At 35.4% G+C, this 72,089-nt stretch overlaps 2 pseudogenes; one reads left to right on the top strand and one right to left on the bottom strand.

The window, feature by feature from the left end:
- Positions 1-7,264: 7,264 nt before the first annotated feature.
- Positions 7,265-8,093, bottom strand: LOC129071677 (syntaxin-12-like; annotated as a pseudogene).
- A 12,008-nt stretch (positions 8,094-20,101) lies between these two features.
- On the top strand, positions 20,102-49,889 carry LOC129071642 (putative monooxygenase p33MONOX; annotated as a pseudogene).
- The last annotated feature ends 22,200 nt before the right edge of the window (positions 49,890-72,089 follow it).

Genomic DNA, 72,089 nt, shown 5'->3' with positions numbered 1-72,089 from the left:
TGACACATGGAATTTCCATTCAAGTCTGCATGTCTCGGACCCATTGTTGCACTAAAATGTGTGATCCTGTAAAATGTGTGATCACTTTCAATGATTAAGGTTATCCATAGGTAGTATGTAAGTGTTCTAGCACAGCCATCGCTGCTTTCTGATCCGGGTGGTACCCACTCACACATGTGACTACATATTTATACCTCTCTGAACTAGGCAACGGGCCCGACCATGCCAACTCACCTTTGGGTCAGTGGTACTTGTCCCCACACCACCTGCTTAGTGGCCCCCACAGGCCTCCAGGGATGCTCCCATGAACAAATGACACACATCTCACAAGCTTCCTGTACCTCTTGCTAAGGTCACAGGTAATCCCCAAGCTTTTATAGCAGGCCGTATGGTCTCATACCATGGTCACCTGTCATGGGGATGGCAACTGAATGGGTGGATGCTCAGCATACCCCAGTAGGATGGCTTTTGCTGCCTGCACTCTCAGGGGGAATGCTACCACAATGTTCTGCAGCCACAGTCCTTGGAGCATATCAATGCTCAGGATATTATCAAGAATGGGAGACAAATAAACCATATATTCATGAGGGGGCAATTGCCCAAAGCTCAGGGACAGCTGCTCGACCTTCAATCACAAACTGTGTCCACTGTAATCATCAGTAGGCCCCAGAAACTTCTCAGGATTTCCATACAGGAGCATACATTCTGCCCCTGTGTCTACTAAAACCAGGAAAACGTTGGGCTGCACCTGGCCAAAACCACATGCTCCTGCTCATAGCCCCCAGGGACTCGATCAGGCCTGTACCTTATGTCAAAGTGCAGGCACCGAGAGCCCTCACTAGCGCAGCACCAGTACCTGGAGACTGGTACTCGCCACAGGTTCTGGCTTTTTCCGCTGCTGCACTGCCTCTTCTGCCAGTGTGTTCAGGCCTCTGCAGCCTGTGAATGGAAGGCAGGCAGGCTGGACATTTGTCAGGAACCTGTAGATAACCAATTCCACGTGCGGCCTCCAATGTCTGCCCGTCCCCTGTAGACATGCCCCTCAGGTCGCACTCCTGGATTTTCTTTTTGCCTTCTTCTTCTTCTGGGGCCCCAGCCCCCAAAAGGTCTAACCACATCCAAGTCCTAGTCACCCACACGGGTGTGCTGTTTAACTGAGAGACAGAGGAAGCTCAAGACACTGTCCACACTCCCTTCTGCTGATGTACCCCTTAGGGCCACCCCACATCCATGACCACCTTTGCAATTCCAGCTGCTGCTGTGGGCTCCACTGTGGCCACCTGCCCCTATCACTGAACCTGGAGCAGAGTTTTCTGGTGTTGGAACCACTGCAACCAGAACCCCCAACTCAGGCTGCAGCCCTCTGATGCAGTCTCTCTCAGAAACTTTGTTCCAGGTCTGTGCAGGGTGGGAGGGGAAGGGGGAACCAAAGTGGCAAGTCCCCTCCTCTTCCTCTGACTTCTTCCCTGTGACTTGTGAGGGGGACCACAGCAACTCTGCCATTCGGATGAGTCTTTAAGTCTGCCAATCCCTCTCAGAGCTCTCGTACCTTCACCACATAGCATGCACAATCTCCATCAGAGCTTGTAAAGATATAACAAAACACACAGCCCAGGGCCCCCATGGCTGCTTGGGCAGTTGGTTTCTCCATGGTCTCCCCTACCACTTTCAGGGCCTTCTCTCCCAGGTTGGGTGCACCACTAATACTGGGCCAGCATTGGAGGGGAGCCCAAGCCACTGAATACCACATGCTGGTTGCAAGCCAGTATGTGGTATATCTTGCCTCTGGGGGTGCTGGCTCCCTACTGCACTACAATGAAGCCTGCCAACTGCTCTGATTGTCCTGCAAGTGTTCATAGCTCTGCAGGTTCACACGGAATTCAAGCAGATGGAAAAATACATGCTTTGGGATGTCTGACATGCCTTTACTCTGGGGTGGGGAGATCCAACTGCTCCACAAGCCTCGAGTCATACACACCACTGGAAGTTCCCACTCACTTACGTACTAAATGCACACAAAGCCAGCAAGGTGCCAATATCGACCTTCAGTTATATGACAGAGCTTTCATTCCACACATGGAGGTCCTTACTTAAGGTTATACGAACACTGGTAAGTTATGTTTGCCTGAACATCTGGGTGAGGGGGCCTGACTGACTCCTTTATCCCTACACCTTGGTTCTTTATATTGGAGAATAATATGAAAAACCAAGATCTAGGTGCTAGAAATTCTTGTTGCAGCTGAGGTACTGTTGCTTCTAGGCCCTCTCAGCTGACTGAACAAAGAAACAGGAACATGTGTTTTATAAACATATGTATGAATATTTGCATATATTTATTTTTATATTATGGGAATGAGTTTCTAATAATATTTCTAACACTATTGCAATATCACTTCTATAAATAATTATAAATGTATAGTTACATATAATTAGAAATATATAATTATATGTGTATATCATTCTAGCTTCATCATTTTTCTTACATAAGCTTCCATATCAACAGTGAGAAATATGTGTTCCTCCATCCATTTACCTAATCATTTAAGTATACATGTAGAGTATGGTTCCAGCATTATTAATCTGTACCTTAATGACAAACACTGTCATTAAGGTGTTAAGATATCTATACACGTTTTTGTTTGCCTTTAGTCTTATAGACATTATTCATTTCCAGTTACTTAAATCTGCACTTTGTCAAAGCTCTTTCAGTGGTACTATTTTATATATTTGTATTCTATTAGATTATTTATCACATTATGTATTCCATCCTGAAATCCTCTGATCTCCCAGAAATATATACTTTAAATTTGTTTACAGTAAAATGAACTGTTTCTGCTATAAAGTTCTATAGGTTTTGAAAAATGTGCAGTGTAATAGCTACCATTACAATGTTATATAGAGTACTTTTACCACCCTACAATTTTCATCTATTCAATCCTCCCTCTTCCACCCCAAACTCTAGACACAACTTATTTTTTACCATATCTATGGTTTTGTTTTTTTTTTCCAGAATGTCATAACCTGATGGGGTTTCTCGAAGTAAAATCCATGGTTGAGTTGGTGCACTCAAGATTGCAGGCTTTATTAGTCCAAGTGAAATCTCAAAAACTTGCCTCCAGATTATTCATATCCACTTATAGTTCTAGTAGCTTCCCTCCAGACAAGCATGTCTCCATTGTGACTCTGCATATTTCACTAGCATTCCAGATAGTCAGGTGGCCAATAGCCCCAAAACTTCAGGTTTCTCATGGTTCCAAGAAGTTATTGATTTTTAGTTTGTTAAACTTAATCCTGATGTGTGGATGGGAGTGAAGATTTTTGAGCTCTTTGCATTTTGGTATTGAAACCAAATGTTTTCAGGGGCTTTTCAAACATTTAAGTAAAAGCGTAGAAACTTTGTAAAATTTATGGATTTGAAACTTTAAGACAAGGTCTGGATTATTGATATGTTTGTGCGCAGGTAGTAATTAAAGCTAATGACATATATATGATTGCCCTGGGGAGAAGAATCAGAATAGGAGCCAGTTTTAAGCCTGGTAAGTGTATTACCAGGAAGTGTATTAAGCCAAGAAGTAGATGAGCCAGCTGAGGTGCTGAGGTATCTCATCAGGTCAAGAGAAAATATTAACATTGGGATTATAAAAAGGAGAGTGTTTTCACATGAGACAAATCAGATGAGGACTTGAAAATATAACCGTTTGAGTAGTAGCATAGTGGTGTTTGGTAATATTGGATATATTTCAGCAATGTGGGATGCTGACTACTTTTTAATGGGTAATGAATCAGGTGGAAGGGGTACATGATGATGTAAAAATAGACCACATTTTAAAATTAGAGATAATTTTTATATTTAAATTTATTGGAGAGGATGTATTTAGGAAACAGATCTGATAATGTAGAAGAGAAAGGCTGTGATAAATAATTTTAGATAGTGGTGTTAAAAGTGTGAAATTAAGACAATGAAATCACATATAATAAAAGAGATTACTTCTGGGTGGTGAGATTATCTGATTTTGATTTTTTCTTAAATTTGTTTCCCCAAATCAACTACCCCGATCTTATGCTATTTTATAGGTAGAGAAAAAAATTAACAAAAACAACAGTACCAAAAATATGTAATAATAATCAGAACTCATCTCTAGCTTTTCGCTGACCTGAAACTACACTAATGACAGTTCTCACTCCTTTTTAGATGCAGTTTACAACTGAGAAACAATGGAGCATATAGAATTTATTTATTTATTTAATTTATTTATTTATTTATCATATTTAAAAAATTTTTCAAATACATTTGTCTCTATTTACCCTCCACCACTTTCCCCTGGCCCCCTCCGCCCTCCCCTCCTCAATCTTTCTCGACCTTGGCTTCTACCATGTCTTTCACATCTGTTCCTTGATCTGACCCTTCCCCTTCCCTTCTCCATTACCCTCTTCCCTCCCTCCTGTCCCTGCCTGTTTCTTATTCGTTTCAATGTTGCTGGTCATATTTTCCTTGCCTGCTAGATTTGCTGATTAGGTTCCACTTATAAGTGAGATCATGTGGTATTTGTCTTTCACTGCCTAACTTATTTCACTTAGTGTAATGCTTTCCAGCTCCGTCCATGCACTCTTGAAGGGTAGTAACTCTTTTTTTTTCTTTCTGCTGTATAGTATTCCCTGGTGTAAATGTACCATAATTGTTGATCAACTCATTTAATGATGGGCACTCAGGTTGCTTCCAGGACTTGGTTATTGTAAATTGTGCTGCAATGAACATTGGAGTGCATAGGTTCTTTTGAATTGGTGATTTGGGATTCTTAGGATATAGTCCTAGCAGTGGAATTGCTGTGTCAAAAGGGAGTTACATTTATATCTTTTTGACGAAATTCCAACATATTTTCCCCAGTGGATGCACCAGTCTGCATTCCCACCAATACTGCACTAGGCTTCCTTTTCATCCACAACCTCACTAGCACCTGTTTTTGGTTGATTTATTTATGATGGCCATTCTGACTGGTGTGAAATGGTATCTCATTGTGGTTTTAATTTGCGTTTCTCTGATGGCTAGTGATATTGAGCATCCTTTTATATATCTCAGGGCCCTGTGTATGTACTTCTTGGAGAAGTGTGTGTTCAGGTCCTTTGCTCATTTTTTAATTAGATTGTTTGTCCTCCTGAAGTGGAGTCATGTGAGTTCTTTGTGTATTTTGGAGATCAAACCCCTGTCTGAGGTATCAATGACAAATTTATTTTTCTATATGGTTGGTTCCCTTTTGCTTTTGCTGATGTTTTCTTTAGCTATGAAGACGCTTGTTATTTTGATGAAGTCATATTTGTTTATTTTTTTCCTTTATGTCCCTTGCTTTAGGAGACATATTGGTGAAAATATTGCTGTGTGGGATACCTGATAGTTTCCCGCCTCTATTTCCCTCAAGAACTTTTATGGTTTCATGACTTGTATTTAAGTCTTTTATCCGTCTTGAGTTTAATTTTCTGTGTGGTATAAGTTGGCCATCGAATTTCAATTTTTTTGCATGTAGCTGTCCAGCTCTCCCAATGCCATTTGTTGAAGAGGTTATATTTACTCCATTTTATGCTTCTGCACCTTTTGTCAAATATTAATTGACTGTAGAGTCTTGGTTTGTTTTTGGGCTCTCTATTCTGTTCCATTCATCTATATTTCGGTTTTTATGTTAGTCCCAGACTGTTTTGATATCAGTGGCCTTATAATATAGTTTGATGTCAGGTATTGTGATCCTTTCTACTTTCTTTTTCTTTCTCAAAATTGCTGCAGATATTTGGGGTCATTTATGGTCCCACATAAATTTTTAGAATGTTTATTCTATGTCTGTGAAATACGTCATTGTTTTTTTTTTTAATAGGGATTGCATTGAATCTATAAATTGCTTTGGGTAGTATGAACATTTTGATGATGTTAATTCTTCCAATACATGAACATGGTATATGCTTTGATTTATTTGTGTCTTCTTTAGTTTCTTTCTTTAATATTGTAAAGTTTTCTACATACAAGTCTTTTACCTCCTTGGTTAACTTTATCCCTAGGTACTTCATTGTTTTTGTTGTTATAGCAAAGAGGATTTTTTCCCCTGATTTATGATTCTGTTGTTTTGTTTTTGGTGTACAAAAGTGGCTTCGATTTATGAATATTGACTTTGTATCTTGCTTTTTTGTCTAATTCACTTATTAGGTCAAATAGTTTTTGGATGAAGTCTATGGGGTTTTACATGTCCATTATCATGTTATCTGCAAACAATGATAGTTTTACTTCCTCCTTTCCAATTTGGATGCTTTTTATTTATTTATTTGTTTGTTTGTTTGTTTGTTTTGTGATTACTGTGGCTAGGACTTCCAATACTATGTTGAATAGAAATGATGAAAGCAGACATCCTTGTCTTTTTCCCGATCTTAGTGGGAAAGCTTTTAGTTTTTGCCCATTGAGTATGATATTGGCTGTAAGTTTTTCATACATCGCCTTTATTATGTTTGGTATGCATCCTTTATTACCACTTAGCTGAGTGTTTTTATCATTAAAGGGTGGTATACCTTATCAAATGCTTTTTCCACATTTTTTATATGAACATGTGGTTTTTGTCTCTCTTTTTGTTTATGTGATGTTTGAATGTTTTTGAGTTTTTTCCTTGAGGTTGGTGTCTAGTTTCAAGCCCTTGTGGTTCAAGAAAATGTTTGTTATGATTTCAATTTTTCTGAATTTGTTGAGGCTTTTTTGGTGTCTTATCATGTGGTCTATTTTTAAAAATGTTCTGTGTGCATTTGAAAAGAATGTGTATTTTGCTCCTTTGGGATTAAAGGTTCTATAAATGTCAGTTAAGTCCATTTGATCTCATATGTCATTCATTTTCACATGTCCCTATTGATTCTTTGTTTGGAAGAGCTATCCATTTTTGACAATTGGGTGTTAACATCCCTTACTAGCAGTGTTTTGCAAGTCTGTAGTGTTACCTATTCAAATAAGACTATCTAGAATGGAGTGTTCAGTAAACTTTGGGATAAAAGGCAATCAGAATATAAGAGAAAACAAAATACACAAAAATTAATTCCTAATTTGAAAAAATCAATAAAATGTATATATAAATTGATAAATACTGCCTGCATAGGCCACAAATTCCAAGGACTAGATAGTAGTTTCTAATTAGATTATTACAAGACGCTGTGATATATGCTCTCTTCCTGTGGTTAGTTTGTTGTGGCAGACTCCAGCAAGTACTTGCTCTTGAAAACAGTTCAGTAGGAGAAAGTGAGGCAATCACTTTTTATAAACTAACCACATAATAAGTGCCAAAGACAGCAGCAATCACTGAGAGATCAAGCATCAGGATACAGATCTTTTTGCGAGATTTTTTCTGATAGTGGGCAGCTCACTGTAACTGGTCAGTAGCTCTTTCCACATGTACCTCTGATCTTTCCACATTGGCTTCTATGCTATCAATCAGATCTCTTTGGTCATGGATCATCATAGCTAAATCTTTAAATATCTGATTGACACCCAAAATGTGAGCCTCCATCTGCCGAATCACTGTTTCCCTCTCTTTAATAAGTTCCAGATTCTGTTCAGTGTTGGTCACTTCTTCCTCCTGTCTATGCATCTGGTTCCATTCTTCTTGGCTGTCAAATTAAAGGAGCTGCTCCTCCTTTTGCCTGTATTCCACAGAAAGTCAAAATACAGCACTTGCTCTGGCAATACTCTCCTTTTCCCTTTCAGATGCCCTTCTCTGTACAGCCTGGAAATTGTTTAAGGCTGCAAAGAAGTCATTCATGAGGCGTTCCTTCTGAAGTTTCTACTGGCATTGTTCTGAAGTAGATAAGGAAAGGGGCAAGGTTTATAATTCCTTTAGTAATTCATTGCTTTCCTTAGCAAGCTGATTTGTAGAGTGTTGTACCTGTTGAAGATTTTCCTGTAGCTTGGTGGAGTCTTGTTTAGTTCCTAGTTGGCTCATCAAATTTTTTATCTGAGCGATGGCTTGGATGATCCCCTGGATGTTGCTGCTGCACATCTGGATGATGCTGCTGAAGTCCTGAAGCTGGGGCCCCAAGGGCCCCAGGTTCCAGTACACGTCTAAGGGACCGTAGGGCATAAAGAGGAGCTGAGACTGACTCGCTCTGCTTGGCGGTCCCACCTGAAGCAGTCACCGCATATAGAACTTCTTAGTGTAAAGTAATAAATACCAATTGATAATTGCATTTGAGACTATGAAAATGGCCAAATTATTAAAATAAAAAAAAACTTTTGATATAATTTAAGTACCCCATCTATGATAAGAATATTAGCATGATTTATTTTTGTACTTGCTATTTTGGAGAAACTACTTTTTCTTTTTATGGATGTCCAATTAATGTGGCTGTCCTTGTTTGTATCTGTCTGCTGATTTGTTCCTCAGCCATGTCAAGGTTGATATTGACTGACAAGAACACCAGACAGTATCCAAACACATGAAGGTATTAATATGTTTATTCATAACAGGTTACTGATTACAGAAATGCAGATCTCATTCAGAGTCCCATGTTCACATATTCATTTACTAATAAACTCTGCCAGACAACTTGTTATTTTTCAACTAAAGATCTAGTATCTGGAGCTTACTCAAAAGGCAGCTATGAGGCCATGTGTGAGATAAGATTTTCCGAACAGTGACAGGGAAAAGCATGAATGTGCACATTGTGGTCATATGTAATGCTTTTAGTAAACATGATTTTAACAACAAGAAAAAACTTTGGTTGTCTTTCTTACATGCTTAGTTTAATTTCTATATTCACTAAGATGGCAAATTACATATCATAGCAAAAAAAATAATGGTATCCATAAGTCAGAATTTTCTTATTTTTAGACTTAGTTTTTCCTATAAGAATTGAATTTTTTTCACTTTCAAATTATTTTCTAACATATTCACATATATGTTCCAGTCACACTTCAATTAGTAACAATGAGTATTGGTTGTAGAAAGAATATTTTTGAATATGAATATCTTCCATTGGAAATTAAGGAACTGGCACATATAAGGTAGCTTTGTTCACAAATTTCTATGTGAATATTTGAAAGGACTGATGATTTGATCAAAGTCTTTTAATCTGACCTCTTCTTTCCAAAAGATAACAGACTCCTAGCTTGAAATTAAAGATTCTTTGTAATTTGAAATCTCTACCCAAGCCAGCATTGTTTATCACTACATCCTTTCCTGTGACACCATCACCAAACTGAACTCAATCTCAAGCCCTCTGTCATTATCACACATATTGTGATGATAAGTTACAATTGATAGATATTTACTGATTAATTAAAGAAGGCTAGGATCTCAAGAATTGAGGCATGACAAACACATGTTAAAAATAACATGCAAAAACAATGAGATTGCAGTAAGAAGCTCAAACAGCTTTATTAATCAGTACGATCTCTGTTTAATTCACTGTTAAGTAACAGTGTCTTTGTTAAATAACATTGTCTCTTCAGTGTTCATGTCATATTGGATAATTAAAAAGCATTTGGATAATATCTGTAATAACATTAAGCTCACTGAGTAATGTGCGTCACTGATTTCTGAGAACAAAATGAGACACTCTTCCAAGTGTCAAATTAAGTGGAGTAAGTTAAAGTAAATTAAAAATATGCTTCCCCCAAATGGGATGCATTCTATTATCCTTTACTTTTTCTTATTTCAACTCAAAACAGATGCTGATGGCTATCATGAGCAAGCATTAAAAAGTGTTTTTTTGTAGAGAAATGAAAAAAAAACACAAATTCTAAAAGATCTGTATTCTTTGTTGACTTATATTTAATTAAAAATCATGGATGGAACTGGAGAGCATTATGCTAAGCGAAATAAGCCAGGGGGAAAAAGACAAATACCATATGATCTCACCTATAAGTGGAATCTAATCAACAATACAAAGATGCAAGGAAAATAAGACCAGCAACACTGAAAGGAAAAGAAATTAACAGAGACAAGAAGGAAGGAGAGAGGGGGGCAGGGAAAAGGAAGGGAAGGGGAAAGTTAAGGAACATATAGCAAGGACTCATGGACAAAACCAAAGGGGAAGAGCTGAGGGAGGGCAGGAGGGAGGGTGCAAGGGGAAGTGGTGGGGGGTAGGCAGAGACAAATGTATTTGAAAAAATAAATTAAAAAAAAATCAATACCCAAACTATCCAAACTTGAGTTGACTTAATATTTATTTTTGTATGTTTCTCTAAGCTTAAAAAGAGAATTTAGCATGTGGGCATTCACATGATTGAAATTAAAGTATTGAGTAAATGTTTTAAAAATATATTGTATCCTCTTTTTCAAAAGAACCGGCATTAATATCACTGGATTGTGCCCAGATGAAATATTTCCTTTACGATCAAAATTCATAAAATTCCTCATCTAGGTATTTTATTGATGGGACAAGAATTTCAATCAAGTAAAGCATTTTATTCAGAAATTCACAAATAAGATGTCATTTAAGTTATAAAATAGTAGTAGTAGTAGTAATGCAAGATTTACTGAGATGCTAGAACATTCCTTTATACATTTTAATGTATCAATAGTCCAGGAGCTAGAAGTTGGTAGAGCATACCTCTGAAGCTGTTATCATAGGCAGCTAAGAGTTACAGAAGGGAGCTAAAGTGGCTGAGCCTTATTAAGTTTGCAAGTTATAGCTTCAGAGACTAAGCTAGTGGGTTGGGGTTAAGAGACTGAACTGGGCTAAGCTTTGGCATGGAATAAACTTAACTAAAGCAGCCTCACATGCCCTACCAATTCTGGGTAATGTTACATCTCTGGGCCACTGCCCTTGTTCTAGATTTGTTCAAGACAATGCTAGACTTCTGCAGCAGAACAAAGTCAAGCTCTGATTGTGGATAAGACCCTGGGCCTCTGAAGACAGTCCTTTGTGTTTGCCCCAGCTCCAATAAATATTAGCACTATACATTATCCTCCCAAGCATGGTTCCTGAAAATGCTTTTCTTGTGACTACATGAAACAGCCCTGTTTCCACTCTCAACAAATGAAAGGGTTTTAAGGTTCATGAGGAGGTTCATTTTAGAAATGTCATTTGCTAGACTACTGGCCATGTTGGAATATTAACAGCAACATATCTGATGTCATGTCTAACACATTGCACATAAGTTAATTTTGGAGCCACTTAAAAGCAGGTTAACTTCTAGAATGACCATAGACTATCTTTCTGCAGATGACATTGAACAAGATTCCAAAGCTTGCTGAGTTTCATTTTATTTTTCATTTATGAAAAATAAGTGAGAATGTAATTCTATCCCTGGAGCTATTCTGAAGAGTAAAAAAGCTAATGATCTTAACACACCTAGAATACCCTTTGAGTAGGCTTTTAACAGATAATGTTTTCCTTTTCTACCTTCTTCTTTTCTATTTTCTTACATTGTTTTTTAACATTTCCCATTGTGATACAAATAGAGAAGAAATCATTGTCTTCATAGAATTGTTGATCAAAAAACTAAAAAAATATATATGCTATAATTTTATAGTGTAATTATAAATATAATTATAATGTAATTACAGAGAATTATAAAGCAATCTTATTATTAAATGATCATTGCATGTAGAGAAAAGACTTAAATCAACTCAAACATTATAATTCCAGCGTTGATGAATAATAGTTTAGAATATATTATGATTGTGTACTTGGGAAATATCTGTATATTTTATTTTTATTGATCTCCACTCAATCTCTGGGCATTTGTACCCACAGTCCATCTGCCCCAGCTGTTGAGCAGCATAAAGCAATAGCTATTGCAATTACTTCTGACATCATGATCACCTTCAGCAATTCAACTTGGGGGATAGATTGCATTTTGTCATTAGGAAAATAGACATTTGCTTACCAACATTTCTGAAAATATCTTCCCCATTGACATTCTTAAGTATCAATGTTTTTTATTTTTGCCACTTAAAAAATGCCATTATTTCTGGAAAATATAGGAATCAAATTGATAGCAATTTTTACTGATATAAATTCATTTATTCAAGAAAGGAGACATCATTTGAAAGTGATAGTTTTAATGTAGAGAAGATTGTAGCATGAGCCCTGACATATATGTATGCACAACTCATATTTCCCATATATATTTAATGTTAAATAGAATAATCTGTATCTCCGTGTATATATATACACACACACATATGTGTGTATGACTATATGTGTATTTGTGTTTGTGTGCGTGTATACACACACAAATATGTTTAGAGAGGAAATAAATTCTACATTCCAGTATCAAATGATTGACATTATTTTTTTAAATTTTATTTTAATTTATTTTTTCAAATACATTTGTCTCTGCCAACCCCCCACCACTTTCCCTTATCCCCTCCCTTCTTCCCTCCCTCAGCTCTTCCCCTTTGGTTTTGTCCATGAGTCCTTGCTATATGTTCCTTAATACCATTCACAGTTTCACCAAGTTCATAAAATACATACAAGTTAACCTTATGAAAACAGTATAAGATCTTCATATTGAAGATTAAATAATAAGTCTGAGTGTAATTAAAACAGACCTATATAATGTTAAGAAGACTTAGTATTGTAAAGTTGTCAATTCCCTGAAATTGATTCAGAGCTTAGTTAAATCTTACTGAAAATTTCAAAAACTATTTAACTTTATCAAAATTGACAAGTTAAATATTTAAATTTATATGAGGATTTACATGCTCTAGAAAAATGTAGGTCTCTTTCTGGGGAGTCCTCCTTTACCTCACAAATAATGGGAAGAAAAATAAACACCCCCCAGTTGAAGGGAAAGGAGGAATCCACAGAAAGAGACCTATATGGAATAGAGGCAAATAAATTCTCAGATATTGTGTTCGAAACAATGGTTCTAAGGAAGCTCAGGGAGCTCATTGAGCTAAAAGACAATGGCCAAGAACTACAGGGAAACTACTAGGAACTTATAACAAACTATATCAGCGTGAAAAAAGACATAGAAACTAGCAATAAGAGGCAAGAGGAAATGAAGAATAAAATTTCTGAATTGAAGAACACAGTAGAAGGAATGAAATGCAAGCTTGATGAAACAAAGGATCGAATCAACAAGCTGGAGGATAAGTTAGAAAAAAGCTCCCAGAAAGATCAAGAAAATGAAAAAAAGACTAACAAAGAATGAAGAGGTGTTCATGGAAATGCAGGACAACCTGAAACATAATAATATCTGTATAACAGATATACCAGAAAGAGAAGAAGATAGAGAAGCTGTTTGAAAAAGTAATGATGGAAAACTTCCCTAATTTGAGGACAAAGTCACGCAAGTCCAGGAAGCACAGAGGATCTCTTTCAAGAGGAAACCAATGAGGTCCACTGGAGGAAACATCATCATTAAAATGACAAATATCAAAGACAAAGAAAGAATCCTAAAGGCACCAAGGGGAAATGACGTAATAACATACAATGGAGCCCCAATATGACTAGCAGCTGACTTCTCAGCAGGAACACTACAATACAGAAAGGAATGGAAAGAAATATTCCAAGTAATAAAAAGCAAGGGCCTGCAGCCAAGACTACTGTACCCAGCAATGCTCTTATTTAAAACTAAATGTGAAATAAGGAGTTCCCCTGACAAAAAAAGAAAGAAAGAAAGAAAGAAAGAAAGAAAGAAAGAAAGAAAGAAAGAAAGAAAGAAAGAAAGAAAGAAAGAAAGAAAACACTTCCACCAAACCTGCATTGCAAAGTATGCTTAAAGGACTGCTGTGAGAAGCAAAAGTAAAAGAGTGAGAAAGAAGATCAAGGAACAAAGGGAAAAAATGAATAAGTACCTATTAATAATAACTTTAAATGGAAATGGATTAAATGTCCCAATAAAAGACAAGGATAGTTGAATGGATAAAAACACATGACCTCACATATGCTACCTACAAGAGACCCACCTCAGAACAAAGGACCTACACAGACCGAAAGTAAAGGGATGGAAGAAAATATTCCAAGAAAAAGGACAGGAAAATATATGAGGGTTAGCAATACTTACTTCAGACAAAATAGATTTCAAAACAAAGGCCATAAAAAGAGACACAGAAGGACACTTTATTCTTAAAGGAAGAATCCATCAAGAAGACATAAACATTGTAAACTTACATTCACCCAACACAGGAGCACAATTATATAAGGAAATCTTGGAGGATTTCAAGAAAGTTATAGACAGTAGGACAATACTTGTAGGGGAATTTAACCCCCCATTGTCAAAAATGGGTAGATTTTGCAAACAAAACATCAACAAAGATATTGTGGAACTGAATCACGCATTAGATCTAATGGAATTAATCGACATATATAGAAACTTTCATTGGTAAAAAGCAAAATTCACATTCTTTTCAAAAGCACAGGGAACATTTTCAAAACTAGACAACATGATAGGAAACAAAAAAAAAGCCTCAATAATTTCAGGAAATTGAAATAATAACAAGTATTTTTTCAGACCACAAGGGTTTGAAAATAGAAACCAACCTGAAGGAAAATACTCAAAAACATTCAAACTCATGGACACTGCATAGCATGCTATTGAACAAAGAATGTGTCAATAATGAGAAAAGAGAAGAAATCAAATACTTTCTAAAAACAAATGAAAATGAACACACAACAGTACAAAACCTATTGGACAAATCAAAAGCAGTCCTGAGAGGGAACTTCATAGCAACACAGGCCTACCTAAAAAAAAATAGACACATTTCATATAAATGACCTAATCCTACAACTTCAAGAACTGGAGAAACAACAACAAACACATCCCAGAGAGAGTAGAAGGAAGGAAATAATCAAGATCAGAGAATTGAATGATATAGAGACTAAAAGAACAATTTAAAGGATCAACCAATCCAGGAGCTGGTTCCTTGAAAAGATACAAAAGGTGACAAGCCTTTAAGCAGACTCATCATGAAAAAAAGAGAGAACACAAATAAATAATGTCAGAAATGAAAGAGGATAAATAACAACTGATACCACAGAAATACAAAGGATTATAAGAAATTACTATGAACAATTATATTCCAAGAAATTTGAAAATCTTTATAAATTGCACAAATTTCTAGAAATATATACCCTTCCAACACAGAATGAAGAAACAGGAACCCTGAACAGACCAATAACAGCTGGTGACAGTGAAGCAGTAATGAAAAAACTCCCAGAACACAAAAGCCCTGGGCCAGACAGTTTGAGAGGATAATTTTATAAAATATTTTAAGGGAGAGCTAACCCCTGTCCTTCTCAGATTGTTCCAAACAATCCAAGAAGAGGGAAGACTCTCAAACTCTTTATTAGGCCAGAATCATCCTAATCCCAAAACCAGATAAGGACACAACGAAGGAAGACAACTGCGGGCCAATATCGCGGATGAACATTGGCACTAAAATTCTCAACAAAATATTGGCAAACCTCATCCAGCATTAAACCATTAACATTAGAAAGGTCACCCACCATGATTAAGGGGGATTCATCCCAGTGATAGAAGGATGGTTCAATATTTGCAAATCAATAAACGTGATACATCACGTAAATAAAAGAAAATAGAAACCATATGATCTTACCAACAGTTGCGGAAAAAGCATCTGATAAGTTACAGCACCGATTTATGATAAAAACACCCAGAAAAATGGGAATAAAGGGGACATACCTCAATATAATAAAGGCCATATATGAAAAACCTACAGTCAACATCATACTCAATGGGCAAAAAATTAAAGCTTTCCCACTAAGATTGGGAACAACACAAAGATGTCTACTTTCACCACACTTATTCAACATAATATTGTAAGTCCTAGCCACAGCAATCAGACAAGAAAAAGAAATAAAAGCATACAAATTAGAAAGGAGGAAGTAAAACCATCACTGTTTGCGTATAACATGATAGTGTACATAGAAAACCCCATAGACTCCACCATAAAACTACTCAATCAAATGAGTGAGTGAATATGGAAACACAGGGGGGTACACAGTCAACATTCAAAAATTGAAGGCATTTTTTTACACCAGCAATTAAATATCAGAAGCCAAAATCAGGAAAAAAAATCTCTGCTATAGCAGCAATAAATAAACAAACAAACAAACAAATAAATAAATAATAAAGCACCTAGGAGTAAACTTAACCAAGGTTGTAAAAGACCTGCTGTATGCATAAAACTGTACAACATTGAAGAAAGAAATTAAAGAAGACACAAATAAATGGAAGCATATACCGTGTTCACAAACTGGAAGAATTAACATCATCAAAATGTCCATACTACCCATAGCAATTTACATATTCATTGCAATCCCTATTGAAATACCAATGATGTATTTCACAGACATAGAACAAATAACTTAAAAATTTATATGGACCTATTTACGACCCCAAAAAGTCACAGAAATTTTGAGAAAGAAAAACAAAGTAAGAGGGATCACAAATACCTGACATCAAATTGTATTACAAGGCCTCTGTAATCAAAACAGTCTGGTACTGGCACAAGAACAGACACATAGATCAGTGCAAAGACTATAAAGCTCAGAAATAAACCCATGTCTCTATGGCCAATTAATATTCGACAAAGAGGGAAGAAGCATAAAATAGAGTAAAAATAGCCTCTTCAACAAATGGTGTTGGGAGAGCTAGACAGCTACATGCAATCAATTGAAATTCAACCACCAACTTACACCATTCACAAAAATAAGCTCAAGATAGATAAAACATTTAAATAGAAGTCAAGACACCATGAAAGTACTAGAGGAGAACATTGGGAGGAAACTCTCAGATATCCCATGCATCAACGTTTTTACTAATATGTCCCCTAGAAGAAGGGACATAAAGGAAAAAAATAAACAAGTGGGACTTCATCAAAATAAGAAGCTTCTGTATGGCTCAGAAAACATCAGCACAATGTAAAGGCAGCCAACCATATGGGAAAATATATTTGCCAATTATACCTCAGACAGTCGTTTGATCTCTAAAATATATAAAGAACTGACACAAGTCCACTCCAGGAAGGCAAACAATCCAAGCAAAAAATGGGCAAAGAACTTGAACAGACACTTCTCCAGGGAGGACATACACAAGGCTCAGAGACATATGAAAGGATGCTCAGCATCACTAGCCATCAGGGAAATGCAAATTAAAACCACAATGGGATATTCCTTCACACGAGTCAGAATGGCCATCATAAACAAATCAACAAACAATGGGTGCTAGTGAGGCTGTGGAGTAAAGGGAACCCTAGTACAATGTTGGTGGGATTGCAGACTGGTGCACTCACTATGGAAAACAGTTTGGAATTTCCTCAAAAAGCTAAAAATGGAACTGACTTTTGACCCATCCATTCCACTGCTGGGATATACCGTAGGAATCCCAAAACACCAGTTCAGAAGAACCTGTGCGTCCCAATGTTCATAGTAGTACAATTTACAATAGCCAATTGCTGGAGACAATGTAAGTGCCCAAGAGTAGATGAGTGGATCAAAAATTTATGGTACACTTACACAATGGAATACTATGCAGAAGAAAAAAGGAAAAAGCTACTCCCCTTCATGAAAGCATGAATGGAACTGGAAAGCATTATGCAAAGTGAAATAAGCCAGGCGGTGAAAGATAAATACCATTTAGTCTCACCTATAATGGAACGTAATCAGCAAAAAAAGCAAACAAGGAAAATATAACCGGCAACACTGAAAGAAAAAAGAAGCCGGCAGGGATCAGAGGGAGGGAGGGAGAAAGAGAGGGATGGGGTAGCAAGGAGGGGAAGGGGAAGGGTCAGATCAAGGAACAGATGTGAAGGACACATGGACGAAGCCAAGATGGGGAAGGATTCAGGGGAGGAAGTGGAGGTAGTTGGGGCAGGGTAAAGTTGTGGTGGGTGAATAGAGACATATATATTTGAACAAAAAAATTTAATTATTTTATATATTAATTAATTAACAATAGTATGGAAAAATATGATAAACCAATAAACTTTTGAGCAAAATAAGAATTATTGTATTAAAGATATTCACATGAGCAGCAGACAAGCAAAACAGTATTTAACATTTATCATAACAAAAAATGCAAATAAAAGCATGAAATATTATATTCTAACCATCAGAATATATTGAGTTAAATCTACAGACAATATCAAGTCTGACAAACATGTGCAGCAATCAGTGTGGATATGCACTGGTAGATTCAGATTAGAAAATTTATTGTCTGTATCATAAAATGTAGTTATATGACATTCTGTGACCCACTGTGACCCATCAGGTACATACCTAACAATATACAAATGAAATGAGTGCCAATGGCTTCCAAAATACTTGTATCATAACAGCTCTAAAATGGAAATCACTCAAACTTTCTTCAGTTGTGTAATGGACATCTAAGCTGTTGTATTTACACAATGACATATTACACAACAAAAACAAAAACTAATAGGTGCTACAACACATAAATCTCAATTACATAAGCTTAGGAAAAACATTTATTTAAAAAAATAAGATTGAAAAAATTAGTTATATTTGAATTACATTTACATTATATTTGTGAATTTTAGATTTTTAACTTCATGAAATAAAAAAAGGTTTTAAAACTTAAAGAAGTTCTGACAGAATATTTTTAGCATTTTATTGTACATTACAGTATACTAAACTTTATTTTCATATGCATTTATGTCTACAATAATAAAAATAATTAAATATATGCATGTATACAACCTCTGATGTTAATGTTTGCATAGAAACTTATCTGAAAATATCGATACCAAGTGATTAACAGTACATTTTTAATAAGATTTAACTGATAAGGTATTAATGAAGTTAGTTTTATTTTATGAAATTTCATGGCATTATTTTCAAAATAAAAATTATATTTGTAATATTAAAAAGTATTAATAATTTAATCTTGTGATATATATTTTTTAATTAGAAAACCAATAAAGTTTATTACTTAAATCAATTGTATAATAAGAAAATGATCACAAAGATAAAAATTGAAAAACTGACTCATATTTTACAGATTTAGAGGCTATTTTCAAAAGTAATTTGCTTTAGGCCTGTCTGGCGTGGCTCAGTGGACTTAGTACTGGTCTGTGAATGAAAAGGTTGCAGGTTCAGTTCCCACACAGGGAACATGCCTGGGTCATGGTCCAGGTCCCCAGTAGGAGGTGCACAAGAGGCAACCACACAGTGATGTCTCTCTTCTTCTCTTTCTCCTTTCCCATATCAAAAAAATAAATAATCGTTTTTTTAAAGTAGTGTTTTTACAAATTTGTGCTAATATTTCTATATGCTTTTAATTTTACTTTCCATTTGATTTTCAAACAATCAATAAGGTTGAGAATAGTAAAGATTTTGTAATGTTCTCTGAAGTCACAAACAATTACTGGTTGAATAGTGTTTGAAAGCATATATTTCTATTCTGTAAACAATGATCTTTCCAATTATGTCAACCTACCTTTGTTTATTTTTTTATCAATCCATTTGTTGAAAAGAGTGTATCCTGTATCTATAGAGATAGTAAATTACAAGTAGAGTTAAACAGTATTTAGATATTTAAACAAAAGTGGTCCATTATATAAAATATTTTTTCCCTGAAAATTTGCTATGGGTTAAATTTTAAAAAGTGGTTCACTTGTTTTTCATTTTTTCCATTCTCAACATTGATTTATTTTAAAGAAGTTTCAACATATTATAACATCTCTAAATATTTCAACACATATCTTTAAAAAAAAACAAAGACTGAAAAAATAACAAATGCCATTGTAAATAAGTCCTATTAGTACATATCAAATGCAATACTCAAATGTCTCTGGTTATCTCATAAAATTTTATACAGATGATTTGTTTGAATCAATAATCAAAATGAGGCCTATATACTGTGATTAGTTTGTTGGTAGGGAACATAAACTAATACAGCCACTATAGAAAACAATGTGAAGTTTCCTCACAAAATTAAGAATACAGTTACCATGTGAGCCAGCAATACTTCTTCTAGGTATCTTTCCCAAAAATTTGAAAACACTTATTCACAAGGATGTATACATATATGCTCCCCTATGTTCACTGCAGCATTATTCATGGTGGCCAAGACATGGAAACAACCTAAGTGTCCTTCTATAGATGATTGGGTAAAGAAGATATGGAGATATATATAATTCACGAGAACATGATGAACCTTGAAAATATCATAGTAAGTATAATAAGTCAGTCAGAAAAAGATAAGAACTATGTGATTTTACTTTTATGTGGGATATAAAACTGAAACTCAAATACACAGACAACAGTATGGTAGTTACCAGAGGGAAGGAGGATAGGCAAGTAGTAAAAGGTAAACGGGGCCACATGTATGGTGATGGAAGATTATTTGACTTTGAGTGGTGGACACTCAATTTCTAAATCCAATATTGTTTAATATAATTTGACTTTTTCATGGTTATACATCAAAATCTACAGCCCTCATCCTGATATCTGATGTCTTTCAAAATTAAGCTTTTCTTTGTATGCCTAATGTAATGTATGCCTTTTATTTTTCGCTCTTGACTGAAAAGACCACTCATTGCTCAAAATCACATCACACTGATGCCTGAGTCTTGCCTTAGTTTACATTACTTACTAAGTATAAATTGTCCTATTTTCCATTTCACTGTGTTAAGTTCACCAATATTGTTGGAGAGAGCAATTAAGAACATGTTGCCTCGAGTTGTCCCTTGAGCTTGATCCTGGTAATCAGAAACTTCTTACCCTAGCCTTGTGCATGGAATGTTCACTCTTCCCACTGTTACCACTGTGGAAGCTATTTCAAGGACATGGACTTGAGGGGGAAAGATGTTCTGACCATCTGGGTGGTGTACGTGATAAACTCAGTTAAGGTCTCTATATAAATTTAATATTCTCCTGGGCAGGTAAAGAGATCTATTCATATTGAGGCCACTCAAGATAAATCTCATAATTAGTTCCGTTGTTTGCTAAAAGTGTCACCTACCAATCTGGAATGATCTGCTTTTTTTTTTCAGTGTCTACATGCCCTCTCCATATAAGGGCCAGCTTGTAAACCCACAGTTGGTGAGCCAGCCAGGAGGCCAAGAAATGGGCCTTGGAAAAGAGGCATCTTTGGGTGAAATCCCAAGTTGGCCATCAACCTCTATGTGGGGAAGGGTGACGCCTATGTTTGAGGCTTGTGAACTACCACATAAACATGTGGATGCCATCATAAACATTAGCTGCTTCAATGTATCAATACATAGTGCACTGTGGCAAAAATGGGAAGCAAATGGCTGTTGCAGTGGATTGGCCTCTGCTTTCGACAGTCCTGGTGGCCACTGATGCCCAACTAGAGACTCAAGTTCAAGTTTGAAAATTAGAAGAATAACTGAGATTAGAGAAAGATAAGTGGTTGCCCATTACTCTGCTAGCTGCTGGGCTGGTAGACAAGGTGAAATAATGGAATAATGAGTTGGGAACTTTGGTGTGCCGGTTTGCAAAGCTAGAAGGGTATAAGTTGCCATGAATTGAAGTCTGAGTGCTTGTAATACAGACTGATTAAGACACTAAGAGGTAGAATCCTTGGAAATGCGATTGAAAATAAAACAGATGGAGTGCATCATGCAAGCCAACCTCTAAAACAAAAGGAGGTTTTAAGTAGTAATTACCCAAGGCTTCAGATAATAGAAAAATGTACCCAGAACTCCTAGGAGGAATACTGCATTCTTCCTTTATCTTTAAAGTTGTAAATCATATCACATCTTTTAAATATAAACACCTCAAGAGATAACTAAAACAATGTGCAAGATTGTCTGACACTGAAGAATAAAAAGAGGAAGAAACTTTTGAAATACAGACTGCTATAGCAGTTTTCTTGCCCCAAATCTGCTTTACAGCCTTCATAAGGTCACTTATCAAGGGTTAAAGTAATGAAATAAAATCTGAGGAGTGTCTGTTTGCTATGTTTGCATGTTTATGTATGTCTGTAGATATATGTCATGCATATGTGATTATTTTCTACTTGAGGGCATTAACAAAATTAATATGTAAAAAAGCTCTCTATATTTAGCTCAAATAAAAGTAAACTTTAATAAAAATAGTGTACTTATGTAAAACTGAAACTGAATTTTTTTTTAATCTGCTAAAAGGACAAAGTTTTCTTAGATTATTGATCTGTTTTGGATGGGATTGAAAAAAGTTTTTCTTTACCTTTTAGTAATCTGCCTAAAAAACAGAGTCTGTGTTTTATCAAAATAAGTTCCTGTGCTGCATGTTGCCTTATCAGGTCTTTGATTATTTAAGAAATCTATATCTTCTGTATTAAAAGTGCTCCACATTTTTACAACTATGTAATTTCATGTATTTGCCTTTCTCACTGTTGGGACTATACCCTAGGAATCCTGAAACACCAATTTAAAAGAACCTATGCACTTCTATGTTCATAGCAGCATTATTTACGGTAGCCAAGTGCTGGAAACAGCCTAAGTGCCCATCAATAGATGAATGGATCAAAAAACTGTGGTTCATTTACACAATGGAATACTACACAGCAGAAAAAAAAGAAGGAAGTCCTACTTTTCCCAACAGCATGGATGGGACTGGAGAGCATTATGTTAAGTGAAATAAGCCAGATAACAAAAGACAAATGCCATATGATCTCACTTATAAGTGGAACCTAATCAACAACAACATCAACCAAAAAACAAAAACAAAAACAAAAAAACAACTGCAAACAAATGAGCAAAATAGAACCAGAGACATAGAAATAAAGAACAAAATGACAGTGATCAGAGGAGCAAGGGGTTGGGGTTAATTTGGAAAAGCAGGGGAAGGGACAAATCAAAGAACACGAATAGAGGACTTATAGGCATGGACAATAGGGTGGGAATTGACTGTGGGGGTTGGGGCAGGGGAGAGCAAACAGAAAAGAAAGTGGGACAACTGAACAATAATAATAAATAAAGGAGACAGGGTTGTTGAAAATAGATAAGGCAAGGTGAAAATAAAAAATAACATAAATTTTGTGTCATGTTTGTTAAGCAATAAATATTGCTTCACAGTGACCTAGGATCTTATTTAATCAGATATTTTAAAACCTTTTGATATCTTGATAAGCTTCTCCAGAATAAATTCTAAGCGAAATCTTATTGACCTTTAACTAACACTGGAATTTTCTCCATGAGGACTGTGGAAAATCTCAAAAGATGTGTTCTCTCCCCTTATAAAAGTGATGCAGCATTTTAAAAAATAGACTTATTTGATAGATTTAATTATATGAGAAGCACTGTTAAATAATAAGTAATGTTAAACTTTTTTTTAGAAAATATTAGTATGAAATCTCTAAAACTTGATTCATCCTGGTATAATGTTATCAGTCATAATTCTATAGATGTTGAAGAAATAAGCAATTTTGCTTGTCAACTGAATTATAATAAACTTTCATCAAATCTTGAACCATGGTTATTTTTAAGTCCATTGTCATTTACAAAGTTATTGTTTCACTCAGACATTTCTGCAAAAGTGTTTCTGCAAAAGTTATTCATGTTAAAGAGACTCATGGAAAACTTAACAAGTATAGATTTCAGATAACTTAGATCAATTTGCCTTCATGTGGGAGGGGCAACAATAAAACTTTTAAGTGCCACCCCATGGGTACCTGAACAGCTCCACAATATGTCACAGGACTGCAGCCTAAAATCTCCGTTTTCTCCTTCCTCATATCAATAAAGTGTGTCCATAACATTGATGACATAATTTTAACATGTAAAGACAGGCTTCTGTTGCTGGATAATCTTCAGACTTTGCTGGAACATCTGAGATGAAGATGGGAAAAAAGTCCACAAAAAATTCAGATCCTAGATGCTGCTGTAAAGTTTTTGAAGTCTTTTGGTCAGGTAAGATGTTCATTATCCTAGAAGAAATGATTAATAAGGTTGAAGCTTTTGTGTAGCCTATTTGGGGTTTTGGAGAACTTTCATTCTCCACCTGGCACAGTGCCTTTGTTCTTTATCCTAATGAATCACAAAGGACAAATGTGAGACTGGAGTCAGTGCAAAAATTATCCTTCAAGAAGGCCAAAATAGTAATGATGCCAATTAAGCTCTGAACATCTCCATGCAGGAGTACCTTGTGAGTAGGTGTGGTCATGACTCTGAATGGTATGCTTCACAAATGGCAGAGAAAACGAAGTAGAATACTCTTAGGACTTTGGTCCCAACATACAGAAAGGGAACAGAAATCCAATATACTCCACTGATCAACAGTTCCTCACAGTGTACACAGAACTTTGCCTGGTAAAACCTCTCACTAAGGAACAACTTACTATTGTAAAAATTTTCCATCCTACCCAATGCACACCCAATGGAATATTATTTATCCATAAAAGAAATGCACTTTTGATGTATGCTACATGTATGCACCTTGAAAATATGGTAAGTGAAATAAACAAGACACCAAAAGACCAATATGGTATGGATTCCACTTATATCAGGCACCTAGAATGTTCACATTTATAGAGTCAGAAAGTAGAACAGAAGTTACCAGAAATTGGGGGGTGGGGGGCACAAAATGGGGAATTATTTTTTAATGAGTACAAAGTTTATGTTGAGGATGATAGAAAAATTTTGGGTGTAAATAATGTTGATGGTTATACAGTGGATGTTTTTAATGCCACTGAATTATATACACTTAAAAATGGTTAAAATTTTAAATATTGTTGTGTATATTTTACCACTATAAAAATTACATGTATTATAAAATACTTATATAAGCCTTTAAAGTTAAAGCAGTTCTATATACAATGTGGAACTTATATAGTCATGAATAGCCAAATCTGAATATAAATTCTAAAGATGCAGAATAGGTTTTTTTAAAATTAATTTTTAATAAGGTTTTATTTATTTTTTTTTAGAGAGGGGAAAGGGAGGGAGAAAGAGAGGGAGAGAAACATTGATGTGTGAGAGAGACATCGACTGGCTGCCTCTCACATGTGTTCCAGCTGGGGACTGGGCCCGCAACCCGGGCATGTGTCCTGAATGGGAATCGACCCAGTGAACATTCCCTTTGCAGTATGATGTTCAACTAACTGAGCCATGCCAGTCAAGGCCAGAAAAGGCTTTTTAACAGTCACTTGGTAGGCCACTGCTCTGAAACATCTGTTCATTATAAGAAAATCAGCACTGATTGTTAAACTACACTGGAAACAATATATTTAGTTATTTTTCCCATTTGAAAAAGTAAGCCAAGAATTGAGGATGTTCATCTTTATAATTTGCATCTATAAAAGGCTGTTGCATCTGTATATTCAGAGGCAGAAAGTCCTAATATTTGCAATCAAAAATACTAATTTAATACTTCCCAATCCTGATATCTCCTGTTGTTGTTCCATTGTATTTCCTATCACAAATACTACCAGCATCTGATTTTTTCCTCCCTTTGTCCAACTCACCGATGACCCACACCCCATTTTATGGACCTAAGAACATCCTAATTATCATCACCACTTCTAAAAAAAAAAAAGAAAAAGAAGAAATATGGTTCAACAACCCACATGTGCCATGGCTCAAACTGCCATGTTGACTAAGTAACATGGCTATTTGCAGCAGAGAAGCACCCTCTCCACCATCGCAGTGTCTCTAAAATGCTCTACCACTAGGATCTGTACAGCATGTAGAACCTTCAAATGTTTTGCCCCTATTTCTGCTGCAGCTTCTGTTACCTGTATAATAGGGAGAAAAGGAAATTCTCTCTGATGCTTAAAAATAGACTAAGAAGACAGGAGAAAGGTTGATTTTTTTTGCAAATATAAATTAATAGACAAATAGTGAGAATTACCAATAAAAAAGAAGTGCACTCAAGTAAAATTATAAATGAAAGAAGAGGCACTAAAATTTATACAACATGAACACAAAAAATATCATAAGAAGCAACTATGAGCAATCATATAGGAACCTAAAAAATGGATAAGCTTGTAAACTATATATTTAACAAAAATAAATAATGAGGAAAAAGAATATATGCACAGACTCATTCTAAAACAAACCAAAAACTTTTAAGGAGATTGAATCAGTAAGCAACCATCTTCTAACAAAGAAAAATGTAAGACCAGATGGCTTCACTGGTAAACTTTACAAAACATTTAAGTATACATGAATATCAATACTCTTCAAAGAAAAAAAAATAAAAAAGAAGAGGGAACAATTCCGAATTCCTTTCACAAGGCCATAATTTCCCTGATACTAAAATCAGATGAAGACAAAATAAAACCACAATAAAATAAAATTAAAAGTCAATATCCCTAATTAAAATTCATGCAAAAAATCCTCAACCAAATATTAGGAAACTAAATTTAACAAAGTATTAAAAAAATCATACACTATGATCAAGTAGGACTTACACAATGATCTCAGGATGGTTCAGCATTTGTAAATCCATCAATGTTATATACTATATTATAAAATAAAGAATACAAATTATGTTAGCATTTCAAGAGTTGCAGAAAATCATTTGACAGATTAAACATCCCTTAATATTAAAATTCAACAAAGTATGTATAGAGGGAATAAATTTCAGCATAATAATGAATACATATGAAAAGCTCAGAGCAAATTTTATACATAAAGATAAAAAGCTGAAAGTTTGTCCTTTAAGAAAGAATAGCAGAGGTATGCTCACTCTTACCCATTTTATCGAACATAGTATTGGAAATCTAACCAGAGAAATTCAACAAGGTGGGAGGACATTTAAATCACAAAGGAAGAAATAAATTTTTCTCTACTTGCTGATGATATATATTTTATATCAAAAACCCAGAAGAGTCCACCAAACATCAGTTAGCACTAATTTATGAATTCAGTAAAGTTGATGGAAATAAAGTCTGTATGTAAAAATCAGGTGTGTCTCTAAACTTACAACAAAATATCAGAGAAAGCAATTGAGAAAAATGTCTTAGAGTTGCAAAACTAATAAAATGTTTAAAAAGAGATTTAATAGGGGTGGAGGATCCTTACAATGAAAATTATAATACACTAATGAAAAAAATTGAAGAATATAAATTAATGAAAATATATTCTATGATCACAGAGTGAAATAATTAATACTGTTAAAAGTTACACCACCCAAGGAATCTATAGATTCAGTGCAATCTGTAAAAATCCCAATGGCAGGTGTTTTTTGTGTTTTTTTTTTGTTTGTTTTTTTTTTTACAAAAATGAAGTGATTCTAAAATTTGTATGGAACCATAAAAGATCCCAAATAGCCAAAGAAATCTTGAAATACAACATACTCGAGGCATCACATTCCTGATACAAAATACATTACAAAGTTATAATAATAAAAACAGTGTGGCACTGACATAAAAGACATATAACTCAATGAAACAGAAGAGAAAACCCAGAAAAATCTCACACATGCACAATTAATTATCTTATTACAAATGAGCCAAATATATAAAAGGGGGAGAGAATAGTTTCTTCAATAAATTCTGCTGAAAAACCAGATAGCCTCATGCAAAAAAATGACATTGAACCCCTTATTTTACACCATACACAAAAATCAACTCAAAATGGATTAAAGACCCAAATATAATATTGGAAACTATAAACTCTTAGAAGAAGGCACAGAAGGTAAGATCCTTAACATTAGTCTTGTAAATACTATTAAAATTTGACACTGAAAACAACAAAAGCAAAAAGAAACAAGCAGGACTACATCAAACTAAAGACCTTTTGCAATGTAAAGGAAACCATCAAAAAAGAAAAATGAAAATTTTGCAAATCCTACTTCTACAAATTAGTTAAAGTAAAAAGTACAAAAAGAACTCATCTAACCTGATAGCAAAAAATAAAAATAAAAATACTATGATTAATAAATGGGCAGAGAGTATAAATAGTCATTTTTCCAAAGAAAACATATAACGGTCAGGAAGTACATCGAAAGCTATTCTACATCACTAATTAGAGAAATACAAATCAATCAAAATGATATATTTACATCTATTAAAATCATTGTAAAAAACACAAACAAAAACAAACATCAAAAAATAAGTTCAGAAAGGATGTATAGAGAAGGGAATCCTTGTGTATTGTTGGTGGGAATTTAAATTGGTATAGCCACTATGAAAAACATTATGGATGTTCCTTAAAAAATTAAAACTAGAACTAACGTATGATTCAACAGTTCCACTTCTAGACATATACTCAAGTAAATAAAATGACCATTTAGGGAATATATCTTCTTCCCCATGTTTATTGTAGTATATTTAAATTAGCTGAGACATGGCAACAACCTGTGTCCTCTGAAAGATGAATGGATAAAAAAAATGTGATATATATAAAATATACATACACTTGTATTTATATATATATTTATATATAAAGAAAAAGTGACACGTTTGTGTGTATACACACATATATATACATACACAATCTGCAGCTGTCTGCATCTTGCGCTGGGTTTGGAGGTGCTCTAGCGAGGCCAGGCTGTGAGCCAAGGCCAGCTGATGCTAGTACTGGGCTTGAGGTCACTTAGCAAGTTGTGGGGGCTCACTAGGGCCAGTTGCTATTTGTTTGAGAGTATTTAGGAAGATCAGAAGCATGTGTGATGACAAGTCATTTGTACAGAAAACTCAATGTTAATTGTTTTGGTGCACTCATTATTTAAACGGGCTGGAGGCTCAGGGAATCACCAGGAAGAGGCAAACAGTTTGAGCCAGGTTGATGGAGTCTCAGATATGATGCCCACTGCACTCTGTGGCTCTGTCAGGGGGATTGCTCAGAAGAGGAACAATGGCCTCTGCCAGAAGTTCTGTCTTAAAGAAAGCTGTCCTCTAACTTTTGTCCTAATGCCAGACACTTCAGTTCCTCCCCATATGTCACTGATGCATTTCGATATGTTGTCCAGGTGCTGGAGTTCAGCAGGAGTCTGATAAGTTTGTGTGCAGGCTACTTAAATGGAATTTCCTTGGAATCCAATAGTTTCTTCCACCAGTTCAATCTCCACTAGTTTTCACAGCCAGAATCCATAAAGTCTTAAGCTTCCTGGCACTGGAAACCTGGGCTGGGGGGCCTAGTGAGGGGCAGGGACCCATCGTTCCCTAGATATCCCTCCCAATTCTTATCTGCCACATGTGGGTGTAAAGCCAGCCTGTTTCACATCTCCACGTCGTCTCCCCTCCTACCAGTCAGGATGAATGTGGTTTCTTCTTTAATTCCATGATTGCAGGATATCTACTTAACTCAGCTTCTGCTGGTTCTGAGTGATAGTTGTTCTATATTTTAGTTGTAATATTGATGTGGCTCTTCAAGGAGGCAGCCATGTTTACATAGACCACCATCTTGGAGATCTTTCCTGAAATTGTTGCTAATCTTAATCAAGGTGTACTGTTTTTTTTGTTTTGTTTTGTTTTGTTTTGTTTTTGAAAATGAAGCAATTTTTAATTATCTTGCAAATGTAGCTTCAAAGTAACAGTCTGGAATTTTTCAATCAATTTCTATGTCCGCTTTATTGTTTTCTCACAAAAAGCTTTTGTTTTTTTTTTTTTGTTTTTTTAAAATTTATTTTAATTTCTTTTTTCAAATACATTTGTCTCTGCCTCCCCCCACCCACTTTCCCTTGCCCCCTCCCTCCTTTCCTCCCTCAGCTCTTCCCCTTTGGTTTTGTCCATGAGTCCTTGCTATATGTTCCTTAACTTTCCCCTTCCCTTCCTTTTCCCCGCCCCCCTCCCTCCTTCCCTCTTGTCTCTGTTGGTTTCTTTTCCTTTCAGTGTTGCTGGTCTTATTGTTGAGTGTAAAATACACAATGAATTTTTACGCAGTGAACAAAAAATGAATTTTGATAAAAATATTTACTATCTCCTTAATAATTTTATATTGATTACATGTTAAATATTACAGAGTTAAATAAAATATTTTATTGAATTTAATTTTACCTATCACAACTTATTTATTTATTTATTTATTTTATTGTTGTTCAGGTACAGTTGTACCGACTTTTTTCCCATTGCTCACCCCTACCTTGTCCCCCCACTGCCAACTCAATCACCCCCAATATTCATGTCCATGCTTGCCCCTTCTCCTTCTTTCCCCAGTTACCCCCCGCATCTAGTAACTGTCAGTTTGTTCTCATTTTGAAGTCCCTGGTCCTATTTTTCTCACTTTGTGTTCTTGATTAGATTCCACTTAAGGTGAGTTCACATGACTTTCACTGCCTGGCTTATTTCACTTAGCATAATGCTCTCTAGTTCCATACATGCTGTTGTGAAGAGTAGGAGTTCCCTCTTTCTTTCACCTGCATAGTATTCCATTGTGTAAATGTACCGCAGTTTCTTGATCCACTCATTAAACTGATGAGCACATAGGCTGTCTCCAACACATGAAATTGTAAATAATGCAATGAACATTGGAGTGCATAGGTTCTTTTGAATTGATGATTCAGGATTTTTAGGGCATATTCCCAGCAGTGATATCACTGGATCAAGAGGTAGTTCAATCTTTAATTTAGAGGAAACTCCATATTGTTTTCAAGAGTGGCTGTACCAGTCTGCATTTCCACCAACAGGGTTCCCTTTTCCCACAACCTTGCCAACATTAGTTTTTTGTTGATTTATTAATGATGGCCATTCAAACCAGTGTAAAGTGATATCTCATTGTGGTTTTAATTTGCATTTCTCTAATGTCTAGTGATGCTGAGCATCCTTTAATATGTCTCTGGGCCCTGTTTTTGGCCTCCCTGGAGAAGTAATTGTATTGCCTGTCATCCTGGTATGGACTCATGTGAGTTCTTTAGATATTTTGGAGATCAAACCCTTGTCTAAGGTATCATTGACAAATATATTTTCCCATGCTTTTGGCTCCCTTTCCATTTTATTGATGTTTTCTTTAGCCATGCAGAAGCTTTTTAGTTCGAAATAGTCCCATTTGTATATTCTTTCCTTTATATCCCTTGCCTAAGGGGATATATCGGAGAACAGGTGCATTTGAAAATAATGTATATTTTGTTTCTTTGGGGTAAAAGGTTTTGTATATATGAGTTAAGCCCATTTGATCTGGTGTGTTATTCACTGTCACAATGGCCTTGTAGATTCTTAGTTTGGAAGATCTACCCATTGATCACAGTGGGGTGTTAAAGTCCCCTACTATGAGTGTGTTGCTGTCTATCTCTTTCTTGAAGTCCTGCAAGATTTCCCTTATATATTTGGGTGCTCTGATGTTGGATGCATATATATTTACAATAGTTATATCGACCTGATGGATTCTTTCCTTTAGGATTATGAAATGACCTTCTTTGTCTCTTCTTATGGCCTTTGTTTTGAAATATATTTTGTCTGATATAAGTTGCCGCCCCTGTTTTTTTCCTAACACTTTGCTTGGAATATTTTTTTTCCAACCCCTCACTTTCAAAAGTCTATGTAGATCTTTTGTTCTGAGGTGGGTCTCTTATAGACAGCATATATACCGTTAGGTTGCTATCACTGACCTGGCTGTCCTCTCATGTTGCCTCTGTAGCATCGATGGTTTCTGGTACCAGGCCCAAGGACTTTCTATGGCTGCCTATAAAACCACCTTACAACCTGTTTTTAAGTGTCCTCTGCACACTTTGGCTTCTGAACTTCATATCAGCTAAGATTCTGTTGGCTATTCACTTTGTTGGAAGATCAACTAAGTGTCTCAGTTGGGTGCATGAGCAAGTGGGGTCAGCTTCCACCTACGTTGCTGTCATCTTTTCTATCTCTACTACTTACTTTTTAAATATGTTGATTAGAAAGTTTAAAATTGCATATGTAGCTTTTATTTGTGGCTCACATTTGACTTCTGTTTGACAACACTAGCTAAAATCTACATAGTTGTCCATTAACCGAGAACTAGAGCTGTTTCTCTTAATTTAAGTCCATGTTGACTATCTCTGTACATTGAAGCTTAAGAAGAAATCAAATTGTACACAATCAAGTGACAACAAAGTCAATCTTTATTTTCAGAAATTGTATAATATATTATGCCTTTAATACTTTAATAATTTGACTTATTTATGAAGATGGACAGCATAGGACAGGCAATTTTTCTATCTTTGCGATTTTGGAGGCAACATCTACTTATTAATTATTATATTAATTTATTACATTAATTCCTATTTACATTGATTTCTATTTAAATCAATTGATATTTGTAAATCCCCTTAAGACAGAATGAGTGAAAGGATGAAGTTCTCAGTGACAATCTCACTTTTAAAACTTTGTGAAATGCATATGATACATCAAAGTATAAGTTGTCATTACATGAAAAGTCACTGTGAAACAAGGCTCTGGTCTTAATAGTCTTTTTTTCCGATCATTTCCTATGTATATTTTGCAACACAAAAATAAAGGTATGATTTGTTCCCCATTCTGCTAGATTCAGTCTTGCAACTGATAGAAGTTTATTTTTATCTTAATATTGGAGGTTGCCCCTAGCACTGCTGAATAATTAAGGACCATGTTTCCTATAGTACCTCAATAATAAGAGACTGAGGCCTTTTTAAATCATTAGTTAATAACAGAGCACAGAGTTAAAGTTGCTGCTTAGAAAAATAATAACTTTTTATTGAGTGAAATTGGAATTTCTATTTGTACATTTTGTCCCCTAAATTTGCAATTTCCTTGATCGTGGGAGTCCCCATCTCACTATCATCCTGGCTGTTGCAGATGAATAAATGAGTTGTTCCAGACACACTTGGTCTGCCAGGAGAAAGGGGTGGTGATTTCCTCTAGTGGAAAATTCCCCAAGCCCTTCTCTGAAGTGGCTTTTTATTGAGCATGATATGTGCGGGGCTATATAGCATGCATGCAAAGCTTGTCAATCCATATCAAAAGGCTATAGATAATAATTGAAGAAACATAGAGATCTGTCTTAGATCAGGGCCTGTCAGACATGCTGATGCCAGATGGTCGTTAAGGCATGGCTCTGGGGCTCAAGAATTTTATCCCTGATGTGAAGTCAAATACCTGGTTTTTCCTTATCAGGTCAGTGTAAAGCAGAGCAAGCTTCAGTAGATACAATGCATCCTTTAGGCCAGATTTCCCTCAGGAACCCTCAGTGTTAGCATCAGATCATGACTGTCTCCCAGCATTCCCAGCTTTCTGGTCAAGACTTACAGGTCGTTTTTCAAGACCTGGCTTGCTCAGGGCTATAATTCCCAATACCACACAAAGTGGTCATCAACACTTGATATTCCAGCATCAACGTGAAAACCCATAGACATCTTGCAACATAGGTGGTGCACATCTAACAGTTCAAGGGGACCTGTAAGTGAACATCACATTTACCTGTATGTCTCTGGTAAATAATTTCTCAACAACATTAATCTAAGTATAGACCCTTCATGAAGACTCCTAGTTAACTATTACACTCTTCCAAGATCTAAGATATAAAGCATTCTTTAGTCTAATTGCTTCTGTTACATCCCATTTTTAATTCTTTGTGACCCACATGAGCATTTTAGTCTGTGACAATTCATGATCCGAAGTGCGGTATGTCAGTCATGACAGGACTGAAAATCAGCCACTTCTCTGAAATTCTTTCAGGCTGACAGCAGGAGGAAAAAAAAAAATACCTCTTCGGTTTCTATGTAGTGCAGCTACACAAACCAAAGGACATAGGTATTCAGGGTCATATGGGTTAACAAAATATTGTCAAAGGAGCATACTGTCAGTTTGTATACAAAAACATTTCTTTTTATTACTTCATTAATCTAGCTTATTTCATCATATTTTTATTTTGTAGTTCACATAAGAAAACATTTTAACTAACTTTCTCCAATGTAAAATTTAATAAATGACCATACCTAACTCCAACAAATCCATTGTTATTCTATTATAGAGTCATATCCCTTTTCTTCAGAGCAGCTATGGTTTTTTTTAAATCATAACTTTGTTTAATTAAATACCTATTTCCATTTTCCATTAGACTCTATATTCCAAGAAGAGTCTTATCTAGTTCTTTTTTTTTCCATTTTATCTCCAACCTCAACATAATGTTTATAATATGAATGGTGCAACAAATTTGTGTGATAAATATTACTGAATCCAGAAGAGATAAGCTGATTCATATAGAAATGTGGATTATGCCACAGTAGGCTGATCAGAAGGGATCAGGATAAGATTTATTTGGGCAACGGAAGTCTAGCAGACTTCAATGTAGAATTGCAAGGGAAGGTCCAAGCATTTCTATAGTCAGGTTACCCAGGAGCAGAATCAATAAATTATAATGCATAACTCTATAAGACATCCATCTCTATGAAATTATTTTTTACATTAACATTTTAACCCACTACATATGCTCTATTTACTGGAGTTTACTTGCCCATTCTGATAGGATCATTTGCTTCTTTTTATTAGGATCTTTGTTATTATTGCTAATTTAGGGGAAAAAAAAGTCTTTTCAAATAATTAAAGGTCAATTTAAGTACTCTTTAAAATAAAATTAAAAGCTGCAATGCGCTAATTATCTGATTATTTATTTTTCTGAAGTGATATTTGTTCATGGCTTCCTTTTATAGATTTTTTTTTAATCTGTGTGTTTGCCTATATTGATGTCTCTATTCCTGTCTAGGTTTAAAGAGAAGGGGAGCATCATGGAAAGACAATTTCAAGTGTTTTTTAATGATATTAACCTCTTATACAATTAGTAAATAAAGTCAAAGCTGAAAATCAACAAAACACATTATCTATTCTTAATGTCCTTCTCTAACTACTACCAATAACATTATGCACTGATACACACATTATAGTAGTAATCAGCATTTCTGTTAATTATTTTTAGCTTTTATGTATAAAAAAGTTCAAACACAAGCCCATTAACTAAGATTTCTTAGAACTTAAATTCCATGAACAGGAAACATGAGTTAAATTAATTTTTTTCTAAAAGTATTGAATAAAAACTCAGTTTTTACTTATGGCCAAACAATTAAGAAAGAAAGAGAAATCTCTAAATATGAGAAACAAAGAGAAGAAAGTATAATTGTTTACATTTTTGTGAACATGTGTGTTGAGGGGTAGCATGTTTAAAAATTTAATTATGTAGCAAAATGCTTAGCCTCAGATATTAATGTTCATACAGTACTTAGAGAGGAAATGTTTAATAGCATGATTAGAAAACAAAATTTAATTATTGTGTTTTAATGGCTTACACTTTTATTATAAATAATTCTAAGAAAACAACAATAACAACAACAATAAAACTGCTGTGAGTACCTTCCTTTAACCCCTAAAATACACCCCTTATCCTTCTTTACCCTACTATCCTCCAGAACCCTAACCTGTGAGAACCGTAAGAACTGATTTGTTTGCATTCTGGATTTAGATTGTGATTTACCAAGAGGAGTACAAGAAAGAAAATGAAGTAACTTCATGCTGCTTTCCATAGTGGCTGCACCAGTCTGCATTCCCACCAACAGTGCACAAGGGTTCCCTTTTCTCTGCATCCTCCCTAACATTTGTTTTTTGTTGATTTATTGATGACAGCAATTTAGACATGTGTGAGGTGATATATCATTGTGATTTTAATTTGTATTTTCCAATGATTTTGATGCTGAATATTTATTCAGATGTCTCTTGGGCATCTGTATGTTTTCTTTAAAGAAGTGTCTATTTAGGTACTTTGCCAGTTTTTAATTGAATTTTTGAATTTTTGGTATTGAGTTGTATGAATTCTTTATAATTTTTGCGTATTACCTTTATTAGATGTATTATTGGAGAATATGTTCTTCTATTTAGTAGGTTGTCTTTTTCTTTCATTGATGGTTTTCTTTGCTATGCAAAAATAAAATTAGTTTAACGTAGTGTCATTTGCTTATATTTTCATTTCTTTCTTTTGGCAAAGGAGATATCATGCTATGAGAAATGTCTGAGATTTTACTGCCTATGTTTTCTTCAAGGATTTTTATGGTTTCAAGACTAACTTTTAACTCTTTAATATATTTTGAGTTTATTCTTGTATGTGGTTGAATAAGGTGGTCTCATTTCATTTTTCTGCATGTATCTGTCCAATTTTCCCAACACCATTTATTTAAGACTCTTTACTCAATTGTATGCTGTTGTCTCTTATGTAAAATATTATTGCCTGTAAAGGTGTGGGTTTTTCTGGACTCTCTTATCATATTCCATTTATCTACATGACTGTTTTTATGCCAGCACCATGCTGATTTGATAACTATGGCCTTAGAATATAGTTTCATATTAGGTAGCATAATTGATCCTGCTTTGTTCTTCTTTCTCAAGATCACTGCTACTGTTTGGTGTCTGTGGTTCCACATAAATCTTTGAAATATGTGTTCCAATTTTGTAAAATACACCATTTTGTTAGAAATTATGTTGAATCTACAGAATGCTTTGCATCTTGTGGATATTTTAATGATGTTAATTCTTTCTGTCTCTGTCAGGGTATATCCTTCCACTTATTTGTACCTTCTTCTATTCATCTTTAGTGTCTTATAATTTTCTGAGTACAGGTCTTTTACATCCTTGTTAAATCAATTGTATTTCTTAATGCACTTGTAAACGGGGTTGTTAACTTAGGTTCCCTTTCTGACAGTTCATTATTGGTGTATAAAAATGAAACTTGTGTCTGATAGTTATTTTGTCTTCTGCTACTATACTGAATTAATTTATCAGATCTAAGTGTTTTTGTTTGTTTTTTTGGTGGGATCTTTAGTGTTCTCTATATACAGTATTATGTCATTTGCAAATGATGACAATTTTACTTATTCCTTGCTAACTTGGCATTTATTTCTTCTTATATAAGTAGTGTATTTGGAACTTCCAATATTATGTTGAGTAAGAGTTGTGAAAGCAGACATCTCATCTTATTCTTGATCTTAAGGTAAACACTTAATTTTTGCCCATTGAGTATGATGTTCGCTGTAAGTTTGCCATATATGGCCTTTAATATGTTGAGTTATGATCCCTCTCTTACCACTTTGATAACTGCTTTATTGTAACTTGGTGCTAGATTTTATTTAATACCTTTCCTGCATCTATTAATGATTATTTGCTTTTTATTTTTCATTTGCTTTTTATTTTTCATTTGCTTTATGTGATGTATCTTGTTTATTGAGCTGTAGATACTGTACCAACCTCTTTTTCTGGAATAAATCTCACTTGATCATGCTGTACGATCTTTTTAATGCATTTCTGGATCCAGTTTGCTTATATTTTTGGAGGATTTTAGCACCTATGTTCATCAGGAATACTGGCCTATAATTTTTATTCTTTGTAGTATCTTTATCTGGTTTTGAAATTAGGATAACCACGGCCTCAGTAAATGAACTTAGGTGTCTTTCTTTGTCTTAATTTTTTCGAAAAAATTGAAAAGGAAAGGTGTTGGTTTTTTTACATATGTTTGGTAAAATTTACCTGTGAAGCCATCGGATCTAGGACTTTTATTTCTTCAGAATTTTTTTATTACTTTTTCAGTTTCAGTAGTTGCAATCTCTCTATTCAGATTCTCTGAGTCTTCCTGATTCCATATTTGGAAGATTATATGTTTCTAGAAATTCATCCATTTCATCCTTATTGCTCCATTTGTTGGCATATAGATGTCACAATATATTCTTAAAATTCCTTGTATTTCTGTGAAGCCAGTTGTTATCTGTCCTCCTTTATTTCTGATTTTATTATTTAATTTTTTTTCTTGATGAGTCTGTTTAAAGTTTTGTCAATCTTGTTTATCTTTTCAAAGAAGCATCTTTTGGTTTTATTGATTTTTATTATTTTTTAGACTCTACTTTGATTATTTCTACTCTGATCTTTATTATTTCCTTTCTTCTGCTCACTTGGGCTTTGTTAGTTGTCTTTTTCAAATTCTATTTTAAAGTTAAAATTTTATTGAGTTTTTTTTTTTGTTGGTTTCTTGAAATAGGTCTATAATGCTATGAATTTCCTTTGTAGGGATGCTTTTGCTGTGTCTCAAATATTGTGGGGATTATAAGTTTTTATTTTCTTACAGGTTGTATACATCTTCTAACAAAATTTTATTTATTTTTGTCATATATTCTTGTATAAGTATACCATATTATGTCCCAGAATTGATATAGTGACCATGAAAAATGTGCATTCATCTTGTTTTTAAATGGTGGATAATACTCTTTTTCATGGTCAAGGAAACTATATGTGAAATTTCAAGTATAACTTCACCTCATTATATATTACAGGAATTATAAAAATTAAATATTAAGATAAAATTTTTCCAGAAGATGTATACAATGGCTCATTTGGAAAAAAAAAAGTTTAAACATTATTTTGAAGACCTGTCCATAAACTCAAGAACATGATTTCCCAGAAGTGTCAAGTATTTACTATGACAAAAACAGAAGGCAATATAGTAACCTGAAATAATCAGTTAAACTAAACTATTTACAATGAGTAAACACAGAATAATACTATCATATAATAGGCAAATTTGAAAAAAAAAAGCAATTATGTATATCATTCAACAGTGTGGTAACAACTCATACAATTAGAACAAGGATTACTATACTTTATGGTATATGCAAGGAAATTAGCCAAAAATCCAACTGTAAAAAATAAAGAAATGCAAACCATAAGAAAGAAGTTCAACAATATGGGAGACAGCATAAGTTTTAGAACTTTAGTCCAAAATAAATTCTACTGCAAGAAAAACAATTATATATCCTAATATTAAAATTAAAAGTATGTTTGAAAATAATTGAAAATTTTTCTGGATTAAATCCTTAAATTTAAAATTGAATATATTGTTAAAAATAAATAATGTCAAAGAGTGTTTTAGTTGCTTTATTTTTAACCCCCCTCCCAAGGATATGTTGTTTCTAATGGGCAGAATCTGTGGCACAGAGTTTTTTCCTTTGAATAACATGTTTTCTTAAATTGTTATTCATAAATAAGTGGATCAGAAAACTATGGTACTGTACATTTACACAGTGGAATGCTATGTAGCAGAAAGAAAGAAGGAGCTCCTACCTTTCATGACAGCGTGGATGGAACTGAAGAGTTTTATGCTAAGTGAAATAAGCCAGGGGGTGAAAGGCAAATACCACATGATCTCACTTGCAAGTGGAACCTAATCAACAGAATAAACAAGCAAGCAAAATATAACCAGAGACATGGAAATAAAGAATAAACTGACAGTAACCAGAGGGGATGGAGTAGGGGAATAATGGAAGAAAGAAGGGGAAAGGTTGTCAAGGAACATGTGTAAAGGACCCATGGACAAAACCAAAGGGGATAGGATTGAGGGTGGGGCAGGGGGAAGTGGGCAGGAAAATGGAGAGAACTGTACTTGTTTAAATTTTTTTAAATGGGAAAGATATATTTCTCCCAAAGGCAAATAAATATGTTGTTCTTTCAACAGCTCCAATATATTCCATAGACAATGGGAAAATATCTTTATATTTTTCTCAGGAAGATATATCCAGCTAAGTCTTTGTTCAAGAACGAGGATGAGCTATAATCAGGTTGCTCAGTTGGATGGAGCACATCCTGTACATCAAAATGCTGCCAGTTCGATCTTTGATCTCCTGATGGGGAACATACAGGAAGCAACCGATTGCTGTTTCTCTCTCATCTTCTGTTTCTCTTTCTCCTTCCCCCCTCTCTAAAATCAGTAAACATTTCTAAGGTGAAGATTAAAAAAATGAGAATGATTCTTCAGAAAAACAAAGCACAAGAGCTTGTTGCTCAAATCTATGCTAAAATGTTTACTAAAAGACCCATATGAGCTGGAAAAAATAAATCCAAAAAGATGATAACAGATACAAGAAATACTCTGAAAAAGAAACTGTCAAATAAGTTACTTTGAATAAACATTTTATTTCTTCTGATGTCATACCTTTTCATACACTGTGAAATATCTAGATTATAAACTTTCAACATAGTGATTTTATGAAATAGCATTTATTTTTCTTCAATGGTAGAAAAATGAATATTTTTGGTTTTGGTGGTGAGAATATATCCCCATAAGAGTTGAAAAATAAATATCCCGAATGGCAATCTATATGATATGTATGCCATGTATAGTGCAGAAATGTTTATCATTTAACCATTTTGCAAGAGGTATTATGACTTAATGGGAACAAAATAAAGGGAAAAAGAAGTCCACACAAATGCTCTTTCGGTGTAAATATGTATACATATAGTTTCATTAAAGTACAGACTTGATTGAGTACTTCTAGGTAAAGCTTGAATCTCCTTCAAGGACCAGGTAATAATGATTCTTTGTTGCCACAGTGATGCTCAGTTTGGGCAAGTGATTCTATCTCTTCTGGAAGGAATAATATTATTTACAAATTTTTCAAATGACACAAGACAATCACCATAAATAGATTCTTTACCAAATTGAGAAGACAGTCTTTTATTTCTGTATTGGGTGTTTGCTTTTTAATTTTTGAAAGATTTTATTTATTTATTTTTAGTGAGGTGGGAAGGGAAGGACAGAGGGAAAGAAATAATGTGAGGTTCCCTCTCATGCACCTCCTACTGGGGACCTGGCCCACAACCCAGGCATGTGCCCTGACTGAGAATCTAATTGGTGACCCTTTGGTTCACAGGCTGGCACTCCATCCACTGAACCAACTGAATCACAGTAGTCGTGGCTCATTACTTTATTGTTAATTCTTACTTTATATGTACCTTACTTACTAAATGGTTGGAGTGCCAGACATTTTATCTGATATTTCAGATAAATTATAGGTCATTAATGCATGCTTTAAAATTCCAGGTGTTGTTTTTATCCATTACTTAATCTACAATCAAATTTTTAGTTATCTTTCCTGTAAGTAAACTACTTGCTTGATATTAAATTATCATAATAAACCATCTCACAAAAATGTGGGAATATGACCCTTAACATTCTCATCTCCTTTTTTCTCACTTTGCCTTGCTGTTTAACTAACTACAGCACTTCTCCATTCTCTAAGTGATTAAACCCATGGTTTAGCATCATGATATGTAGAGTGCTTCGAACACTGAAGGTGGAACAGTAAGAATGAAGTTAATAGTATGCCTTTCTGCAGTGGAAGAAAACAGAGCCAGATGGGTCTGAGCTATTTGTTCCTAAGTCTGAGGCAGTTCATGGCAACAGATTTATAATGAATGTGAAAACAGTCAGAGTAGACTGTCCTCATGGTATTGCTTAATATTTGTATCACTTAATATTATATGTATTCCTTAATATTTATTGGTATCACAGGATGGAAATAGTAAGGTCTTTAAGGAGAAATGTTCTGGGTGTTATGATTTAAGATTGTTTAGAAATGACTAATACAATTTTACTCTTTTAATTTTAAATTACATTTCTATACCAGTGAGATGTAAGTAATATAAGACAAAAATGTTTTTAAGAAAAGGACTTGGCTTGGATTTCATTTTAAGGGAAATAAGTTGGAAACATACCTAATGAGTCCAGAATTTTCAAGTTGTTCTGTCCTTCCATTATCTCACTTGACCCTTAATCCCATTCTCTTACCTATAGTGAGAGCTGAAATTATTTTATGGATGGAGGTCACACGTTTTTATTTACACATGCTTGAAAATAATTCAAGTTATAATTCCACATAGAAAAGAACCTTGGTGATTTATTCACCTTAAGGAATAAATGAGTGACATTTTTCTAAGATTATTTTTGATGGATGAAAAATGTACTTGTGGAAGATTAGAGAACAGAAAAATGTTGATACAACAAGGTCAAACTCAGAGTTGGATACAAAAAACTAAGAGTTTGATTACAAATGGTGAATACACTAAAATCTTAATATATATTATTAATTATTAAAAACCCAAAATTTTTATGGTTCTTTTTAGATTTTTCTTATTTTCTAAATCAAAAACATTGCCAATGTTAATCAATAAATTTCCAGAGTTGGAATAATTGTAAATATTTCCATGATATTTTTGGCCATGATATTTTTATATCCTACAGAGAATATAAGCTCTTTAAAATCAATAACTGTGAGTGTGTTTTGTTTTGTTTTAGTTTTCTATTTATGATATCTGAGATGAGGTCTTTACATATAGGAGGCATTCAAAGTAGTTTCTGAAGGCATAGGTGGAATGAGAATGAATCTTTACTACTGTTACTTTATGATTCATATTAATAACTATTTTCCACAGGTGGGAAAAATACAACAAAATTTGGGACTAAAATAAATCTAGAGTGGGCTATACAGAGGAGGACAGAGGGGGGATAGAAACACTGTTATTGAATAGCAATAATTAAAAACTGAGCAAGTAATAATGAAAACTAAAACAAATCTAGGTTAAAACCATATAGTGGTCTTGGGATAATTAATTCCTTTGAGTCTCTACTTTTTCATCTGTAAAATGGAGATAACTTCCATCAGAAAGAGTTGAAGATTAAAAGTTGTTAAAGGTAAACAAAGCTAGCTCTTAATTAAAGCAAGTAAAAATAGATTTCATTCCATAATTACTGATAGTAAAAGAAACTAAGTTTCTTTCTGATTAGCATAGAGGTAGGGAGGAGGGACAGCAGGGCTCAATGGAGTCAGAAAAGTAAAAATCAGAAAGAGTCAGTGTGTTGTGGGGAAACTCGTTTCTTCTTGCTGAGGTAGTAAAGAATTAAAGATTGTCAAGTCTAGTAGTATGCAAGCAAAGTTTATTAGTGATATGTTTTCATGGGAGAGAACAGATCTTGTGGCGGGTGTGGGGCAAGAAGCATAGGGCATATGTAAAGACAAGGGAAGGGTGGCAAAAGCATCAGGTTCTTTGTCCTGAGAACTTGTAAAGTTAGCCAGATGAGGTGAGTGAGTTACACACTGATTAGTGGGTAAAGGTGGTACCAACTTCCCCTGGGAGATGTGACCGCCTAAACTAGGCAAGTGTGGGGGTCTGTTCCCCAGAATTCTTATCTTTGCTCCAGACCACATTTATTTATCTTTCTATAAAACAAATATATAGCAGGAGGCTGTTAATTAAAGTTTAGGCCAGTTACCCAGTTAATTATGGGCTTTTTCTGCATGCACTAGGAATACCCTCATGAAACAGCAATTAACTAAAATTATTTAATGGGTTTTTTCTTTGAGCACTGCGGACCCCATCCTCTTCCCCCTTTTAGACCTCTGGATGAATACACAGCTTCAGAGGCTTTCTTTCCCAGGTAGTGGAAATTATACATACATAATTTCAAGGACTCACCTCCTCCTGTGCTATTATGGTGTTGGTGTTTCTTATGATCTCAAGAACACTTGGCAATCTTATAGGACCAAGAACAGGACTGTTGAGTGGTAAAACATGTCTCCCTCTTCCTCCTTGTCTTGGTTTACTATCTATTCTACCTGACAAGTGTAAATGAAATTAGGTCAGCTGTGTCTGCTAGCTGACAATTAAGGAAGTGGGATTCTATTTCCTCACAGAAACTGGAAAACAGGGACCCTATCTCTCCTGATGACTGCTTTTCTTTTCTTTTTCCTGACATTTTTAATGAAAACAGTGATCTTCATACAAAGAATTCATTATGGATCAGAATTTTTAATTTTTTTATTGTTTATGCTTTTACAATTGTTCCCACTTTTTCTCCCCTTCCACTACTCAACTTAGCTCCACTGTCTCTCCTCCCTAAGTCAATCCCCATATTCATGTCTGAGTTCATGGGTTCTGCATAAATGTTCTTTGGTTCTTTTACCACCTTTTATTCTGTTTCCTTCACCATACTCCCTGTGGCAGCTGTCATTCTTTCTCATGTGTCTATGTTTGTGTTACTATTTTGTTAGTTTATTGTGTTCATTAGATTTCACATATAAGTGACATCACATGGTATATATCTTTCACTGATTGACTTAATTCACTTAGCATAATATTCTCTAGGTCCATCCATGCTGTTGCAAAATATGAGTTTATTATTTTTTACTTCTATGCAATATTCCATTGTGTAAATGTACCGTTGCTTTTTTATTCACTTACCTATTGATGGGCACTTAGGCTGTTTCCAAATCTTGGTTATTATAAATAGTACTGCTATGAACATATGGAGATTATGTGTATATATGATACTATATTATAATATAAATATAATTATTTTTATAAGGACCAAGTTTTCCCACAACACACTAACCCTTTCTAATTTTCACTTTCCTGACTCCATTAAGCCCTGCTGTTCCCCCTCCCTACTTTTTCATTTTCTCTTTAAAATGCCCAGTGATCTTTACACTAATCAGAATGAAACTCAGTTTCTTCTGCCATCAGCAGTTACTGAATTAAATATATATATTTAATGTATAATATATAAATCTATTTTATATATGTATATGTGTGTGTGTGTGTGTGTGTGTGTGTGTGTGTGTGTGTGTGTTTCAAGATCCTTAACATATACCCTCAGAAGTGGAATCACCGGGTGTTGGAAACCGTTCTACCTGGTTTCAGGGACTGTAGCTTCGCCTACAGGCGAAAGGGCCAAGGCTGGAGCTGAGCAAGAAGGTCTTGGGAAAATAGACCACTGAGGAGACAAAACCTGTCCTCCCTGTCAGGGGTGCAGCCCCTGCCTCCTTCACATCACCTTGCTTGGCCTTGGAGGATGGCTGGTTAGTCAATGATGAGTAAGACACCTCAATAGCAGGGGCAATATAAGAGAGGCACAGTTGCATAGGGGCCATCAGGAAAGGACTTGGGGGACAGGGAGAAGGGGCAAAAGACTGGCTTTGTCATGACAGGAATCCTCATTCTATCTGATAAAAGTCTCCTTATCTCTTGACTGCTCTGCTCCACCTTTCTGGCTCAGGCTTGAAATAGCTGTGGGTATAGCCTTAAACTGGATCAGGTAGTCTCCTGGACAATTAGGACTGGAAAAGGAATGCATGAAATCCTATGAAACTTACTTTGCTAAAAATGCCCTGGAGTTAATGAGTACTGATGTTTGGGATAAAGAATAGAATGTGATCAGTTTCCCAGATTTCAGGGCCAAATTGGCTCCACCCTGTCTACTAGACCCTGACCTGAGGCAAATCTCTATGTTCCTTTAGTTATTATCTATGATCCATTTTGTGTGCACCTAACCTTTTGACATTGATTGATGAGCTTTGCATCCATGCTGTATACCCTTATACATATCATTCTCAATAAAAGCCACTTCAGAGAAGGGCTCAGGGCCTTCTCCACTTTCTCCTGGCAGACCAAGTGTGTCTGAAATAAGCCATTTTTTTCATCTGTGACGCCAGGACAATTCTGTGGGACAGGGACTCCCACAATCAAGGAAATTGAAAATTTAGGGTACAAAATGTACAAATAAAAGTGTCAATTTCACTCAATAAAAAGTTGTTACTTTTCTAAGCATCAACTTTAACTCTTTGTTCTGTTATGAACTAATGATTTAAAAAGCTTATTTTATTTTTACCATCCGCAGCAACCTAGGGGGACTCTGTGTGGGACCTGGTAACCCCCCATCAACTGTGTCAAAGGGAGTTACAACTTCAATATTTTCAGGGTACTCAATGTCATTTCCCATAGCTACTGCTCCAGACTGCATTCCCACCAGCTGTACACTACAGTTCTCTTTTCTCCACATTCTCGCCACCACTTGTTCATTGATTTGTTTATGGTAGCCATTCTAATGGATGTATGGTGATATCTCATTGAGGTTTTATTTGCATTTTTTTGATGATTAGTGATATTGAGCATTTTTAAATATGCTTTCTGTATGCACTTTTTGAAGATGTGTCTCTTTAGGTCTTTTGCCCACTTCTAATTGGGTTGTTTTGTCTTCCTAGTGTTAAGTTGTATTAGTTCTTTGTATATTTTGGAGATTAAACCATCATCAGATGTATCATTGGTGAAAATGTTCTCCCATGCAGTGGGTTACCTTTTGATCTTGCTGATAGTTTCTTTAACTGTACAGAAGCTTTTTAATTTGATGCAGTCCCATTTGTTTATTTTCTTGTTTGTTTCCTGTGCCTTGGGAAATAATAGATTAGCAAAAATATTGCCACATGGGATACTGATATTTTAATGCCTGTGTGTTCTTCTAGGACTTTAATGGTTTTGTGACTTATATTTAAGTCTTTTTTTCCATCTAGAATTATTCTGGTGTATGGTGTATTTTGGGGGGCCCTGTTTCATTTTTTTGCACATACCAGTCCAGTTTTCCAACACCATTTATTGAAGAGACTGTTTTTGCTCCATGGTATGCTCTTGTCACCTTTGTCAAATATCCATTGATCATAAAGATATGAGCTTACTCCTGCGGTCTCTGTTCTGTTCCATTGGTCAATATGTCTGTTCTTATGGCTGTGTCATTACAGTGATCTTATAGTATAGTTTGACATCAGGAGTTTTGATACTTCCAGTTTTGTTCTTCCTTCACAAGATTGTTGAGGTTATTCAAGGTCTTTTTGGCTCCACATACATTTCTGGAATCTTTGTGCTAGTTATGTGAAATATGCCATAAGTATTTTAATCAGATTGTGTTAAATATATAAATTGCTTTGGAAATTTATATATTTATGGAAATATATATGGAAATATATATGAATAGAAATTTTCAGACAATGTTAATTTGCCCAATCCATCAACATGGTATGTGTTTCCACTTTGTATCTTCCTCAATTTATTTCTTCAGTAGCCTATAGTTTCTGGGGTACAAGTATTTTATATCATTGGTTAAATTTATTCCTAGGTACCTTTGTTTTTTTAATAGTAAATGGAATTGTTAGTTTATTTGTCGGATAACTCATTATTGGTATATAAAAATGCCATCAATTTTGGGTATTGATTTTGTATTCCACTACTTTGCCAAGTTCAGTTATTAGGTAGTTATTAGGTGAGTCTTTAGGGTTTTCTATATACACTATCATGCTATTGATGAATAATGATAGCTTTACCTCCTCCTTTCCATTTTATTTCTTCTTCTTATCTGAACACTCCAGCTACAACTTTCAGAACTATTTTGAATAAGAGTAGTGAAAGCAGACATTTGTGTCTTGTTCTTGGTCTTAAGGAGAATACATTTCATTTTTTCTCCCTGAGAATGATGTTAGCTGTAGATTTTTCATATATGGCCCTTACTATGTTCAGGCATGTGTTGGGAAATGCCTGGCTGGTTTCAGAAGCTGTAACTCTGCCAACACCCTGGAGGACCCCAAGGCTGGAGATAATCAGGAAGCCTTAGAGAAACAGGCTTCTGAGAGACTTGGTCTGCCCCCCCAACCAGGGGCATAGCCCCTGCCTCTCTGCTTTGCCATGGCTGGTCAATTAGTCCATGATTGGTAAGGGACCTTGTGCTGAGGTTTTCAACCTAAGATAGTTGTTGGCCCGATTTTGGCAGCAGATGAGAAATTGGGGGACATGGAGAAGGGGTGAAAAGGCTTCATCCCTCGGCTTGGCTTGGATGTGGCCGGAGTCCTCATCGCAGCTGAGAAGTAGTCTCCTAATTTCTTGGTGGTTCCTTCTCCCGCCCGGCTCAGGCTTGAAACATTGCAGGGAGTCGGAAGGGGGTGGGGAACAGCCCTAAATCAGATCTGGTGGATCCCAGGTAATCAGGGCTGAAAATAAATTTTATAGAGTGTCCTTCCTCTGTTCCTCCCTCAAATCTCTTGTCAGCTCATGCTGCAAAGGACATTCACATTATTTCCATCCCTTTCCTTGTCAAGACATTTGCTTTATTTACATCTTTTACCCTATATGTTTAAGACACCTTTAAGTCTACTTCCCCCTTATTGATAGTCTCTATTGTTGATTCTTATTCCCTTTCAGACCCATGTAAACTGCTAATTTCCTGTCACTTGTTTTCCTAAAGGTATCTATTCTCTGTGAAACTTATCTTGCGAATGTAATGAGTATATGTATGCTTTCCTGTTATACCCCACTGATAAGATTTTCAATAGAAGCCTTGGAAGAAGGGGAAATGGGGCCTTTCTCATTAGAGGGATGTGCCACGGCCTTCTCTTGTAGGAGAGAAGTGCCCCCATCTGCTCCCCGGCAAACAGAGAAGTGTTCGGACGTTTGTGTTTGTCCCCCTCATCCGTGAGGACTCCTGGACGGGCTCTGTGGGTTTCAGAGCCCTGCTCCCACCTCCACTGGCCCCAGACAGTTTCCCTCATATTTCAGGGACTGCTGTACTCTCTGCAGCACTCCCCAGTGGGGGCATGTCCCCTATAGCCGGCCACACAGATTCAACAGGCATGATCCCTCTATTTCCATTTGCTGAGAGTTTTTATCATAAATTCATGTTTTTATCAAATAATTTTTCTTCATATACTTATATGATCACATGATTTTTGTCTTTCATTTTGTTTATGTGATATATCACATTTATTGATTTGTGAATATTATACCAACCTTCAATTCCTAGGAAAAATCCCACTTGATCATGGTGTATGATCATTTTGATGTATCGCTGGATCAGTTTGCTAATATTTTCTTGATGATGTTAGCATTTATGTTCATCAGGTATATTGGCCTATACTTTCCTTTTTTTGTTGTGTCTTTATCTTGTTTTGGAATTAGTATAATATTACTCTCATAGAAAAAGTGTGAATATCTTTCCTCCTCTTGATGTTTTTGAAATAGCTTGAGAAAGATTGATGTTCTTCTTTGAAGGATTGATAAAATTATCCTGTGAAGTCATCTTATCCAGGGCTTTTGTGTGCTGGGAGTTGTGTTTTTTTGTTATTGTTGTTTGTTTTTTTAATTATTGCTTTGATTTTATTCATTGTTATCAGTTAACTCTGGTTTTCTGCTTCTTTCTCTTTTACATTTGGAAGATTGTATGTGTCTAGAAATGTATTCATTTTGCCCAGGTTGACCAACTTCCTGGTGTATAATTGTTCATAGTAATTTCTCACAAGCCCTTGTATTAATGTGATATCAATGGTTATTTCAAATCTTTCATTTCTGATTATACTTATTTTGGGTCTTGTCTCTCCTTTTTTGTTGAGTCTGGTTAAAGGTTTTTCAATCTTGTTTATCTTTTCAAAGAACAAGCTCCTGGTTTCATTGATCTCCTGTTTGTTGTTGTTGATCATCTTCATGTCATTGATTTCTGCTCTGATATTATTTTCTTCTTTCTACTTCTCTGGTTTTGTGTGTTGTTGTTATTCCAGTACTTTTAAGTGTAATGTTAGATTGTTTATTTGATAATTTTTTTTTTTTTTTTTTTTTTTTTTTTTTTTGCTTCTTGAGGAGCATAAGCCTATTGTGACATGAACTCCATTTTCAGGAGTCTTTTTGCTATGTCCCATAGATTTTGGGTTGAAGTGTGTTCATTTTAATTTGTTTCTAGGTAATTTTTTTACTTCTCATTGATCTCGTAACCCCCTTATTATTTAATAACATGATATTTAGCCTCCAAGTAGTTGAGTACTTTGATTATTTTTATTCAGGTTGATTTCTAATTTCATACCATCGTGAGCCAATAAAATGCTTAGTATTATTTAAATTTTCTTGAATTTGTTAAGGTTCATTGTATGATCTTGCATTTGGTCTATTTTTTAGTATGATCCATGTGAAAGAAGCATTCAGCTTTTTGAACAACAAGCAGAGCTGAGAGATGCTGGCTATATAACTCAAAAGAGCCTTACCACTGAGGATACCAAGTACCTTCAAAAGGTAGAAGCACTCATCAAACTAAAACTACAGAGTGCAGAAATAAGGGGAGAAGTAGCCAGCTTCAGCCCAGTCCACCTCCAGCAGCGACCCACCCAAGTCTTCCTCTAAATAGGATACTAGCACCATGGATTCTGTAAACAGAGATAAAGACAGAAACTCAGCAGATCAATGGAGGCTTTTTGGACCAATATCCTTCCAGAAGTCTGGTATAGGAGATTTTGCTACCCAGCCCTACAAAGGAGCCCAAAAGCCTCCTTCAATGGAGTGGATCTACATGAAGGCCACCTGAGTGGTAAAAGAACCAACAACCTTCAAGCTGCCCAAGATGGGCATTCCAGTGATTGAAGGGAAGAAACAACTTCCAAGGACCCATAATCTCAAACCTTGTGACTTGAATATGCTCATGCCTACTGACTTCTAGAACTTTCTCTTCCAATGATTCTGGATAGAGGGTATCTTGCACCCACTCCCCTATTACCCCAGCTCTGAAACAGGAAAGGTTTGAAGCTTTGAACTGGTTTCTTTTTCCTCTGAAACTGAGGCTAGAACTGGAGACATAATTGTTTTTTGAGAAACAACCAATGTGCAAAGCCTGTCCTTGTGTGGAAGAAGCCATTGTGTGAATTTCTCTTGTCACATTTTACTGGAAAGGGCCCTTTCCCAGCACTGAATATATATCATGAGTGTTTGTTACATGTTTCATATGTTTTCTTTCTCCATTCAGACTGAAAATACGGCATTTCTCTTTTTTCTCTTAATATATAGAAATTCATTGATTGAGCTTTAAGTCAACTTTGCATTAATAGAATATATTCAAATTGAAATTGACATATGAGACCTCTTCAGAAAGTATACAGCCACATAATATGAAAATTAGGGGCATTTATTGAAGAAAATACGAGATACAATAAACATTGTACACAGGACAATGATGTCTCAGTTCCCTTCAAACTAGGTACCTTGAGACCTCACACAGTTCTCCTTATTGCCATCAGCTGCTCTGTCATATTTTCCTGAATTTCATCGGTGATCTAAAGTCTCTTCCCTTTCACAGGTGATTTTAGTTTTGGGAAAAGGCAGAAGCTGCAGAGTGCCAAATATGGGCTGTAGGGATCTGAATCATTTGAGCGATTTAATGTTTCACCAAAAAACTCTGCAGGATTTGCGATGCATGAGTGGGCACATTGTCATGATCAAGCTACCAATCACCAGTGCCTATAGTTGCAGTCTTCTGAATCATCCAAATAGTTTCATGGAGAGATATTCAAGCTTAACACAAAATTTGATGCAGATTTGTTGTTCTACTTGTTCAGTCATCTTGAATGTGACAGCCACAGAGTACACATGCTCACTCAGCGGTGTCCACTGTCCCAGCTGACTAGTACAGTGAAAGTCATCTTTGTTCATGCATGCACATTCCAGTTCATTCTCCTTGGCTGCCAGGTTACATTGCTGTTGCACAAAGTTTCTTGTTATATTAACAACAAATGGATTTTTTCTAGACAGACCTCATATACAGAATGGTTCTATGGGGTTTTTTTAATTGATATTGTAGAGAAAAAATTGGAAGAACCTGACATCTTAAAAATATACATTTTCCTATCAATGAACATGGGATATCTCTCCATTTGTTTAGATCTTTGATTTATTATGTCTGTTTGTAATTTATCTCATATAGATCTTATACACATTTTGTTAGAATTATACCTAAATATTTCACTTTTGAGTTGCTAATGGAAATGTGGTGTACTTAATTTCAAATTCCAATTGTTGATTACTTGTAGATAAGAAAGGCATTGCCTTTTTAAAATAACTTTGTATGCTCTAAAGCCATTATCATCAATTACTAGTTCCAGGAGTTTTTTGTTAGTTTGTTTGTTTGTTTTGGCTGTCCTTTATGATTTTCTACATAGTCAATAGATAGTCTTATTTTCTGTGAACAGAGTTTTATTTCTTCCTAAAATATATACCTTTTATTTCTTTTACAGGTTTTGTAGCCTTACCTAGCATTTTTACTATAGTATTAAATAGGAAAGGTAAGAGGCGACATTTCTCAACATTAAGTATGATGTTAGATGTTTTTCAACAGTTTGAGGAACTCCTTTTCTAAGTTGAGAGGTTTTTTTTTTTAATCATGAATGAATGTTTTTCTGCATCTATGTACATATGAGTTATTTAGCCTGCTGATGAAGGATATTACATCATTATTTGTACACATTATTGGATTCAATTTGCTACTTTTGTTGATATGTTTACATCCATATTTGTATGAGGTATTGGTCTATGGTTTTCCCTTGTAATATTTTTTATCATTTTACATATGCTGATCTCAAAAGATGAATCAGGAAGTGTCTCTTCTATTTTTATTTTCTGAAAACTCTAGAAAATTGATTTTTTTATGTCAACTGATAGCAAAAAATAAATTTTATTCAGTATAAAACAGCTCAATTGTGATACAGCACAACTGTGAGAACAGTATCACTGTGAGGCAGTCCTGGGGCTGAACCCTCTCATGCTAGACATTTCTGGCCTGCATCTCTATAGTAGGTTTTGCTCTGCTCAGGTTGGCTTCATTCTGTGCAGGTGTGCTCTGCTCCAGTGAAGCATCTTTGGTGTTTTAACTTGGCTGGGATGACTCAGTCTTTTGTAAAGGGAAAGTCAGTAGCAGAGGGGAGTTATATGAATGGAAGCCCTCACTGCTGATTTCTGATTGGTTTTTCCTCTTGTAAATGAGGACTCCAAATTCTTGAAGTTTTGTCTGAAAGGAACTCTCCTGATTGGTCAGAATACAGCTACTCTGGTAGGTTGGAGTTGCACATCTCCTAATGGATGATGAAAGCCTCAGTCCTACAGGTTGAACTAAGATTCCAGAAACTCTAAGGACTGCCAGAAACACAGTGTGGGCAAGCAGTTCAGTGCGGGCTTCTCCCTGAAGTACAGAATTGCAGTTTGCATAAGAGGACTAAGTGTAGAAATGACTGCTAGGTTCGGTTATTTATTTATTATTTTTTTAATTGAACCTAGTTAGCCTCCAGAACCTCTTCTTAGTAGGTGCCTTCTCAGGTTTCACACTTACTTAACTATTTGGTAGGGCTCACTGGTGAAATAATTTAGGTCTTGGCACTTTCTCCTTGTCAAAGTTATTAAATTTTTATTTAATTTTTCAAAGAGATTCAAGCCTGTCCAAGTTAACTATCTCTCTATATGTGAATTTTGTTAGAATGTGTTATTCAAATAATTGTTTTTTTAAGTGAAATTTGTGGACATATTTGTGGACATACATTTATCAATTATATTCCTTTATCATTTTAGTATCTGTGGGATAAGTAGTTGACCATTTTTTAATAGCTACATCAATACTTTGTGTATTTTTCTTTGTTGGTTAGGCTGACTAGAGTCATATCAATTTTATTGATCTTGGGGAAAAAAAGTTTTTGCTTGCCTTTGTGTTTTCAATTTAATTTGATTTCTGCTGTAATTTGTATTTTGTTCCTTGTTTGCTTTATAATTATATTGTTCCTTTCCATAGCTTTGTTTTTAGAGAGGAATCTTAGATTAATGAATTTAGAGTTTTCTTATTTTCTAATTGATATATTTAATACTATAAATGTCTCTCTATGTAATGTTTTAACTGCACCTCACAAATTTTGCTTAGCTGTAATTTCATTTTAATGAAGTTAAAAAATATTTTCCCTTGAGATATTTTCTTGACCCATACATTATTTATTTAAACTTTTGTTTAATCTTCAAATATATATTTTTAATTTAGGAGAAGTCAGTATATAACATTATATAAGTATCAGATGTACAGAATTGTGATTTGACATTTGCAAGCACTACAAGATGATAACCACTAAAAGTCTAGTTTTCATCTTTCACTGTAAAGTTGACCCTTACAGTCATTGTGCTCTCCACTCTCCTTCCCCATTGGTAACTACAAATCTGTTCTCTGTCTGAGTTTGTTATTTTCTGTCTTAATTTCCAAATAATTTAATATCTGTGGCTATTTTTCTGTTAGTGATGTCTAGTTTTATTCCACTGCGTCTGAAAACATACTTTATACAATATGAATATTTAAAAATGTTGTAAGGAGTGTTCTGAAGCTCAGAATATGGTCTATTTTTGTGACCGTTTCATGTAAACCAAGAATTTTTAACTGGTGTGCCAGGAGAATTTTTAAAACATACAATACCTGACTATTTAGTCAGCGGCCTTTATCTCTTACCTTAGATTGTCAAATGAAAAAAATAAAAATAAAAACAGCTAACACAATAATAGCTTTCTGGTGTGAGTGAATCAAAATTATACCTATTTTCTGTCATATCAAAAAGTAAATATATGTTTTGGTGTGCTTCAGAATTTTAGTAATTAGTTTATGTGTGTTATGTGATGAAAATGATTGAAAAATTGTGAATGTAAACTTAAGAATGTGTATTCTGGTATTGTTAAATGAAGCATTCTCCTTCCCTTCCCTTTCCCTTTCAGTGTTGCTGGTCATATTTTCCTTGCATCTTTGTATTGTTGGTTAGGTTCCGCTTATAGGTGAGATCATATGGCATTTGTCTTTTGCCCCCTGGCTTATTTTGCTTAGCATAATGCTCTCCAGTTCCATCCATGCTGTCGTGAAGTTTAGTAGTTCTTTTTTTCTTTCTGCTGAGTAGTATTCCATTGTGTATATGTACCATTATTTTTTGATCCAAGCATCTACTGATGGGCATTTAGGGTGCTTCCAACACTTAGCTATTGTAAATTGTGCTGCTATGAACATTGCGGTGCATAGGTTCTTTTGTATTGGCATTTTGGTATTATTAGGGTGTAGTCCCAGCAGGGGGATCACTGGATCAAAAGGCAGTTCCATTTTCAGCTTTTTGAGGAAATTCGACACTGCTTTCCACAATGGCTGCACCAGTCTTCATTCCCACCAACAGTGGACTAGGGTTCCCTTTTCTCCACAGCCTCGCCAGACCTGCTGTTTGTGGATTTGTTTATGATGGCCATTCTGACCGGTGTGAGGTGGTACCTCATGGTGGTTTTGATCTGCATTTCTCTGATGGCTAGTGATGTTGAGCATCCTTTCAAATGCCTCTGGGACCTCTGTATATCCTCCTTGGAAGGTCTGCCCAGGTCCTTTGCCCATTTTTTGATTGGATCGTTTGTCTTCTTGGAGTGGAGTAGAGTGAGTTCTTTATATATTAAAGCAGTCCCTTTAGCATATTTGCCAATGCTGGTTTGGTGGAGATGCATTCCTTTAGCCTTCTTCTGACAGGGAATCTCCTTATTTCACTTTCCACTTTAATTGAGAGCCTTGCTGGGTAGAGCAGCCTTAGTTGCAGACCTTTGCTTTTCATTACTTGGAATGTTTCTTGCCTCTCCCTGCTGACTTGCAGTGTTTCTGTTGAGAAGTCAGCTGACAGCCGTATCAGAGCTCATTTGTATGTTACTACCTGTTTCTCCCTTGCTGCCTTTAGGATTCTCTCTTTGCTCTTGTTATTTTCCATTTTAACGATGATGTGTCTTTGAGTGAGCCTCATTGGGTTCCTCTTGAATGGTGCCTTCTGCGCTTCCTTGTCGCACTGCACAGCTGCTATGGGGGGCCCACAACCACGGGGGAGCACCGCAGAGAGCGCAGCACTCCCAGAAACCTGAGGGAAACTGGCTGGGGTCAGCTGAGATGGGAACAGGATTCTGAACCCCACAAGGCCTGTCCTGGGATTGCCATGGATGAGGGGGAATAAACACAAAACGTTGCAAACACTTCACTGTTTTCCAGGAGAGACAACTGGGGCACTTCCCTCTCACTGGATAAGGCCGTGGTACATACCTCCAGTGGGGAAACCCCCATATCCCTTTGTTCCAAGGCTTTTATTGAAAAAATTATCAGTGGGATAGGCCACAGGAATACATATATACACTCGTTACATTAGCATGTTAAGTTTCACAAAGAATAGATACTTTTAAGAAAACAAATGACAGGAGTTCACTGATTTACAGGGGTGCAGAGGAGACCAGTATAAACGAAAGAGAATAAAGATAATGGCAAGCACCTTAATGATAAAGGGTAAGGGGTATAAATAATGTGAATGTCCTTCACAGCATGAGCTGGCCAGAGATCTGAGGAAAGAACAAAGCATACTTTAAATTACTTATAGGCCTGATTTCCATGGCAACTGCAAGACCTGATTTACAGCTGACTCCTGCATTGCTTCAAGCCTGAGCCATGTGTCAAGAGGGAACCACCAAGAGATGAGGAGACTGTTTCTCAGCTGCAATGAGGCCTCTGGCCATGTCCCACCCAAGCCGAGTGGTGTGGGGGCCTCTTTGCCCCTTCTCCGTGTCCCCCAATATCTTGTCTGTTGCCAAAATTGGCCAACACCTCAGTGTGAGGTCACTTACCCATCATTGGCTAATTGACTATCCATGGCAAAGCACAGAGGCAGGGGCTACACCTCCGCCAGGGCAGGGGACAGGCCAAGTCTCCTCAGGAGCCTGTTTCTCGAAGTCCTGATTATTTCCAGCCTTGGGGCCCTCCAGCCTGTTGTCAGGGTTACAGCTTCTGAAACTGGGTCAGGCATTTCCCAACACTTTCTGGACCGGTATGACATTTTCTGTCCTCAAATGAGGGAAGTTTTCCAACAGTATTTTTTCGAACAGGCTCTCTATCTCTTGCTCCTCCTCTTTTCCTTCTTGTATCCCTACTATACAGATATTATTATGTTTAAGGTTGTTCTGCATTTTACTCAACACCTCTTCATTCTTTTTTAGTCTTTTTTTCATTTTCTTGCTTTTTCTGGGAGCCTTTTTCTTCCTTTTCCTCCAGCTTGCTGATTAGTTCCTCTGCTTCATCTAACCTGTTTTTGAATCCTTCCGCTGTGTCCTTCAATTTCGAAATTGTGTTTTTCATTTCCTCTTGTCTCTTATTGATTGTTTCTATGTCCTTTTCCATGCTGATATAGTTTGCAGTAAGTTCCTCATAGATTCCATGTAGTTTTTGGTAATTCTCTTTGAGCTCACTGAACTCACTGAGCTTCCTTAGAACCCTTGTTTGGAACTCAATATCTAAGAGTTGATTTGCCACTATTTTATTTAGTTATCTTTCTGGGGATTCCTCCTTTCACTTCAATTGGGGGATATTTCTTTTTCTTCCCATTATTTGTGAAACTCTCCTATTTTGCTTCTGCTTCTTAAAGTGATCTGTCTTGATTTCTTGACTTTGTGGTGTGAACTTCTATGGCAAGTGATCGCCCTTTTTACTTTCTGGATCTGCCTCTGATGATGTCAGATGTTGACCCTATCTGACCTTAGGCAGTCTGTTAGGAGACCAGGATAAATGGCTGCAAATAAAAATTTATGCATTGGCCCTTTAAACAGCTATTTATTTGCATCTCCAGCTGCTATCTTTGATAGAGAGCAACCCTGCTGCTTTTTGTAGCTGGCTGTTATCTGTGTACCTTTTGGGCCCTGGTGTTTGTTGTAGGCTCTGCTTGTCATTTAGGCGCCACTGTTCTCAGGGGGATCCAACTCTGTTTCAATATCCTTCTAGTGCTGCCACAAATGGGCACCCTACCCACCTTCTCAAGTCTCTACCACACTCCTCACGCTTTAAGTTGTGTTAAAGCTTATTCTTCTGTTTCTCCGGGGTTATGTCTTTCTATATTTTAAATATTTCATTCTATTTTTTCTTTGCTTGGTGTTTAATAGAAATCAGATGTAATTTTTATTTCTATTCCTCTATATTTAAAGTATCTTCTGGTTTACTTCAGTATTTTCTCTTTGACTTTATTTTTTTATAATTTAAATATAATATGGTTAGGTCTAGTTTCTTAGTACTTATCCTGATTTATGTTCTCTAAATTCCTCAGCCTTTCTGTTATGTTTCTTATCTTAATTTCCAATTAACTTTGGAAATTAAGCCTTTGTTGATTATATATTCCTTATTTCTTGGGAAAATTAGGTTTACTATTGTGAGTATGTGAAATGCAGTGTTTATCTTTATATTATTATATTAATTTTCATAAAACAACTGTGAACCTGCTTTTGTCTCCACCTGTATGTTAACCAATTTGTAGTTTTTGCTATGTTATTGAATATTATATTTCAAATAATTTTTATGTACATTATACAATAGTATGTGAATCTTTGACTGACATAACTTCAAATTTGCTTGTTCTATTTTTGATGCACCCAGTGTTCAAATAAGACTATCAATCAAAAGTATGGTGATTAGATATTGAAAACAGCATTCTATAATTTTATGTTAAATTTGTATTGTTTTAATAAGACAAAGGTCCTAAATATGAGCCTCAAAATAATTTCTCAGCCCTCTCTCTTTTTTCTTTTTTTTTATTTCATTTATTTATTTATTTATTTATTTTTTCGTTTGGTCCACTTATGTGAAAGAAGAAGCCTAGAGCTATTGTAATTGACTAATTACCGTTCACCTAATTCATAAAAGGCTTTGGTAGTGGTTCTTATTTTTGTTTTTGTTTTTTTACTTCTTTATTGCATAAAACATTATTTTATTTCCTTTTATTTATTTGTATTGAATTTATTCCTTTTATTTATTTGTATTGAATTTATTATTTATTTGTATTGAATTTATTAGGTCAGGAGTACAATTCTATAATACATTATCTTTAAATTGTATTGTGTGTTCACCATCACAAGGAAGTCCCCTTTCATCAACCATTTATTTCACTAGACCCTCTTCTACCTCACCCACCATTCTTTTCCTCTGGTATTCACCATGGTATTGACAGTGTCTATGATTTTTTTTGTTAATAACTTTTTCTTTTTATTAATTTTAATTTTTTTCCAATTAGAGCTTACATATAATATAATTTTATATTAGTATCAGGTATATAGCATACAGATTAGACAACCGTATGCTTTACAAAATGTTCCCCTTTGTACCCAAGTAAAATCATACATAGTTATTTCAGTATTATTGACTATATTTCCTATGCTGTACTCTATATCCCCATGACTATTTTGTAATTACGAATCTGTACTTCTCAATCTCTTCACTTTTTTTTATCCATCCCCCTTCTGGCAACTACCAGTCTGCTATCTGTTTTTTATGAGTTTGTTTGTTTATTTATAGTGTTCTTTATATTTTACATTTAAGTGAAATTACATGGTATTTGTCTTTCTCTGACTTACTCCACTTAGAACAATATTTTCTAGGACTATCCATGCTACCTCAAATAGTAAAATTTTATTTGTTTTGTTTTGTTTTGTTTTTTACATGTATATATATACACACACAATAGACTATTACTGTATATATTCATATAGATTGTAATATATATGTATGTACAATAATAGGTACATAGTAATGTATCCATATATACAAAGTAGTATATGTACATATATACAATAATATATACACATATACCATAACATACATTAATATGACAAGGCCTGTTCAGAAAGTGTCTAGCCATGTAATATGAAAAATAGAGATATTTATAGAAGAACAAGATACAAGAAATATTTTACAAAGGAAAATAACACCTCAGTTCCCTCCAAAGTGGGCAGCATGGGACCTCACACAGTTCTCCCAATTGCAGCGCAATGTTCCTTCTGCTCTGGTATTTTCCCATGACATGTTTCCTGCCAAGATCCTGCATCAAAATCTTAGACAGAGTAGTTTTTGGAATTCCCAGATCAGCTTCAGTGCTTGCACTGTCAGTCATCAAAGTTTGTTGATTGCAGCCCATACATGTTCAACATTCTCAGGTGTTCTGATTGTTGCATGCCTTTCAGAATACAGATCACTTTCAACAGATTCTCAACCATCTTTGAAACATTTGTGCCATATATTTCTTTGTGCTGCACTTGTTTCATTGTTCCCAAAAACCTTCTGGATCATCTGAGTAGTTTCCACAGAGAAACATTCAAGCTTAACACAAAATTTGATGAAGATTTGTTGCTCTACTTGCTCAGTCATTTTTAATATGGCGGCCACAGAGTACACATGGTCACTCAAAAGCATCTACTGCACACACTGATTAGTATAGTGAAGCCACGATTGTTTATGCATGCACATTCTATTTCATTTTCCTTAGTTCTCAGGTTTCATCAATGTCACACAAACATTAATCAAAAACATTGTTGACATTATTAATTTTAACAAATTATATTGGTCAGATTAATTAAGAATAAGAGTATTCTACTGCTGAGATTATACCCTAAGTATCCTGAAACACCAATTTGAAAAAAAACCTGTGCACCTCAATGTTCATAACAACAAAATTTGTAATAGTCAAGCACTGGAAATAGCCTAAGTGCGCATCAGTAAATCAGTGAATCAGAAAGACTCTGGTACATTCACACATTCCATTTTCACAATGGAATACTATGCAGCAGAAAGAAAAGAGAAATGCCTACCTTTCATGACAGCATGGATGGAACTGGAGAGCATTATGCTAAGTGAATTATGCCAGGCAGTAAAAAACAAAAAAACATATGATCTCATCTATAAGTGGAACCTTAGCAACAAAATAAACAAGTGAGCAAAATGGAACTAGAGACCTGGAAATAAAGAACAAATTGACAGTAACCAGAGGAGAGGGAGGTGGGCATAACAGGGAAAAGAAGGTGAAAAGTCATCAAGGAACATGTATAAAGGACCCATGGATAAAGACAATGAGGGGGTGGATTGAATGTGGGAGGAGGGGGGGAAGGCAATGGGGGAAAATGGGAACAATGGTAATTGAACAAAGATTTTTTTAAAATGGAAAAGAAAAAATTAAAAGAAAAGATCACCCATCCCTCAAAAAAAGTAAAATAGAGTAAAAAAAGAATAAGAATAACTTTTCTTTTTACTTGGCTTTCACTATTCCTTCTTAGATAATCTTCCTTATTTTATATGGATCTTAGTTTCTGGACTATATTTTTATCCTTTTTAAAGAACTTGTTTTCCTATTTCTTATAATATAGGAGAATTGGCAACAAATTCCCTGTTTTTATTTGAGAATATATTTTGTTTTTTTTCTTTAACTTACAAAGTATTGTTTCATTTGGTATAGAATTCTGGATTAGAGAAATTTTTTTCATTCAAAACAAGAGAATTTTTAAAAATAAACTTTTTTAATCCACTCATCTATTAATGAGCTCTTGGGTTGCTTCCATAGTTTGGTTATTATAAATAATACCACCATGATGATAGAAGTACATATATTCCTTCTAATTACTATATTGGGATTCTTAAGATATATACCCAAAAGTGGAATTGCAAGGTCATAAGACAGCCATTTTTTTTTTAATTTTATTTTAATTTATTTTTTTCAAATACATTTGTCTCTGCCTCCCCCCCACCACTTTCCCTTGCCCCCTCCCTCTTTCCCTCCCTCAGCTCTTCCCCTTGGGTTGTGTCCATGAGTCCTTGCTATATGTTCCTTGACTTTCCCCTTCCCTTCCTTTTCCCTGTCCCCCCTCCCTCCTTCCCTCTTGTCTCTGTTGATTTCTTTTCCTTTCAGTGTTGCTGGTCTTATTTTTCTTGCATCTTTGTATTGTTGGTTAGGTTCCGCTTATAGGTGAGATCATATGGTATTTGTCTTTCGCCCCCTGGCTTATTTTGCTTAGCATAATGCTCTCCAGTTCCATCCATGCTGTCACGAAGTTTAGTAGTTCTTTTTTTCTCTCTGCTGCGTAGTATTCCATTGTGTATATGTAACATTATTTTTTGATCCAATCATCTACTGATGGGCATTTAGGTTGCTTCCAACACTTGGCTATTGTAAATTGTTCTGCTATGAACATTAGGGTGCATAGGTTCTTTTCTATTGGCGTTTTGGTATTCTTAGGGTGTAATCCCAGCAGGGGGATCACTGGATCAAAAGGCAGTTCCATTTTCAGCTTTTTGAGGAAATTCCACACTGCTTTCCACAATGGCTGCACCAGTCTTCATTCCCACCAACAGTGGACTAGGGTTCCCTTTTCTCCACAGCCTCGCCAACACCTGTTGTTTGTTCATCTGTTTATGATGGCCATTCTGACCAGTGTGAGGTATTTATATATGGTTTTTCATAGTGTCTGCACCAATCCACATTCTCACCAACAATGCATAAGTGTTCCCATTTCTCTATATTTTCACCACCTTACTGCTGTGGACTTATTTGTGATAACTATCTTGACATATGTGAGGTAATAACTCATTGTGTCTTTAATTTCCATTTATCTGACATTGAGCATTTTGCTTATGTTTATGAGCCATCTGTATATCCTCTGTGGAGAAGTGTCTATTTAGGTTCTTAACCAATTTTTTAATTGGATTGTTTGAATTTTTGGTCTTGAGTTGTATGACTTCTGTAGAATTATTAGATACTATTACTTATTAAATGTATCGGTAGAGAATATATTCTCCAATTTTGTGAGTAGTATTTTCAATTTGTTGATAATTACCTTTGCAGTGCAAAAATTTTTTAATAATTCATTTGTTTATTTTTCTTTTGCTTCTTTTGCTTGAGGAGATATAGCAGGAAAAATATTACGAAGAGAAATGTCAGATATCACTGCTTATGTTTCTCTAGGGTTTTTATGATATTGAGCCTTATATTAAGTCTTTAATTAATTTTGAGTTTATTCTTGCATATAGTGTAAGAAGGTGGTCTAGTTATATTTTTGACTCGTATTTGTCCAATTTTCCCAACACCACTTATTGAATAAGCTCTTTTTGTCCCAATGTATGTTCTCATCTCCCATGTCAAACATTAATTGACATGTGTTTATTTTGGGGCTGTCTATTCCATTTCATTGATCTATATGTCTGTTTTTATGCCTGTACCATGCTGTTTTAATTACTATGACCTTGAAGTATAGTCTACTATCTGCTACAAAGTACAGTTCATTCCTTCAACTTTTTTCTCATGACTACTGAGGCTTTTTTTTTAGTGTGGTTCTATATAAATTTTTGGAACATTTGTTCTAATTCTGTGAGATGTGTCATTAATATATGAATAAGATTGCATTGAATGCATAAATTGCTTCACATAGTATAAGCACTTCAAGCATATGAATTATTTTATCCATGAATATGGTAAACATTTTTTTTTTGCATTTTCCTCAATTTATTTCTTCAGGATCCTATAATTTTCCAAGTACAGGTCTTTTATCTCCTTCATACATTTATTTCTAGGTACCTTATTTTTTGCATTGTAAATGAAATTGTTTTATTAATTTCTCTTTCTAATAGTTCATGTTTTCTGTACAAAAATGTCACAGATTTATGAATATTAATCTTGAATCTGATGTTTTCTTGAATTCATATATCAGCACTATTAGTTTTTGTTTTGTTTTGTTTGGTAGCCTTTAAGGTCCTCTATAACAGTGTCATGCCATATGCAAATAATGACAGTTTTACTTCTTCCTTTTACATTTGGATATCATTTATTTTTTCTTCTTGTCTGATTGCTTTGGCTAAGACATCCCATACTATGTTGAATAAGAATGGTGAAAATGGATATCCCTGTCTTTTTCCTGATCTTAGGGGAATGTTTGTAATTTTTGCCAAATAAATATGATGTTAGCTGTGGGTTTGTCATATATGGCCTTTATTATGGTAGGGTATATTTTCTCTATCCCTACTTTGCTGAACTTTTATTTTAATTGCAACTGGGTGATGAATTTTATCAATTTTTTTGCATGTATAGATATGATCATGTGGTTTTTATCTTTCATTTTTTTAATGTGGTGTATCATGTTTGTTGATTTTTGACTGTTATGCCTACTTTACATCTCTGGAATAAATCACACTTGATTATGTTATATAAACTTTTTGATGTATTGCTAATATGTTAACTATTTTATCATCTCTGCTCATCAGGGATATTGACTTAGATGTTTCCTTCTTTGTAGTGACTTTGTCTGGTTTGCAATTAGAATAATGTAAGCCTTGTAAGAGCTTGGGAATCTTCTCTCTTCTTGAATTTTTTGAAATAGTTTAAAAAGGAGATGTGTTAGACCTTTTCTGAATGTTTGAAGAAATTCACCTGTGAAAACATATAATCCAGAGCTTTTGTTTTTACAAGGTTCTTGTTGTTGTTGGTTGTTGTTGTTAGAGCTTCAACTTTAATAGTTTCATTGTGTCCATCCAGATTCCTGATTTCTTTTGTCGGGGGGAGGAGTTAGTTCTGGAAGATTGTGTGTTTCTAGCAATTAATCAGTTTTAGCAAGATTTTCCAATTTGTTGGCATATAGTTGTTTATAATATTTTTACAGTCATTTGTATTATTTTAGTGTCCATTGCTATTTCTCTTCTGATTTTTTTTTTAAATTTAGGTCTTCTCTCTTTTTTAATTGATGAGTGTGGTTAAATGTTTATCTATCTTATTTAAGTTTCTAATGACCTAATCCTTGAATTAATTGTTTCTTTGTATTTTTACATTCTATTTTGTTTATTTGTGGTTTAATCTTTATTATTTCCTTCATTTTACTCACTTTGGGTTTTGTTGGTTGTTCTTTTTTCTGGTTCTTTAAGTGTAAAGTTAGGTTGTGTATTTAAGATTTTTTTAAAAAAATTTTCTTGAGATAGGCCTGTAATTCTATGAATTTTCTTTTTATGAACAACAAAAACAAACAAAAACCCTGAAAATTTTGCTGCCCATCACCACAAAGCCAAACTCATGAGATAGAAGCTGGTACAAAAGGAAAGAGGTTTTATTTAGGTGCTGTGTGATCTGGGAGAATGGTGGAATCCTCTCTCAAACCCATCTCCTCAGCAATACAAAGACCGAAGCAAATATTTAAAGTTATTGCTCTAATTTAAAGTACAGTCCTATGAAGCCATCAGGCAGTGGCTAAGTAACCATAGTTGCCATCTAGGTGGCTTAGCTTTGTTACTGGCTGCTTTTTATTTCAGGCTTCCTTTTGGAGCCTGCATACAGAGTCCTCATGACCATGGGTTTTGCTTCTGCTAGTACCAAAGGGTCATGTACTCCCAGGAAAGTGTGAGAATGTACTGGCAAGGGCATCATCAGGTTGGCCAGAGAGAGACTCCCTCCTGCAGGTTATGAGTCACATGGCTGCTATAGCCACGTGACCCATGGAGTGAACAGGCAATTGCACCTTGCAAGCTCAGATCACAAATAAAGTGAACCACAATCCTGAGTAAGCCTGTTTCTTCCCCTGGAATTATATTATCTTACATGTTGGAAGGACTTGGTGCTTTCTAAAAATAATGGCCAGTTAACTTTCCAAACTTTCATGTTCTTCAGATGGGTCTACCTCTCAAACAATCCCTTTTATCCTCAGGCTAGACTCAAAGACCTCTTTGGTCCCGTACCTCCCTTCATGTCATTTTTCTTCTATGACACATGTGCCTGCCTCCCCTAGTCCAACCTTCATCTTGTACCAGAAATGTGAGGCAGAGCTTTTTTCTTTATCCAGTTATTGTGCTAGCTTATTGTACACTCAGTGTAAGAACTTCTCCCTGTCACTATCCTGGCCATTGGGGTAAACTCTCTGGCACTCTATACAGACTGTCTAATGGTATCATTTCCTCCCTCAAATTCCTTGAACTTGTAATATTACAAAGGTAAATGGACAAAGATTTTATTCTTCTGTAGTTACTTCTTGCTCTCCAGGGACATAATCTTACCTATCTCAGAGTCCAAAGACTCTTAGTATCTAACAAAGGAAGAGGGTTCAAGAATGGAGAGAAGCCTTTATGCCAGGGAAGAGGATTACTGTCTTCAAAGGGAAGCACTCACAATGTCTCAAGAATTGCACTGCAGAACAAGTGAAGCTGGTAGACTGCCTTATGTCTCAAGAGAAAGTGTTGCAGACAGGCTTCCAAAGTAAGACTTACTGTGAAAATAAATAATCAAGTGTTTAGTGAGCATTAGACACTGGAAAAACTAATGGATCATCATTATCTAACCCTGAATGGGACTTTGGGTGACACAATAAACAGCAGAATAAATTGGCCCAGGAAGCCACTGTGTGAAAATAAAATGAAAATTAACGTAATCATTTAGCTTTGGGAGGTGCTGTCCCTTTCTGAAAGAGGAATTTTAAATCTATCTCAGTAATGCAGGTCCAGCTTTCCCTTGCTGAATTAAGAGCAGCAAGATCTGAGTCCTCCTCAGGAGACACCCACTCTGTCTGCGTGTGGTGGACCCAAAGATTGATTTCCATGAGCTTTAGGGAAGAGTGCTTTTTGCCAGCAGGGAGTCACACAGAACAGTCCATTGCTTGGCTAACTGTTCTTCAGGATCTTGAGTCTTTCAGGTCTTTAGTAAGACTTGGCTTCACAGCTGAAATGAATATCAGGACTTATCAGATGAGTAGGTGTACCTGCAATAATCAAACTTATGAAAAAAATTGTTAATGTTTGCCCTCGATGTCATACATATTGTTTTCCTAAAACAGAAAACTTGAAAGGGTCTCCCATAAACTATTCCAAAAGATCTTAATTTAAACATACTTTGAGGTGTTACCCCAATCCAGAGCAAGGCAATAAGGAGTGCCCAGTCCCATTTCAAATGTGTATTCTGACATATTTTTACCAGTGTCTTTTTTATTGTGTGTTTCATTTTCTCAGTCCTTTCTGTTGATTGAGTGTCTAAGATGCATGTGTTTTCTATTGAATGTATGTGCTGGTGCTATCTTCTGAGAGATTCTAAAGTGAATGATTGTCCATTGTCACTTGGAATGCTTGTCTATCATGACTACTACATACATGACTTGTCACTGACTATCTTCTATAAAGCTGCTTCCATCTGTATAAAATCATTAGCCAAGTTATGTCAGTGGTTGGTCCAATTGATCTAATTTGCCAGAATGAACTTGGTTAATGACTTCCAAGCAATCATGCTGGAGGTATAAGCCTCCCTCTGAGTCTGGGAGTAGGTATTTAGGTTTAAGATGGCAGTGGGTTCCAAGATAACATTAAAGTTGCCTAATAGAATGGCCTTACATTTTTTTCATGTGCTCTGACATCAGCCAACACATGCCCTTCTAAAATTTATTGGTGATATTTTTCATCCTTTTTATTTTTTTCTTTCCAGTTTCAGGGAGTCTTTTCTCCAATGCTCCTGCCCCTGCCCACCCTGCTCCTTGCAATAGGCACGTTCCTAGTAGGTATTTCTTTATTTTTTTTGGTCCCACCTCTCTTTATTCACACTATTTCTAAGAAAATTGTGGCCTGCTTTAATTTCCTTGTTATCTGGGCATTGTAAACTTTAAAGATTATGTCCATCACTTATAAGGCATTCATTCCCAATGCTCTAAGTTGAGGAGCTTCCTATGACATCTGGAGCATTTTGCCAATAAAAGTCATGTTTATAATCTGGACATTTTCTCTTGTCTGATGGGCAGCATCAGTGTATTTTTGATAGAGCTGATAGATTCTTTCTCAAAATTCAGAAGCATCATTATTTGGTTTGTTCAACAGCCTGCATTATATCCAGGCTCTTTTGCTTAGGCACCCCTTTCTTAATCCCTTCTAATATGCAAATTTTGTAATGTTCTACGAAGGCTAGGCTCCTACTATTTGGGTCTAAGTTAGGGCTTAACCAAGGGAATTGACCAAGTTGGGTTTGGAACCCCATTGGAATTATCTTTATAGAGACAATGAGCCACTTCATTAGCCTTATTTATAACTAGCTGTCTTTCATCAGCCATTAACAGGATGTTAAGGAGAGCCCGTATGTCTGCCCAGTTTGGATGATGAGCGGCAAAAAGGTGATAAGACTTGCCGTTTTCTGCATATCTTCCTTATATGAAGCGTTAGAATTCTTCTAATTTAGTAAATCTGATGTGGAAAACAGAGTATGAGCCAAATAGTAGCTAGCAGGCTGGACTTCCTCATTTATTTTACCTATAGTGTATTGTCTTGTTCCAGATAAGGATGTTTTTTGGCCACATTGGGTATCCTGCCAGGTTTTTGAGTGGGAGACCATTCTTTCATCGTACATGGGTGGGGCTGTTGCCTCTCTGGACCCTGTGTCAGTAGTATCTAGCAGCAATGGTGGTGATGGGGAAACTCTTCTTGCTGTTAACCCTCTATCACCTAGGTTTAGGACATTAAAAAGACTAAGATCCTAACTTTCATTTTCTTCCTATGTCTTAATATCAGGAAGCAGTTTTGAAGCCACTTCTTTTCATTTAGTTGCTTTTATTTTATTTTATTTTTATTCTATTTTATTCTATTTTATTTTATTTTATTTTATTTTATTTTAATTTTTCCAGATCCTGTTGTGTAAAAACATAAATGCCTGGACATACTGGATTTCATTACATTACCCTGACTGTTAGCAAAATAATTCCAACTGCATGATGGTATAGTAATTAAGGGAACAATTTAGGGGCCATTTTCCATGTAGTCTAAAGTATACATAGAGGAAGCTACTTCACAATAGAAAACCAACTACTTCTTAGACATTGGATGATAGCTGTACATAGACCAAGCTGCTAAAATTTGGCCCAGTGGACTTCCTTAGGAGTCAAAACAGGACAACCCTTGATGACATAGAAGTACAAACGTAAAACCTCAACCATTTTGATACCCTAGACAAAATAGGAACATATAAACAAAGTTTGACTGAACAATTCCATTATCCCAAATGAATGCTCATAAGCAAGTCTTAACATCTTATCTCCTGCCAACTGGTACCACGGATGGTCTTAACTGGACCCAAATGGCACAAAGCTCAACTGGCAGGGATTAACTGCCAACTAGTAACACAAATGGTCTTAATGGGAACCAAGTGGCACAAAACTCAAATGATACAAAGCCCAAGTGGCATGAAGCCCAAGTGGCAGAGACAGAGGACATCAGGTGTGCATACCAGTTCAAATTACCCAGTCTTGGAACCTGTTTCCTTCCCAGATTTTTTTTAACCAGTTGGGCATTTCAGGGGGCTGACATCTTCAGCAGAACTCCAGGAAAATTTCCTGAGAAAAGCTCTCTGTACTTTTGGAAAATTCCCACATTCTCGTTCTTAAGGTTGGATTGCCACAGGCAGATAGAAGCTGAGCTAGGTTCCTCCAGGACTAACTGAGGTCCATGCAGTCTCATCTGGAGTTGCCAAACCATAATGGAGCAAACAACAACAACAACAACAACAAACAGATGTTTGGCTGCTTGTTGCCACAAAGACAGACTCATGAGGCAGATGCAGATATAAGATGAAAGAATATATATTTAAGGTACTGAAAAATTTTAGATAATGGTGGACTCCAGTCTCAAAGCCCATTTCCTCAGCAAGACCAAGACAAAAGCCAGTGTTCAGAATTCAAATACTAATTTAAAGTACAGTCCTTTAGAGCCTTCAAGAGGCTACTAAGTGGTCATAGTTCCCTTCCAAGTAGCTTATCTTGTTACCGACTACTGTTCATTTCAGGATCAATCCTGGAGTCTGATGTGGAGCCAGCATGACCACGGGCTGTGTGACTGCTAGAGCCAAAATAATGTATACTCCCAGGAATGCATGCAAATGCACTTGCCAATGCATCACCAAGTGGGCAAAAGAGAGGGAGAAACTCTCTCCTGAAGGTCATAGGCTACATGGCTGCTAAGGCCATGTGATCCATGGAGAGAACAAGCAAGTATATCTTCCAAACCCAGATCACAAACAAGAACAAGCCATGAACCAGAGCAAGCCTCCTATTTCCCCTGACATTATATTAGCTTGGGTAGAGGAAGGGCCAGGTACTTTCTCAAAATGACAAATTAACTTCTTAAATTTTCATGCACTTTGGGTAGGTCTACCTCCCCAAAAATCTCTTCAATCCCCAGGCTAGAACAATAGGCCTCTTTGGTGTAGCACATCTCCCTGCAACATTTTGACTTCTATGGCATACGTGCCTGCCTTTCCTGATCCCACCCAAAGTCTGGTACCAGAAGGGTAGGTGATAGCTTTTTACTTTTACCAATTGTCTTGCTCTCTTTTGTCATGTTCAGTGTAAAAACCTACCCCTTCCCCAATCTTGGTCAATGGGGGAGACACCTTGGCAGTCCAGACAGACTATCTACCATTAATTTTGCAACTGTTTTCCCTGTGACCCACAGATTTTGGGTTGTTGTTTTCATTTTTTTCAAGGTATCATTTCATTTCTTCCTTGATCTCATTTTTAACCCAATCATTGTTTAGTAACATATTATTTAGCTTTCATATCTGTTTTTGTTTTTCAGATTTCTTCTCTTGATTGATTTCTAATAACATGGTCTATGGTCTGAGAAGACGTTTGATATGCTTTCAATATTCTTAAATTTATTGAGACTTGTTTTGTGTCCTAACATGTGCTTTATTTTAGGAAATGATTCCTATACACTTGAAAAGAATATACACTCTGCTGCTTGGGGTTAAATGCTCTGAAGATATCAGCTGAATTTATTTCATCTAGTGTGTCATTTAAGTTCACTGTTTCCTTGTTGATTTTCTGCCTGCAACATCTATCCACTGAACAAGCCTTCACAAACTGAAGAAAATTGAAATCATAATAAACATTTTCTTGGATTACAATGGCTAGAAACAAGAAGACAAACTCAAGGAAAACAATAAAAAACATTCAAATTCATGGATGCTGAATATCATGCTATTAAATAACTAGTAGGTTGACAAAGAGACCAAGGAAGAAGTAAAAAAGTTTCCAAAAACAAATTAAGATGAACACACACAACAAAGGCAGCCCTGAGAGGAAAATTCATAGCAATACAGACCTACATAAAATTAATAAGAGTAGCAACACTGAAAGGAAAAGTAACCAACAGAGACAAGAGGGAAGGAGGGGTGTGGGGGAAAAGGAAGAGAAGGGGAAAGTCAAGGAACGTATAGCAAGGACTCATGGACAAAACCAAAGGGGAAGAGCTGAGGGAGGGAGGGAGGGAGGGAGGAAGGGGGCAAGGGAAAGTGGTGGGGGGTAGGCAGAGACAAATGTATGTGAAAAAATAAATACATGAATTAAAAAAATTCAAATAAGCAACCTAATCCTATATCTACAAGAACTAGAGGAACAACAATAAACAGAGCCCAGGTAAGTAGAAGAAAAGAAATAATCAAGAACATAGCAGAATTAAACGACATAGAGACTAATATAACAAATCTAATGATCAGTAAATACAGGTGCTGGTTCTTTGTTAAGATGAATAGAATCAACAAGCATCTAACCATATTCATCAAGAAAAAAACAGAGAACCCAAATAGATACAATCACAAATGAAAGAGGAGAAGTTACAACACATATCACAGAAATATAGAAGATTATAAGAAATTAGTATGAACAAATTTGCCAAGAATTTGGTAATCTGGGTGAAATGGACATATCTAGAAACACATTTTCCAAAACTGAATCAAGAAGAAGCAGAAAGCCTGAACAGATCAATAACAGCTAGTGAAATTGAAGCAATAATCAGAAAACTCCTGGCAAACAAAACCCCAGGAATGGACACTTTCACAGGCAAATTTACCAAACATTATGGAAAAGCTAAATCCCATGTTTCTCAAACTATTCCAAAAATTCAAGAATAAGGAAGGCTACAAAGGGGGAAAAATTGAGATGACTATAATAAAATAAATATGATTTAAAAATTAAAGAAAAAAACACTGCTAACAGTTCTCAGCTTCCCACAGATGCTCAGACTATAGGAAGTTTATGGACAACCTGGACTAAGAGATGCAAAAGTGGACAGAGGTTTTCTTTTCCAGGAGCATACACATCTACAGAATGGGGACTCTGCTTTATTAGTCTGGAAAATTTACCTTTTGTTTATATTAACCCCAAATTCAACAATGCAACAAGCCACAACCAAAGGTTTTAGTTTCTTCTTTTCTCATTTGGTTATGTTAGTAGCAGCTATATTCATTATAATCTAATCAACCATAGTTTTCCAAAATATTTTAAAATTAAGAGAAGCTTGGTTTAAACTATTTTTCCAAGGTGTTAGAAAACTAATTTGGATCTCTATCTAGAGTTCTATGTGAACTTTATATAAATTAATTAATTCAATAAAATAACATGGCATAGACCAAACAAAGCACACTTGCTGGTTAAATTAAACCTTCAAGCCATACTACAGCTACTTTGAAAGTACTCAAAAGTTAAAAAATACATATATATATTTTGAGAGAACCATAGTGAGGCATCATTTATATAAGCTGGTGTGATTTGGGGAATTAAAGTTTCACTCATATTTTATGATTCTTAAATTCCAATAGTTACAGCAATAAAAATAAACACAATTATTTTATGATTTTCTAAAATTTCAATTTTGTTTTCAAATTAAGAAACTTGGAAAATAGATTAAAGTAATTTATACAGAGTTCCCATTTCTCACCTAAGCTATTTTTTCTCGGGTTATCGGGGAGCACACCAGAGTTACTTTAAGTTAGAGTAATATAAATCACTAAACTAATATCATTTCTTCCCCAGTTACCATTACCTTTAAATTCTTACATTTTCTTATAGAAACTACTGCAAGTAACTTAACTCATTAAAAAAATACTATACATAAATAACTTGCCAATCAAATAAGGGAACAGAAGCAAGATAGCAGAATAATGGATAAGAAAATTTGAACTAGTCAAGCAATTTTGTTTTTCCTGAAACACACAGATAGTGATAGACAGTGAAAGAGCATCATATTGAATTCTCTCTGGTACTACAGATTATTAGAATA

This window comes from Pteronotus mesoamericanus, unplaced genomic scaffold (genome assembly GCF_021234165.1).
Source record: "Pteronotus mesoamericanus isolate MK-2021 breed Mesoamerican mustached bat unplaced genomic scaffold, CSHL_Meso_final contig_27, whole genome shotgun sequence".
NCBI classification, from domain to species: domain Eukaryota; kingdom Metazoa; phylum Chordata; class Mammalia; order Chiroptera; family Mormoopidae; genus Pteronotus; species Pteronotus mesoamericanus.
The sequence above is the reverse complement of the archived record's forward strand: the minus strand, read 5'-3'. Positions and strand labels throughout refer to the sequence as shown.